The 70,473-nt window shown below is 44.3% G+C and overlaps 3 protein-coding genes across 4 annotated transcripts in view; 1 reads left to right on the top strand and 2 right to left on the bottom strand.

Moving 5' to 3' along the window:
* CLIC6 (chloride intracellular channel 6) overlaps positions 1-4,843 on the bottom strand; it is a 5,117-nt gene extending 274 nt beyond the window's left edge. The window contains exons 1-6 of the mRNA XM_033052217.1: positions 4,659-4,843; positions 3,898-4,007; positions 3,571-3,696; positions 2,450-2,556; positions 1,243-1,424; positions 1-52 (exon numbers count right to left, since the gene is read on the bottom strand). The exon at positions 1-52 is cut by the window's left edge and continues 274 nt beyond it. Coding sequence (XP_032908108.1) covers positions 1-52; positions 1,243-1,424; positions 2,450-2,556; positions 3,571-3,696; positions 3,898-4,007; positions 4,659-4,727 — 646 coding nt within the window. The 5' untranslated portion in view covers positions 4,728-4,843. The remainder of the gene's footprint in view (positions 53-1,242; positions 1,425-2,449; positions 2,557-3,570; positions 3,697-3,897; positions 4,008-4,658) is intronic.
* Positions 4,844-19,229: 14,386 nt separating this feature from the next.
* Positions 19,230-20,723, bottom strand: LOC116992300 (uncharacterized protein KIAA0754-like; the record flags this gene model as incomplete). Its single annotated transcript, XM_033051757.1, has 1 exon — positions 19,230-20,723. A coding segment is annotated over exon 1 (1,494 nt), but the record flags the coding sequence as incomplete, so codon positions are not given.
* An 11,880-nt stretch (positions 20,724-32,603) lies between these two features.
* RCAN1 (regulator of calcineurin 1) lies at positions 32,604-67,836 on the top strand. 2 transcript variants are annotated; one of them, XM_033052978.1, is made up of 4 exons: positions 32,604-32,876; positions 59,457-59,630; positions 61,414-61,573; positions 65,053-67,836. In XM_033052978.1, exons 1-4 carry the CDS (start codon positions 32,607-32,609, stop codon positions 65,211-65,213), a joined length of 765 nt encoding a protein of 254 aa, XP_032908869.1. In that variant the 5' UTR covers positions 32,604-32,606; the 3' UTR covers positions 65,214-67,836. The 2 variants fall into 2 exon arrangements, with proteins under 2 accessions (XP_032908869.1, XP_032908870.1); XM_033052979.2 differs by lacking the exon at positions 32,604-32,876 and adding an exon at positions 55,897-56,273.
* The last annotated feature ends 2,637 nt before the right edge of the window (positions 67,837-70,473 follow it).

Genomic DNA, 70,473 nt, shown 5'->3' with positions numbered 1-70,473 from the left:
TCCCTGTCATTTCAGGTGGGAAATGAAAATTTCGGTATTTTTTTGCAACGACCTTTCATTAAAAGATAAAAAAAAGGAAAAAAAAAGAAAAACATCATTACACATATAATCTGCAAAATCCCAAACATCCCAAATCTACTTTTTATTCCCGTTTTTCATTTCCGGAGTGTGTCAGATGGTGTTGGTGACCAAGGGGGAAGGCATAAAAAGAAAGCATGGGATGAAGAAAACTGTGGAAATCCCTGCAAAGGATTTTTTTGTGTCTATATCTGTACTTATATCTATATATTGCTAAAGATTTGCAAAACCCTGTGGACCAGTAGAAGAATCTGGAAGAGATACAGGTTAACCCAGCAAACTTAAACCACAATTAACAGAATAATCCTACAGGAATAAATTAGCCCACACTTGAAAACGTTCACTGAAACAGGAAAAATCTGAATTAAAACCCTTAATTTCAAATGATCAGGGAGGACAACTCTTGGCTGAGCGCTAATCCCCACCTGCAGGCAGCAAGGGTGATGTGACAGTGTGACATTCCTCCTCTGTCCTCCAGACCTTCACTTGATTCTCTCCCCTGTGCTGCCCTGGCCACCTCCCAAGGTTTGCAGTGCCTGAGTGTGGGAAGGCTCATCCCTGGCTGCTCTCTGCACCAGGATCAGCCAGGAGATGGGGGGGAAAAGTTTGCACTTGTGGAGGTGCTGGAAAGAGACTGGATCCCCTGTTCCTCTGTCAGAGCTGGAGTCTGACAGGAAACTCCCTGAAGTGACCTTGTTTGTTTGAAAACCAATGAAATTCCAGTGTGGTCATTTCTCTTCCAGAGCCTTGCAGGGTAGAATTACAGAATCACAGAATCACAGCATGGTTTGGGTTGGAGGGACCTTAAAGCTCATTTTGTTCCACCCCTGCCATGGCAGGGACACCTCCCACTGTCCCAGGTGACTCCAAACCCCAATGTCCAACCTGGAACTGAACATTCCAGGGATCCAGGGGCAGCCACAGCTGCTCTGGGCACCCTGTGCCACCCTCCCAGGGAGGAATTGCTTCCCAATACGCTATTGAATCCTTCTCTCCTTCAGCTAAAGGCCATTCCCCCTTGTCCTGTCACTCCACACCCTTATGAAAAATCCCTCTCCAGCCTTCTGGGCTGTGACAATACCAGTCCCAGCTCACTGGACTAGAAAAGAATTTCAGCTGTTGTGCTTTCCTTCTCTCCAGAAGGCTAAAGAAGCAAATGCAAACCTTGATTATGTGGAGCTTTGGTAGGAGGTTGCAATCTGCTAAAGTGAGCTCATCGCCATCCAGGAATTTCCGGCTGGAAGCAGCGATCTCCTCCGTGCTGTAAGCATCGATTTCATCAGGCAGGGGGCTATTTAAATAGTTGTCCAGCTTCTTCAGGGCTTTAAGCAAAGATTTTTCCAAATCTGGGTTAAGACAATAAAAAGATCATTCAAGCCTGTACCAAGGTCCCTGTGACACCAAGCAACTCCTGCATCCCGTCTCTGGCACCAGCCCAGACATCTGGCTGCGCCAGCTCCTGCAATTCCTTGATCCTGGGCTTAAACCTTAATGCTGGGATAAGGGCTCTAAGGAGCTAAAAGGAGTTCTGGGAAAAACCATCCTGGGGCTGTGTTACCAGGAATGGCTCCTCAGACTCTCCCTGGGGCGGGGTTTGGCACTGGCCCTGCCTTCACACTGACTCCTGCCCCAGGAGCCACAGGGCCACTGCTTGCCCAAGGCAAGCTGGAGAGACAACAGCAGGTCCCTGGGGTGCCACTTCAGGGTTTTCAGAGCCAGCCCAGGGAACAGGCCTGAGAGCTGAAGGACAGAGACAGAATCCAGAATGGTTTGGGTTGGGAGGGACCTCAAAACTCACCCAGTGCCACCCCAGCCATGCAGGGACACCTCCCACTGTCCCAGGTGCTCCAGCCCCAGTGTCCAGCCTGGCCTGGGACACTTCAAGAGATGGAGAGACCACAACCAACCTGTGCCACGTCCTCACCACCCTCACAGGAAAGGATTTCTCCCTAACATTTCATCTCACCCTGCCTCCCTCCAGCCTAGGGCCATTCCTGGCCATCGTGAGGGACCTGCTTCAGGGATGTGCCAAGGGACTGGAGTCCTCATTATTTATGGAATTAGGGAACCTCTCACTCCCAGAGGGCTGTGCTTTTGGCTAAGTGGGGAAGGTGCAGCCTCACAGACCCCAGAGCTGAAGGAGCAAGGAGAGGCTGGAATTGGTGCTCCCACGGTGACAGCAGTATCTGCTTTCACCAGCTCTTGGAATCCTCAATTAAAGAAGGGAACAGGCACAGATTTCCAGAGCCTCCACGCTCTGGAATATCCCTGTTTAACCTGAGCTGGAAATGGAACACCTCCAGCAGTGTCCTACAACTGCACAGCTCTGGTTTCTCCCTCCCAGAGCTGATGACAGGACTGCAGCACCTACTTTCATTTGCATCTTTTCTCGGGTTCTTTATAAATGCAGAGAATTTTGCAAAGACGTCATTTCCCGCAGAGTTCGACTCGGGGTGCTTCGGTGCAAGTTTGGGATACCTGAGAAGTTGAAGGAAACAAAAAGAAGTGACCCAATTATCCTTTATTCTTGTCTCCACTAATTAATACACATTTATTTGGAGGATGACCACATACAACCACACAGGACTCAAAGGGAACCATCCTAAACTAAGAATCACTTATTTTAAACTCTACCTAAATAATCTTTTCCTGAGGGCAATGGGAAATGACTCTTACTGATATCCCAGAGGAGAAAAGGTCTGTGGGGTAGGGGACACAATGCTGGGACAACAGTGGGTTTGGGGCGAGGTGGGAAGAGCTGCTGGGGTGGGGGAGGACAAATCCAAAACTCAGCCCCTCATGTGCAGCCTGATGGACCCTCTGAAAGAGCCCCAGCATGTCCATTGTGTTCACTGCCCTCGGCTTCACCGAATCCAGAATCACCAGGCTTGGAAAACACCTTCAGCACCATCCAGTCACCCCAAACCATGTCTCCAAGAGCCACATCCAGATGATGGGAACACTTCCAGAGATGGTGATCCACCCTGGGCAACTCATTCCAATGCCTGACCACTCTAAAATGGAAAACATTTTTCCAATCTCCAATCAGAACCTCCCTTGGCATAACTTGAGGCCATTTCCTCTCCTCCCTTCACTTGGGACAGGCAGAAGAGCCCGACCCCAGCTCACTGCAGTGTCCTTCGGGTGGTTTTAGAGAGCAGCAAGGTCACCCTGAGCTTCCCCCTCACTGCACCAATTATTTGTGAGGTGGGAAGAGGGAAGCCTCAAACAATCCCAGGTCAGAGCAGGAAAAGATCAGCAGCAGCAGCCCCCAGGTTTCCATGGGATGGATTCCATGCCCTGGGAATGACCCAGCAGTGAGCTGGGGATGAAGGACAGCGGTGGGAGCAGCACAGCCCTGAGCTGGGGACAGCCTGGGACAGCCTGGGACAGCCTGGGGACACCCCCAGCTCCAGCTGTGTCTCAAAGTCACCCCTGAGCTGGAGCAGCCCTGGTTCCCCCAGGTGCAGCCCCCTGAGGGGAATGTGGTACCGGGGCGGTGCCAGCTTTTCCTCCAGGAATTCCTCGATCTTGTTGACATCGGTTTTCACTTCCCCATCAAAGGTCATGAACGGGGGGTTGGTGCCCGGGGCCAGGTTCTGCAGGTCTGCAGGTTTTCTGGGAAAGAAAAAACATAAAAAGTCTCTCTCCCTCCTTTTTTATGAACCCCTTTAGGCACTGGAAGGGGCTCTAAGGTCTCCTCTCCAGGCTGGGCACACCCAGCTCCCTCAGCCTGGCAGAAAAATGCCAGTTTTAAAAAAGTGCTACAAAGTTCACTTTACAAAGTTCAAATCTCAGAATTCAAAGTCTCAGTCCTACCTTTTCAGATCCACGGTTGTGACATTAAATATGACCCCTTTGAGCCACAGGATCATAAAGAGGCGCTGAGAGAACGGGCAGTTCCCAATGCTTTCCCCATCACTGCCAGCCTACAATGGGAAAAATTACAAATTACCAACACATCTGTGTATAAACCACAGCAGTCCCTCCAAAGAAAACAGCCTGCACCTCATTTGTCTGCATGGACATAAATCTGTACAAGTCACTGCAAGATTGAGTTAAATCAGTTTATGACCACAGGGAAGGAACAGAGAAATATTTACCAGCCTAATATGATGTCTAAAGCACTTAAGGGAACAAGCAGAATAAATAAATTAAGAATTTCAACCTAAAGGGCTGTGGGAGCCCTGGAGAGGGTGGCCATGGAAATGTTGCTGTCAGGTAATTTATATTGCAATTTGTTAAGAGGCTTTGTTAAAATGAGGCAAAGTCTTGCAGAGAGACACTGAGTGAGATTTGGTGTAACACTGCAAGAGATCAGGGGTCTCATTTTTAAGCCCTTCACATGATTTTCCTAAAGCACAACTTTAAAATTTACATTAAATCATGGGCAGTATTGAAACCCAAGTGTCTCACAGTTAATAAATTAATTCATTAAGGTTTGCAGCCCTTTTAACCCAACAAGACACACCAATCAAACCAGTTCTGTTTGTCCTTTCTCCCTCGCTCAGTGCTATCAAACAAATCTCAAATACAGCCAAACCTCCTCCACAAACAAACCCACCCTGCACAGTGCTCACCTTCACAAAGAGCTCGATGGCTGGGAAGCAGGGCCTGGCCTGGAGCAGGCAGGAGCTCCAGGGATGCATGGCAAGCACTGGATAAATTGGTTCTCCCTATGAACCTGAGCAATTTCTCTGGAAAAACCCTGTGCTCTCTGCCCACACAACCACTGTAAAACCAGCACTGCCGGGGGATGAGAACTCTCAGAATGCTGGAACAGCTGGACTGCTGGGTTAGAAAAGCCTGGCTTCTGTCAGGAAAGCCTTGTTTCGTAGGTGGCAAAGCTGAGAGCCGCTCTAAAGCTGCCTTTGTGGTTTTCCTCCCACTCAGAGCAGCTGCAGGAGACACAAAACTGCTGTGGATTGTGCAAAAAACCAGCCTGAAACGCTGCCAGCACTGCTTAGGATGGAGCTAAATGCACAACAGGACAGAGGAGGGGAAGAGTCTGGTGGTGACCCCTCGTGTGGGAATGGGCACAGGCTGTGCCCAGGGCAGGAGCTGCAGCCTGGGACACTGCTGGGGACACTGCTGGGGACACTGCAGGGGACACTGCTGGGGACAGGGGACAGGCAGGTGCATCTGGGGAGGAGATGGATCCCACCAGCTCCTTCCCACAGCCCTTGCCCAGCTGTGCTGCCAGATGTGCACCCAACGCCATCCCAAACTGGTTTGGGTTGGGAGGGACCTTAAATCCCACCCAGAGCCACCCCAGCCATGGCAGGGACACCTCCCACTGTCCCAGCTGCTCCAAACTCCATCCAAACCGGCCTTGGGCCTTTCCAGGGAGGGGGAATCCACAGCCTGCTGGGTCCCTGCTCCCTGTGGGTCCTCTGAGCTGGAGGGTGACAAAAATGAGAGGAACTGAGGCACTTTGGGCAGAGCTGAGGGGACCCCCTGAGGATGCAGAGAGCTGTGGGTCAGCAGGATCCCTGCTGTGGAGACCTTTCCCAGCTCCCTCAGCCTCTCCTGGTGTTTTCTAGACCCTAAATGTCCATTTTCTAGACATTACCATGTTCTGGCAGTGCACTGTGACAGATACTCGCTTTTAACTAAAAAATAAATATATTCAATTTAAGGTTTAATTTTATTTTTTCTTTCATTTTAAAGGTTGCTCAATGTCCCCCTCCATCCCTGGAAGTGTCCAAGGCCAGGTTGGAGCAGCCTGGGACAGTGCAAGGTGTCCCTGCCCATGGCAGGGGGTGGCACTGGGTGATCCCTAAAGTCCCTCCCAACATGAACCACTCTGTGATTCCATTAACAAAATATTCCATTCACCCCTGGAGGACACAAAGTGGTTTTTACATTTTTGATGACTGTACAGAGTTTCTGCAGATTTCTACACTATTAAAACTCTGAAAACCCCACCAAATTTACTTCTGTTTCAGTAATATTAAAATATATACATTAAATATATTAAAATTATATAGTGGCTATATAAAACCTTTTAAAAATCCTAAAGTACTTCTGTCTGGCAATAGTACTGCTGTAAAAAATGCTATAAAAATTAAAATCACAATTTTTGTTCACTCAATGCAACTCTAATGCACTTATTCACATTTTAAGTTATGTTATATTTGGGTCAGACCATATCCAATTCCTTTTTGTCAAGAAGGGATCATCTGGAATTTTTTCTGTGTTTTCATCCTGTGGCCTTGGGCTGAAGAACAAACACCCAAACCCTGAATTTTACAGAATCCTTTTGATGCCACCTACTGGGCTCAAAATGTTGCTCTTGAGAGCATTTGGGATGCTGAAATTGTAATTCCAGGCTGAATTTTAAGACACAGCAGCTGCAATTAAAATTAAGTTTTCAGGGAGAAAGTACCAATTTTGCCACTTATTATTCCAATGCTTTTCAACAGCCAACACTAAAATCAGATATTTCAGCTGCTGTTTATTTTCTCTGTCAAATAGCAGGGGGAAAAAATCCCATGTTTAAAATGTGGCTGGTGATTTCTGCAGATAAATTATATTTTTGGCACTTCCAGGGTTGATTCTTGCTGTGTGTGACATCCCCAAAGGGAAGTTCAACAAGAGAGGTGTGAAAACAGCAGCTGGATACTCCTTCAAGTAAAAAATAAAAATAAAATAAAATAAAAATTAAAAAAAAAATAAAATAAATAAAATGCCAAGTTTTCCTTTTTCCTCAGGGACACAGGGCAAGAAACCTTCAGAGCAGCATCCACTCTGTGAACTCAGCACTGAGCAAACATGGAATGAAAAGTTTGCACCTCACTTAAAATCAGACACCAAATCTATTCCCAGACCATCAGCAGGGGTGTGGGAATGCAGGAGGATTTTTGCAAGTGATTTAATAAAATAGATTTTTTTTTTAATAGATTAAAAGCTTTTGACCAAAGCAGGGCCTAAGAGAGACAGCAAGGGGAAGGGGATGAGAGGAATTGAGAGCAGGTGAAGGTGATAAAAGGAATTAACTACACTGGAGGTGACAATAGGAATTAAGTTTGTACTGGAGGTGATAAAAGGAATTAACTTTACACTGGAGGTGATAGAAAGAATTAACTTTACACTGGAGGTGATAAAAGGAATTAACTTAACTTTACACTGGAGGTGATGAAAGGAATCAACTTTACACTGGAGGTGATAAAAGGAATTAACTTCATACTGGAGGTGACAATAGGAATTAAGTTTGTACTGGAGGTGACAATAGGAATTAAGTTTGTACTGGAGGTGATGAAAGGAATTAACTTCACACTGGAGGTGATAAAAGGAATTAACTTCACACTGGAGGTGACAATAAGAATTAACTTCACACCTGCACAGCTTTGGTGAGCCCAGGACTCCTCTGAGCTGGGTGTTGCTGATCAGGGATCAGGGGAATTGGCTCAAGGCTGAGTTTATCTCAAACATCAGCTGAGACAGTCTAGATCCCACCTTGCTCCCTCACATTTTAAATCTTGGGCAGGTTTAATCCTGGCCAACAATTAACAGCCAGCAATTCCATTTTTAATCTTTCTGGAGTGTGATATTCTTGCTTTCATGGAGTGCTGGAGTCCATTTACTGCCATTATTTCATTTTAGGTTTCATGACTCGTATGTTCAATAAAGAAATTGTTCTTTGAATGCTCCTGGTCCTCAGGCCACCATCAGGATTAAAAATGTGTTGGGTATTTATGGGATGTCTCCCTCATCTCTTTTTTTATGTCCTGAGCAATGCTCACAGCTCAAGGGGGCAACATCCATCAGGAAATTCTAATTCTCTCCAGAAACAGAGAGGAAAATGAGGCTGGAGCTGCAATTTCACAGAATTATGGAATTATGGAATGGTTTGGGTTGGGAAGGACCCTAAAACTCCTCCATGGCAGGGACCCCCTCCAGTGACTTCTCCAAGCCCCAGAGTCCAGCCTGGCCTGGGACATTGCAGGGATGCAGGGGCAGCCTCAGCTTTTTGGGAATTTTATTTATTCCAGGGCCTCCCACACTGCCAGGGAAGGATTTTCCCTCTCTCCCTGTGTGCCACCTCAGGGCACAGAAAATCTCTTTTCTCCTCTCCCTGCTTTATTTACTGCCCAGGGGCTGCTGGGGGAGTAATTACTGCACAAATTAACTGAATCACCCTCTAAGTCATTAAATGTTTTTGATGCAGAGGGAGAAATTCTCCTTCATTATGAAGCAACTTTGTGGCACTCAACTTTTTACCTTTGGAAAGTTGCTTTAGAAATAATGAGGAACAAAAGGCCCAAACTCAGATCTAATCTTAGATCTTACACCAATTTAAATTTGATTTTGATATCAGAGCCTGCCCAGTATTTCCACACCCTTCCAGTTCTGATAAAGGTTATAAATAAATGAACTATTAAATTTGTGAAGTGTATTAAATTTGTAAAGTGAGCAAAAACCAAGGAGTGCAGCTGAAAAGTGAAATGTGAGATGTATTGCATTTTTAGCGGCTGTGGTTTACTAATATTCACCTTACATACAATTAAGAGATTAAATATTAAAATTATGTGTGAAAGCACTCTTAACAAAAGAGGAAAATAAACAAATTCTGTGATTTTGTAATTCTGCTGTTTTCTTGGGCCAGGCCCCTCATGGTGTCACAGGAATTTACAGCCATAGCCACGACTCTCTACATGAGAAAATATTCTAAAAATCCCTCAAATCCAATTTGCAAAATGCAAATTGCAGGTTTCTTTTCCTCAAATGTGTCTCCCTACTCCAGACCTGCAGGATTTAGCAGAGCATGGGGCAGTGCAGGGAGACGAAATGGAAAAATAAATGGGAAAATCAAATTGTGGACTGAGAGCCTGAAAAGCTTGAGCTGCACTTCAGCAGAGCTTCAGTTAATCTTGCTCAATTTGGGAGTATCTTTCTCCTACAGGAATAATCCCCATTTTGCAATTTTGATTTGCATTTTGAGTCACCCTTGGTTTGTGTCTTGCTCAAACCAGCACTGACTGGAGCCATCACATTTATTATGAGATGATGAGGGAGGTGATGATTTGGGAGGAAGAGGAGGAGATCCCTGGGAGTGTCCAAGCCAGCTCCAACCACTCCCTTTAATCCTTACCCAGCCTTTTATGTGAATTTTCAAATTTTCAAGATTATTTTGAAGCCCTTGGCAGGAATGGAAGCAAACCCCGAGCCCTTCCAGGTGAAGCTGGAGCTGCCCCAGTTGCAGGTCAGGGGTTTGGATTTGCCTCCCAACCTTCCCTGGGATTTTGGGAATTGCTCAGGGCCCGAGCTGTGTCCCTGGGAACGTCCCCAGGTCACAAGCAGCAGCCCAAATGCTATTAAGCATTGATCCTGTTACAGGAATTATGGATAAATCCCTCCCTGCTATTCCTAATCCCCATTTAATAACGTGGCCGGGTGCCAGCCCAGCCTGGAGACAAAAAACCCTCAGAGCCCTCGGAAATTCTTACAGGGAATTACTCCAACAAAAGGGTTTTGTATTCCTGGGCATGTTCAGGATTTAAGGGATTTCTGTGCTACATCCTGTTTTACACTCATTTGTACTGACCCTGCCACTGCTGGGCTGCTCCGAGCTGCAGACAAAACCTGGATAAAAATTATATATAAAACTATCTAGGTACTTCTAGATGGATAAAAATGTAAATTGTATTTATAGAATTATACATATATCAATTATATATATATATAAACTATCTAGATACTTCTAGATTGATAAAAATTATAAATTATATTTATAAATTTATATATATATAAATTATGTATATATAAAAACTATCTATATACGTCTAGATTGATAAAAACTGTAGATTATATTTATAAAATGATACATATATCAATTATATATATTCTAGATACTTCTAGACTCATAAAAATGTAAATTATATTTATAAATTTATATATATCAATTATATATATAAACTATCTAGATACTTCTAGATTGATAAAAATGTAAATTGTATTTATAGAATTATACATATATCAATTATATATATAAACTATCTAGATACTTCTAGACTCATAAAAATGTAAATTATATTTATAAATTTATATATATCAATTATATATATAAACTATCTAGAGACTTCTAGATTGATGAAAATTTAAATTATATTTATAAAATTATACATATATTAATTATATATATAAACTATCTAGATACTTCTAGATTGACAAAAACTGTAAATTATATTTATTAATTGGTATATATAAATTATATATATATATAAACTATCAATATACTTCTAGATAGATAATAACTATAAATTATATTTATTAATTGGTATATATATCAATTTTATATATAAAAACTATCTATATACTTCTAGGTAGATAATAACTATAAATTATATTTACTAATTGCTATATATATAAATTATATATATAAACTATCTATATACTTCTAGATTGATAAAAACTATAAACTATATTTATTAATTGATGTATATCACTTTTATATGTATAAAAACTGTCTATGTACTTCTAGATAGATAACAACTATAAATTATATTTATTAATTGGTATATATATAAATCATATATATATAAACTATCTATATACTTCTAGGTAGATAACAACTATAAATTATATTTATAAATTGCTATATATATATCAATTTTATATGTGTATATAAATGTATTACATAAATTGTATGTAATAAATTGAGTAAAAATTGGAAATGATAAATTAGATGTATAACTTAACACAAATAAATGGTATACAATATATAAACAAAACAATCTCTATAAATTGTATGTATAAAATACCTGTGATTTGTGCTGGAAACCAATAAGTAAATAAATAAATAAGAAATACTCAGGTAAAGAAGATCTTTTGTGCAGCTTCAGGTAGAAAACACTTTGTCAGTGATATTCCTAATTTAAATCAAGAGGTAAAAGTGAAATATTAAAACAGTTTAGGCGGTTTTTCCACCTCCAATAATTTGTGATTTTTTGGTCCACATAGAAAGAATAAAGTTCACCCTGTCAGCTGCAGTGGAAAATTCAATTAAAATTAAAATTGAATTTTAATTTTAATTGAAATTAATTGAAATTTAAATCCAATTAAATTTAAAAATTGAAGGAAAGGACCTTCCATTCCCAGTGTAAATTGCAATTCCAGGCTATTCTCCACCCTGCTCTTGCCAGCACCTCACTGCTTTGGGAAAGGAGGACAAACACAGCAGTGCTAATTAAAACTGGGGTTTTAATGATACTCTGCAGGAATTTAAACCCTTCTGGATGTAAGGCTGATTTTCTGGAGGAACATCAGCTTGGAGGGGTTTTTTCCCCCAAAATGTTGAAGTCTTTTGGGTATATGGACCCTGTTTTGAGTTTTATCTACCCCATTATAAAAAAAAAAAGGGTTATTTTTGTATTTACAAAATGTTCCTCCTCTCTAAGAGCTTTTAAAAATCATTTCCAAAACAGCCAGCAGGGGAATGTCAATGATTCACCACGACACAAACGGGAATTTTCTGAAATCAGAGTCAATGTTTAACTTGTTGGTAATTAAGGGAAAGCTCTGCTCTCACTGCTCCTGTTCTGCTCTTTGACTTTGGGCTCTGACAATTCCATTTCTGAAAACCTGCAATGTTCTTACACGTGCTCAAATTTCAGCACATGGAGAGGAATGAAACAAAAAGGGAAATTCCACCTCTGTCCTTCAGCAGTGCCAGGCTCTCAGAGCTGTTTTCTTGGATAAATTTTTAGGAAGGAATTAAAACTTTTCAGTGCTGAGTCAGTGCTGATACTGAGAACAACTGCAATGGAGTCACTGGAGCTGAGCTTTTATCAGGAAATCATCAGGCACTGCACATGGAAATGCAGACAGGGCCTTATTTCATCATCTCAGCAAGGGGATTATAAGATTATAAACCACACGTTACAGTACAGGGTGTGATAAAAGGTGTCTGTTCTGTCACCATCTGTTGAGGGTGGGGCAGTGATCCTGATCTCCCTGGGAGATATTCTGCTAATGGGCATCCATTGAAACCAGGCAGGGCAGTGTTCTTTATCTTTTCACAACCCATCCTTCCTCCAGCCAGTCATTTTCTGCTCATGGCCATTGAGTCCCACTGTGGCACTGATAAAATTACTGCATCCCATTGGGAGCTGCTCCAGCCAGGGGGAAGAGCCCAACATTTCTTACCAAGATAAAAACAGAGGTTTTGGGACACTAAGGGAGCCCCTTTCTCCACTGGACTCCAGAGGAAAACCGGATTTCTCCACATCCCCACTGGAGCTCCGGAGGGAAACTGCACCTTGTACAGGAGCACTGCTCCAGCTGAGCCACATCTGTCACTGCAGGAGGATGCAGCCACCATGGGATGGGACTGCTGCCAACACCCTGCCTGACGGGTGTCAGGCTGTACTCTGACTGTGTCAGGGTTTGGGGTTTGTTCTTTGTAGTGCTGTATTTCTATTTTAATTTCCCTGGTAAAGAACTGTTATTCCTAATTCCCATATCTTTGCCTGAGAGCCCCTTGATTTCAAAATTATAATAATTTGGAGGGAGAGGGTTTACATTCTCCATTTCAAAGAGAAGCTCCTGCCTTTCTCAGCAGACACCTGTCCTCCAAACTAAAACAGCAACTTTTCATTCTCTGTCCATATATCAGCCACACCTGATTATAAGCCGCACTCTGGGTTCGGACCAAAATTTCAGTCAAAATCCCCAGGGATCACCCAGTCCCACCCTGGCCCCGACAATCCCAGCCTGGGCATCCCTGGTGGAGCTGGGGCAGCTTTGGGCTGTGCCCATTCCCTGCTCTGTGCCCCAAAACCCTCAGAGGGGAAAATCCCCAACCTGCAGGACCTTCCCAGGGAAAGCACAGGGAATACACTCAGTGATGGCAAAGGAGGATGGCTCCACACTTCATTTCCCCTTCCAGAAACTCGAATTTTTCCTTTTTCTGCCTGACTCCCTTTGCCAGCTCTGGAGAGGAAGGGTCTCTCTCTGGTTAAAAAGTGTAAAACTGCAATTCCAGGTGGCATCACCAGGAATAGGCATCCTGAAAAACCCTGGGCATGCTGAGAACTCCCATTATCACAGAATTTAAACTAACCAAGAGTCATAAATGTGGATTTGCACGGTCCACACAGCACTGGAAGGAAGGCAGTTGGCATTTCCATAAAAATCACACTGATGGACTCAGGGAATGGTTTGGGCTGGAAGAACCTTACAGATCATCTCATTCCAACCCCCTGCCATGGGCTGGGACACCTTCTATTACAAATTTTTATTTAAATAAGGCTAGGACACCTATTACAAATTTTTATTTAAAGAAGGCCCTTTCCAAATCTTCCCTTGATGTTTTTAATAATTTGATTTTAGTTTAGTTATATTTTCCAATAAATGGTCAAATCAACTTCCAGAAATTTGCTGCCTACACTCTAATGTTTTATATTTGTGACTGCCACGAGTTCTCCAGACTGGTTTGTTATTCCTCTACAGGAAACATCAATCTAGCCTCAAATTTAAGAGACAGAGTGAAAACTCCCTGGCAGAGCTGCAGGATGATCCCAAAATGATCCCATTTGGAAGAGCCCTTCAAGCTCATCACCATCACCACCTCCCAGTCATGTCCCACATCCAGAGGAACATTTCCAGGGAAGTTCCTGAGGCTCCCAACAGGATTTAGGGACTGAAGTTTAATTCCAGGGCCTGAGGCAGAGAGCAGTCAGGGAAAAGTCCCACCCTTGCCCTGCCCTGTGCTGCTCACAGCTTTTATAAAGACAAAACTGAGGAGCAGAGGCCCCAGGGGTGGAATTTGGGCAGCTGATCTCATCAGGAGGCTCTGCTGGTTCCAGCCAGCACAAAATCCAAGCTGTGCCCTGGGCCTGGCTCAGGACAGGTTCCCTGTTTAATAAGAGCTTACACAGCACGTGACTTTAAGCTTGTGCTTAAAGCAAAACACATGGTGTGGGGTTTTACTGCAGCAGTCAGCTGGCAGGAAAGAAAAATAGGAGCAGTGCCAGCAAGCTTTGAAGACCTTGACTTTCTTTCAATTTTTTCAAATTTTTTTTTTTTTTTTTTGCCTAAAACCAACCTTCAAAGCACAGAGCTGGCCCCTGGGAATGACCAGAGTCATTCCCCACTGGAGCCACCACCACAGTCCTGGGGGCACACGGGGATTTAGCACTTCCACAGCACAGGGAAAGGATGGTGGCAGGAGTACCCACCCCAGGGTGTGCTGCTCTCATCCCTGGCTGTGTCCCAGGCCAGGCTGGACACTGGGGCTGGAGCCCCTGGACAGTGGAGGTGTCCCTGCCATGGATGGTGGCTCTGGGAGGGATTTAAGGCTCTTTCCAACCCAAAGCAATCAGTGACTCTGACTAAATCATACAAAAATAACTTAAATACAGCTTCATATTTCTGATCACTGATTTCTGTCTGTTGATTTATGTCAATCTGGAAAAGGATGTTGTTCTGTCAGTTGTCTAAATTCCAGAATCACCAAGGTGGGAGAGCCCCCCAGGATCCCCCAGTGCCACCAAAGCCTGTCCCCAAGGGCCACATCCAGCCTGCTCCTGAGCACTGCCACAGACAGTGACTGCAAACCTCCCTGGGCAGCTCATCCCAACCCTCACCACTCTGACAGGGAAATTTTCTTTCCCAATCTACACCCTGAGCCTGCCCTGGTGCCATTTGAGGCCATTTCCTCTCCTCCTTTCCCTGCTGTTCCCTCCTGGCAGGGACTTGTGCAGAGCCACAAGGTCCCCCCTGAGCCTCCTTTTCTCCAGGCTGAGCTTTCCCAGCTCCCTCAGGAATTCCTGGAATCACAGAAAGGTTTGGGTTGGAAGGGAAATGAAAGCCCCTCTCATAGCTGCTCATGGTGTCCCCAGCACACCCAACAACCCAGAGAGCTATGAATGGAATTTGTAATGCCACTTCCTCTTAAGCTGCATTAGGGAACCTTGAATTGCCATATTCCAGCTGAAAAAAAAAAAAAAATAAATATTCAAAGGGAGCTGTGAGAGGGAAAATACCCACGGGCAGGAATACACAGCACTGCCCCAAATCACACAGCACTGCCCCAAATCACACAGCACTGCCCCAAATCACACAGCACTGCCCCAAATCACAGAGCACTGCCCCAAATCACACAGCACTGCCCCCAAATCACACAGCAGAAAGGTCTTGCTGACAATGCAAATGAAATTTCCCAAAGGAATGGTGGAGGGAAGCACCTTACAAAAAAAAGTCAGGATTTTAAATGACAGGATTTTTAAAGTTAAATCTCAACCTTTTTTCAAGTGGCAGTGATGTGGCACCTGAGACAAGATCCTGGAGAAAGTCCAAGGAGTGGAGCTCAGGAAGGATGAAAACAAAGTGGGGAGAGCAGAACCCAGTGTGTGGAGCTGGAGGAACTCTGCACCCAGAAATCTTAATTTTCACTTATTAAGATCATCAAAGCTCTGAGCTCTGAGCACTGGGAAAGGCCCACAACCAGCTGGATTTGGGCACACAGGGCAGTTTTTGGCTGTATAACCCACACTCACCTCACTCCCTGACTCACTCACACCCTGACTCAGCAGGAAAAATCAGGATTTTCATCACCAACACCTCGTCAGTGCTGACAATTCCAGTGTTTACACCAAGCAGCAGCTGCAGCACAGACTCTGAATGAGCATCCAGGTGTTCCAGGAGCTGAGCTCTGCTGCCCACAGCACGCAAAATTCAGTTGCTACTTTATAATCTAAGTTGTATTTAAGTCCCAGATTCATCACATCAGAGAAAAAAAGGATTTTTTTTCCTTTTTGCCCCTTTCAGCTGGGTACACTGCCTTTGGAGGCAGGGATGCAGTTGTTCCCATTTCTGTGCTCCCAGCACAGCTTTTCCTTTCCCATTTTTTAACCCTTTCTGCAGCTCTGCACAGCTCTGTGAAGTCACTCCAGGATATCTCAGGAGTGGTGCAAGGAAATTCTGCTGCAGAGGAGTAAATTCTGTCTCTGATGGGAATGAAATCATCCTCTGAATGGAGATAAATGACTTAGCAAAAATGTCACCAAACTGGATAAATCCCCCTGCTTTTCCTTGGATAAAATCTATTACCTTGTGCTCATGGTCAGCTTTGACTAAAATCCATTTAACCCTGAAAGTGAGGAAGAAATGTTTGGAGATGAGCAAGGGCTTGTGCTCCAGCTGGGTTGTTTGGCCAAGTGTTTGTGGCACTGAGAAATCCTCAGGAATCTTTGGAATTCTGAAATCTGCAGTTGTGATTCTGTTGAGGTTTCCATCTATAAATGATTAGATAATTTCAATTTACAAATAAACTCTTAAGTCTCAGACAAATGTTCTGCTGCTTAAAACCAGTGGAGTGAATTTTAGCGAGAGTTCAAGGATATTGAAGTGGTAAAAAAAAAAAAATTCTGACCTTTGCAGAAGTTTTCTGATCAATAAAGAGATTTTGCTACAGAAGGGGAAGGAAACCCTTGAAGAGCAAAGAGCACAAGGTACCAGGGACCCTGAATTCCCAAGGAAAGGATATCTGGATGCCCTTTGGGAACACCTGCAATAATGGCTGGTGTTATCTAGAGAAAATAAATTATATTGTTCCATGAGCAAATGGAAATCAGGGAGCACCCAGTGAAAGCCTCGAGGGAATTCTGATGTTTTGTCCTTCCAGGGGGTTCCTTCCAGAGGCTGATGCTTTTTAGAACATTATCACTGACAGAGCACCAAGGATTTTAATGTTGGCCTGGTCTAACATAACATTCCCTAGCAGGGAAACTGCCAGGATCATTCCAGCACTATTCCTGTGTTCTTTTCTTGTGCATTTTCTAAATATTGGGATTTATTTTTACATTTCTCATGGCCATTTTGGTGTCTGGGGAGATACTGAGTTCTCCAGTTGGCTTTTTTTTTTCCCTTTTCCTGAAGAAACTCATGCCAACCTCTAACTAAAAACCAATGCAATGCCAGCTCCAAAAATCCAGCTCCAGGTGAGGTAAAATACTCAAGCTTTGTAATACAGAAATAATTAGAAAAGCAGCTGGATTCCTTTCTAGGTATTCTTAAATTACCAATTTTAAGCCCATCACAAAAATCCTCCTCCCTTCTCCTTCTGCCTTTATTAACTCACAAATATTTTCATGTTTAATCTTAATATTTGGGGACCATGCTCTTATTCTCTAAGCTGATCTCTCATTTTGGCCGTGTTTTCCTCCCATGCAGTGGAAGGCACCAAGTTTTAATTTAATTTTTATTTGAAGGTGAATTCTGGCTGGCAGAAGCCACCTCAGGAGGTACAGGATGGGATGGCTTGTAGAAGAAAAGGTCCCAAATGCCTTCTGCTTCCCCAGGTTTATTTCCTTGGCTTTATGTTCATCCCACCCTGCTCCACATTTCAGTCCAGAGGGGTCAGAGAAGAGGGAAAAAATCACCTCCAGATGCTTTCTACACCCCAAAAATCCCCACCTGATAAAGCCTCTGTGGCTGGCTGCTGTTCCCAGAGATTTTGGTGGGATTCCAGGCACAGGATAGAAAGCTCTAAAGCTCTACTCAATAAAATACCAAATATCAGTTAAAGTTCCTCCCCCCCCAATTTCCTTTTAAATCAAATCTTCCCTTCAAACAAACAGGAACTGGACAATTACAAGGGATGCTCTTTACTGACTGTCAATTCAGCCTTGCCAAAATTTGGGACGATTCTCTGAATGTCACCCATAATTCGTGTTTGAAAATCCCAGCCTCACACCCGAAACATTTCCCAGGTTCTTCCATCTCGGCCCCTACTCCCTGAATTTTGGGGATCTGAAAATCTTGGAGAGCTCCTTGTGCCAGCGATTCCTGGAGGAGTGGGGAGTCACAGACAAGTTTATCTCGGGCATTAATAACCAAATTTAAATTCCACATTTAAATGCCCCCACCTCAGGGATCCTGGCAGAGGAGATTCCCCACGGAGGTTCCCGGCAGCCCCTCACCCGTACCTTGACGAAGAGGGAGATGTCGTGTTCCTGCTTCTCCTCCTCCTCCTCTTCCTCCAGGGCTCCCGGCGAGCCCGTCCCGTCCTCCCGGTGCCGCTCCCCGTTCAGGCTCCGCTCGGCCTCGGGGCCCGGGGCTGCGGGGCCCCGCTCCGCCTCCTCCTCCTCCTCCTCCTCATCCTCATCCTCATCCTCATCTTCATCCTCCTCCGCCTCGCCGCCGGGGCCGCCCGGGCACGGGACACGGCCAGCGGGGACCCCTGGGGCGGGCAAAGGCACCTGCGCTGCGCCGCGGCTCTGGGCAGGGGCTGGCACCGCGTCCTGGGGGACATCCTCGGGGACATCCTGGAGGACTGGCACCGCGTCCTCGGGGACATCCTGAGAGACTGGCACCGCGTCCTGGGGGACATCCTGGGGGACATCCTCGGGGACATCCTTGGGGACATCCTGGGGGACATCCTGGGGGACTGGCACCGCGTCCGGGGGGACATCCTGGGGGACATCCTGGGGGACATCCTGGGGGACATCCTCGGGGACTGTCACATCAGTCGGGGCTGGCAATGCATCCTGGGGGACATCCTGGGGGACTGGCACATCAGCCGGGGCTGGCACCGCATCCTCGGGGACATCCTCGGAAACTGGTACCTCAGCCGGGGCTGGCACCGCATCTTGGGGGACATCCTGGGGGACTGGCACCTCAGCCGGAGCTGGCACCTCATCCTGGGGGACTGTCACCTCAGACACAGCTGGCACCGCATCCTCGGGGACATCCTGGGGGACTGGCACCGCATCCTGCGGGACTGGCACCTCAGCCGGGGCTGGCACCGCATCCTCGGGGACATCCTGGACTGTCACCTCAGCTGGGGCTGGCACCGCATCCTCGGGGACATCCTGGACTGTCACCCCAGCCGGGGCTGGCACTGCATCCTCGGGGACATCCTCGGGGACTGTCACCTCAGCCACAGCTGGCACCACATCCTCGGGGACTGTCACCTCTGCCGGAGCTGGCACCGAATCCTGTGGGACATCCCTGGAGACTGTCACATCAGCCGGGGCTGGCTCCTGCACCTCGGGGACATCCTCGGGGACTGTCACATCAGTCGGGGCTGGCAATGCATCCTGGGGGACATCCTGGGGGACTGGCACATCAGCCGGGGCTGCCTCCTGCACCGCATCCTTAGGGATTGTCCCCAGCGTCTCCTCGGGGACTGTCCCTGCTGGGGCTGGCACCGGCACTGCATCCCCGGGCACTGTCCCCAAGGGGGCCGCCCCCTCCTCAGGGACTGTCCCAGCCGGGGCTCTCTCCTGCAGCTCATCCTTAGGGACTGTCCCCAGCGCCTCTTCGGGGACTGTCACAGCAGCCGGAGCTGCCTCCTGCACCGCATCCTCTGGAACTGTCGCTCCAGCCGGAGCTGCCTCCTGCACAGCACCCTCGGGGTCTGTCCCCAGTGCCTCCCGGGGGACTGTCCCCACCGGGGCCGCCCCCTCCTCAGGGACTGTCCCAGCCGCGGCTGCCTCCTGCTCCACATCCTCGGGGACTGTCCCCTCTGGAGCTGTCACTGCAGCCTCCTCGGGCTCTGTCCCCGCCGGGGCTGCCGCGACAGCCTCCTCGGGCTCTGTTCCCCCTGGGACCGCCTGTCCCAGCGCCTCTCCGGGCTCTGTCCTCGATGGCACTGTCACCTCTGCTTCTCCTGGCTCTATCCCGGACCGGGCTGTCGCCTCTGCTTCCCCGGGCTCTGTCTTCGATGGCACTGTCACCTCTGCTTCCCCGGGCTCTGTCTTCGATGGCGCTGTCACCTCTGCTTCCCCCGGCTCTGTCCCGGACCGGGCTGTCACCTCTGCTTCCTCGGGCTCTGTCCTCGATGGCACTGTCACCTCTGCTTCCCCTGGCTCTGTCCTGGACAGGACTGTCGCCTCTGCTTCCCCCGGCTCTGTCGCCACCGGGACTGTCACCTCTGCTTCCCCGGGCTCTGTCGCCACCGGGACTGTCGCCTCTGCTTCCCCGGGCTCTGTCGCCACCGGGACTGTCGCCTCTGCTTCCCCGGGCTCTGTCCCCGCCGGGGCTGTCACCTGTGCATCCCCTGGCTCTGTCCTCGATGGCGCTGTCGCCTCTGCTTGTCCGGGCTCTGTCCTCGATGGCGCTGTCACCTCTGCTTGCCCGGGCTCTGTCCCCGTCGGGGCTGTCACCGCAGCCACCTCAGGCTCTGGCTCTGTCATCGCCGCCTCCTGGGGCTCTTTTTCCGTCGGGGCTTCTTCCCTCACCGCCTCTCTCACCTGGGGCTCCGTCCCTGCCGGAGCCACCACCACGTCCTCGGGCTCCGTCCCCTCCGACGCTGCTTTTCCGGGCTCTGTCCCCGTCGGAGCAATCACTGCGCCCTCGGGCTCCGTCCCCTCCGGGGGCACGGCGCCGTCCTCGGGCTCTGTCGCTGCCGGGGCCGTCTTGTCCTGCGCCGTCCCCGCCGGTGCCACCGCCTCTCCCTCGGGCTCTGCCACCCCCGGGCTGTCCCCGCCGGGGTCCCGGCGCTCCCCGCTCGCTGTCCCCGGGCTCTCGGGGCAGCCGCTGTCCCCGGGGGGCTCCGGGCTCAGCTCCGCGGGTCCGTCCGGGGGCTCGGCCGCTCCTCCGGGGCACAGCCCGGGCCGAGCCCCCGCCGCCGCCTCGTCCTCGCCTCCGTCCCGCGGGACATCGCTGCGCTCCGGGGCCCGCCCCGGGCTCTGGGCCATGCCGGGACCGCCGCCACCCGCGGAACGAGCCGGAGCAGCGGAGCGGCCGCGGAGCAGCGCGGGGCACGGCCGGGGGGAACGGGGCGGGGACAGCCGGGGGGGAACGGGGCGGCGGGGCCGGGGCTGCGCTCCTCCCCTGCACCTGCACCTGCCCCTGACCGGGTACAGCCCCTGCCCGGACACAGCCCCTGCCCGGGTACAGCCCCTGCTGGGGCACAGTCCCTTCCCCCGTCCCACCACTCCTGCCCGGGCATAGCCCCTGCCTCTGTCCGGCCCCGCTGTGCAGCGGGATCACACCGCACCGAGTGCCGCCCTCGCCCCGCAGGCACCGGAGCCTTCGCAGGGTGCCCAAAAATCTCCTCTTGGTGTGTGTGTTTGTGTGTGTCCCCTACAGCGGCCCCGGCACCTGCCCGGGGCTCCCCTCGCCCCCCTCACCCCGTTCGTGCCCTGCTTTGCCCCTCGGCTGGAGCTCCCAGCCCCGGCACTGCTGTCCCGGCACTGCTGTCCCCAGCCCTGCTGTCCCCAGCTCTGCTGTCCCCGGCACTGCTGTCCCCGGCACTGCTGTCCCCAGCCCTGCTGTCCCCAGCCCTGCTGTCCCCAGCTCTGCTGTCCCTGGCACTGCTGTCCCCAGCTCTGCTGTCCCCGGCACTGCTGTCCCCAGCCCTGCTGTCCCCGCACTGCTGTCCCCAGCCCTGCTGTCCCCAGCTCTGCTGTCCCCGCACTGCTGTCCCCAGCTCTGCTGTCCCCAGCTCTGCTGTCCCCAGCCCTGCTGTCCCCAGCTCTGCTGTCCCCGCACTGCTGTCCCCAGCTCTGCTGTCCCCGGCACAGCCCCGATGGTTGGGGTTTGTTAAAAACTCGGATGAACCATTCCGGGCTGTTGTTAAAAAGGGAAACGCGTCCTTATCAGCTCGCGAAAGTTGTGAAAGGGAACACAACGCTCCGTGTAACGAAATAAACACCTGGATTTGCATTTTAAGTGGCTTTCATTCTGCGGGTTTGCATTTAAATGGGGTGAGAAACTCCTGTCCTGGGCAGAGCTGGAGGCTGCTGTAAATTATAAAAGAAATGAAAGAAAGAAATAAAAACTTTTCCTTCGGGTAAGGGAAATAATCCTAATTTTCTCGGTGCAGACAGAACAGTGGAGGTAGAAGTGGCTGACAGGAGTGAGGTATTCTAATAGCTCAGCCGTTTTATATTTGTGTAGACAAACCCACTTTTTTATTTAAGAAGGGACAGAACAGAGCTAGAACACGGGTTTGGGATGGGTGTGAAGGGGGAAGATGCAGCCAACAGGAGCGGGGAAAATCCTACAGAATAAATCATTGCAGCAGGTCAAACACGCTGCCCCGATAAAAAAAAAATAAACAAATAAATGAATAATCCTGCAGCTCTTTGATGCTTGTCCAGATGAGCATTGCAAGTGAGACAAAACAATGGAGGTGAGCTGTGCTGGGAAGGATCGTTCCTGGAAGATTTAGGAACAGAAAATCACAAAGATTTAGGAGCAGAGATTTAGACTCGGCAGCTGCCAATGGATATTTGCAGGTGGAACCATCCTGGGGCAGTTATTTCCCCTCTCTCCGATGGGGTTTGAGATCAGTAGAATGACACAACTCGGTAACCTCTGGAGAGACAATCTTGGTTTATTCATCCTCAACTTTGCTGGAGGGTTCTTAACCCTTGGCCTGAAGGTTGGACATATCAGAGAATTCCAGAAGGGTTTGGGTCAGAGGGGACGTTAAAGATCATCCCCTGCCCTGGGGACACCTCCCACTGTCCCAGGCTGCTCCAACCTGGAACTGAACATCCCAGGGATCCAGGGGCAGCCACAGCTGCTCTGGCAATTCCATCCCAGCCCCTCCCAGGGAACAATTCCTAATTCCCAAGATCCCATCCAACCCCACAGTGAAGCCATTCCCTGTGTGCTGTCCCTGCAGCCCTTGGGAATTGTCTCTCTCCAGGTTTCCTGCAGCTCCTTCAGGCCCTGCAAGGCCACCCTGAGCTCAGCCCAAAGCTTCTCCTGTGCAGGCTGAACAATCCCAGCTGTGCCAGCCTTTCCTCCCAGCAGAGCTGCTCCATCCCTCTGCTCATCCTGGGGCTCCTCTGGGCTCTCTGAGCAGCTCCAGCTCCTCCCTGTGTCCCCAGGTGTCACACAAGTCCCACCTTACAAGGCTCTCTCTGTGAGCCAGAGCCCATCCCAGACTCTGCCCGATGTCTCCATGGATAGGAATGAATCCTGGGTTTGGGGCACCCTTGAGGCCCCATGAGCTCAGCTTTGCTCTGGGTGGGCTGGGACAGGAGGGTCCCTCTGGAGCTCCCTGTGGCAGAGCCTCCCCAGGCTCCCTGCAGCTTACACAGCTCCTCTGGGTGATTCAATATTTCGGGTTTTTACACAGCTCCTCTGGGTGATTCAATATTTCGGGTTTTTACACAGCTCCTCTGGGTGGTTCAGTATTCTGGCTTCTTACACAGCTCGTTTAGGTAGTTCAATATTTTAGATTTTTACACAGCTCCTTTGGGTGATTAAATATTTTGGTTTCTTACATATCTCATTTGGGTGCTCCAATATTTTGGGTTCTTACACACCATTTTGTGTTCTCACACAGCTCCTTTGGGTGCTCCAGTGTTTTGTGTTCTCACACAGCTCCTTTGAGTGGTTCAATAGTTTAGGTTCTCACACAGCTCCTATGGGTGGTTCAATATTTTGTGTTCTCACACAACTCCTTTGGGTGCTTCAGTATTTTGGGTTCTCACACAGCTCGTTTGGGTTGTTCAATAGTTTGGGCTCTTACACAGCTCTTCTGGATGATTCAATATTTTGGGTTCTTACACACCATTTTGTGTTCTCACCCAGCTCCTTTGGGTGATTCAATATTTTGGATTCTCACACAGCTCCTTTGGGTGCTCCAGTATTTTGTGTTCTCACACAGCTCCTTTGGGTGGTTCAATATTTCGAGTTCTGACACACCTTCTCTGGGTGATTAAATATTTTGTGTTCTCACACAGCTCCTTTGGGTGCTCCAGTATTTTGGGTTCTTACACACCATTTTGGGTTGTCACACAGCTCCTATGGGTGGTTCAATAGTTTGTGTTCTCACCCAGCTCCTTTAGGTAGTTCAATATTTTGTGTTCTCACCCAGCCCGTTCAGGTGTCAGGTTTGCTCAGGTTTCCAGTCTGACCCGGGATTTGTGTGGATGTGATGGATCACAGCAGAGCTGCCTGTCCCTGTTCCCTGCAGAGTTTTTCCATGAACACCTCGATCCCACTGCCCTCATTCACCTTTCCCTGTTTCAATTCTCACAAGGTGAGGGTTTCAAGGCCAACAAAACCCAAACCCTCTGAGCGATAACCAGTCCCTGACTGTTAACAAAAGCCAACAAAAATCCCTTTCGGTGCTAACCAGTGCCTGCTGGCGAACATGGGCGCAGGTTTAAGCCCAACAAAAGATTAGCTCTTTAAATATTCACAGCAGCCTTACAAAGACAGAGCAAAGCACGAACAGCTCCACAGCCCCGAGGTTAATTCTCTTTGCAGGACACGGATTTCAGACGGAGTTCTTGATACAATCACAACAGGAATAATTTGTGACAGACTCGCTGTGCTCTCCCTCGAGCCCAGGAACAGATTTTTGTCATTTTGCTGGAGCTGAGCTGTGTGACTGGGACAGGGCAGGCAGGCACACAGAGAGCCAGGGACAGCTGGAGAAGCTCCTTTGTCACCCTTGGGCTTCCCAGAGGAATTTTGGGAATGTTAAATGTTCAACTCAGACCTCTCGGAGCTTTGGATTTCTTGTTCCCTGCTCCCCGCACTCATCAATCAATTACTTAACAATTAATCTCTCTTAATTAACACTTTAACAATTAAGCTCTTTACACCCCATCTGCTTCCAAACCAGCCCTTGGCTAATAAATTTGATTTTCGGAGCTCGGCCTCGGGAATGATTAGCGTCCACCTTGTTTATTAAAGGATGAGCACAGGTATTAATTCATTAATTAATTAATTGATGCTCACAGATGTCAGACTTTAGCCACAACCGAAGATCCCCTCGCAGTGTGGTGGGAACAACTTTTATCCCTGGACTCACTGGGATTATTGTAACTCCTTTTCTTTCCTGACTGCAGATCAAAGCTGTCAATATCTTTTTGCAGCCAGAGGTAAGGAAAAAAAATTCCTTTTGCTCCTGATGTTTTACACTGGGAATTAGCGGGAAGTTTGGGCTCCAGAAATGGTGCCCCAAAATTCTATTAAATGGAATTTAATTGGGAAGGAGGGACACAGACAGGCACAACCTGCCTGGCTGCAGATAAGGATTGCTCGTGGTGTAAAAAATTACCCATGCAGGAACATGAACACAATATTATCAATATTTATATATTGATACTCAATACCTTTTGAGATGGAAAAAAATAACCCCAAACCCCTGAATTTGTACAGAAGCCAGTTCCATATCCTATTTTAAAAGTTATTTTAACTGTGGGAAAGACAAAATTGCAAGTGAAGAAATATATCCTATTTTAAAAGTTATTTTAACTGTGGGAAAGGCAAAATTGCAAGTGAAGAAATTGTATTGGAGGAGTAGATTTTTTCCCCCTGCTTTCAGAATACATGGATGTTTGCTACATTTGTCCCGAATTCCTGAATTTTCCGCTGGAAGCTGGTGCGAAATTCCATCATTTCGTGGCAAGACAAGGAAGAGGGAGGGATGCCCTGGTGGAAATGCGGCCGTGCCATCTGTGCTGGGTGATTAGGGGCAATCCCGGCCCTTCCCAGCTGCTGGGAAAAGCAGGAATGTGCAGGGAACAGGGACAGCTCTGTCCTTCTGTTTTTTACTCAGTTCCTGAATTCCCAGCATCCCGCAGGGACTGGAACAGCCCGGATTGAAATTCTGAACGAATCATTCCAGAGGGTGTTAAAAAAAAACAGGAGAGCAACAGCAACAAAGCTTAAAAAAAAAAATAAATCGAACTTTGTAATTTTTGCTATATTTAAGTACTTTAAACCTGCTCATTACCCAAAAGAAAATTTGTCTTTCATTCTGGTTAAGCAGCACTATCCTAATGAAGCAGGTAAGGCAACAAACAGACAAGATATCTTGATTTTTAGGTCTAATTCAATTTGGAATTAACTGGGAAGCAGCCAAGCCCTGATGCCTGCCCTGGAACCTCCTCTTGGCTCCTTTTGGACAACTCCAGGCTTTTGATTCTCCTTGAGCTCCCTGCACTGAATTCCCCGCTCTCCATCGCTTCCAGAGGCTTTTCCAGGAATTCCTGAGCCCTCCTCCTGCCTTTAAATCGGGCAGGAAATTTTGAAATGTTTTGAAATTTTGAAATGTTTGAAATCCCACCTTGCTCTGCACTGGCGGATCTCTGGGGTGTTTAAAGCTAAGAGCTGTGCAAGGAACATTAAAGAACAGTGATTTCATTATTGCCTTAATTAGAGCCATCAGAGCGTCTCACTGAGAGCCTGGAAATAACACGAAGCTTTTGGAAGCTCCCAGAGATTTTCTTCTCTTTAAATAAAATGTCCACATTGTCTTGAACTCTATTATTTTAACTCCTGCTACATCAAACTCTCATTTATTTCAAGTGTTTCTTGGTTTATTGTGCTTGTTGCTTCTCGAAATAATTTCTTGGGATATAACCCCCTAATCACAGTTCATTTTTTTTTTTTTTTTTTAATACTCGTGTTTTAAATTTCATTTCACCTTTCACAGCTTTTAATTTTTCTCCCCCCATTCTGCACCATTTCCACTTGATCTTGGCTTTTATTCCAATTCTTCTTTGCAAAACTCAGGGAACTTTGAAGTTCAATATGAATTGCTTGGGGCATGGTTCAGGGGTGGATCATCCTGAAGGGACAGTGACTTTGGGATAATTATGGATTTTGGAAATAAAACCTGGAATATTTCAAAGCAGCAATATAAATATTCCAGTCACTGATACAGAAGTATGTTACATGTGCAATGAGGAGGAACAAAAATGAGGAAAAAAAAATGAGAATTTGTCTTTTCCATAATGACCCATTCTATTTTCATGCAGGTTATGCCACAATCCTTTCCTTTTTCCTTCTCCCTTTCTTTTTTTTTTCCTTTTTAATTTTCATTTTATCTCTTTTTCTTTATTTTTTTTTTCTTTTTCCTTTTTCTTTTCCTTTTTCTTTTCCTTTTTCTTTTCCTTTTTCTTTTCCTTTTTCTTTTCCTTTTTCTTTTCCTTTTTCTTTTCCTTTTTCTTTTCCTTTTTCTTTTCCTTTTTCTCTTTTCTTTTTCTCTTTCCTTTTGTTTTCCTTTTTCTTTCCTTTTTTTTCTTTCCTTTTTTATTTTCCTTTTTTCTTTCCTTTTTTCTTTCCTTTTTTTCTTTCCTTTTTCTTTCCTCCTCCTTTTCCTCCTCCTTTTCCTCCTCCTTTTCCTCCTCCTTTTCCTCCTCCTTTTCCTCCTCCTTTTCCTCCTCCTTTTCCTCCTCCTTTTCCTCCTCCTTTTCCTCCTCCTTTTCCTCCTCCTTTTCCTCCTCCTTTTCCTCCTCCTTTTCCTCCTCCTTTTCCTCCTCCTTTTCCTCCTCCTTCTCCACTTTCCCCTTTCTCTCTTTTTCTTGTCTTTTTTCTTTTTGTCTTTGCTTTCTTTTTAGTTCCTTTATTTTTCATTTCCCTTTTTCTTTATTTCTACTTTTCCTTTTTTTTTTCCATGATTTTTCTTTTCCCCAGCATTAGGACCCCAACCTCCCTCTTTCTCCTAACAGCTTTGAGATTTTACTGAAATGCTGTAACATTTATTTTTATTATTTCCTTCCTGACAAACCCGTTTGTTCCCAGCACTCGTGACCGAGCCTTGCTGTAAATCAGTAACCGGGGCTGTTACTGATTGCTCTGAAATTAATTTAAAAAAAAAAAAAAAGAAGAAGAAGAAAAGAAGAAGAAGTTTTTTATCTCTGCTGTTATTTCTCTGTCCTGCCTCATTTAGGAGCCAGGGCATGGGTGGAAAATCGGGAGGATGAAAACAGATGCTGGAGATCGGGGGGAGCATCCAAGGGTGGCAGCGCCCTGGGGGAGTGCAGCGTGTCCCGGCAGCGTGGGGACACAGGGACAGGCTCCAGAGCTGCTTCCCAACGGGAAGGAGAGAGCTGGGAGAGAGAAGAGATTGTGCTGATAGCACCAGCAGAGCCACCGAGTGCATGGGGACAGGAGCTCTGTGCCTCTCCCAACCTTCCCACGCTCCTGCCAACAGCACAGCAGCAAAATCAGAATTACACCGTGCTGCTGTTTTACTTCCATCTTTCATTAGAAGTGATTTTTCTTGGCATTTTCAAATTTAGGGCGTTGGCTGGAGGAGCAAAAACTTTGGGATGTGCAGCAGGTGAGGGAAAATAGAGCATCTCTCAATAAATAAATAAATGTCCAGGTGGTGTTTTCCAGCACTTAAAAGGTTGTGTGGCACCACTGGAAAGGCAAAACCATCTGAAAATGTTTCAGCCTCGGCTTTTCCTCACTCCTGGTCTGGTTTGGCCAAGGCAGGATTTGGGATTCTTGCAGAAAATCGCTTTGTGGGGGATAGATTTAGAAAATAAAATAGAAGTTCTCTGCTGTTTTCATGGGCTGGGCCAGCACCAAGGTGAGGGCTGTGGTGACACTGCTGAAGGATGGGGACATCCAGAGGGACATGGGGAGTCAGGAAATGGGAATCTCACGAGGTTTAACAAGGCCAAGTGCAGCACCTGAGGTGGGACAACCCCTGGGATCAATCCAGGCTGGGATGAGCAGAGGGAGCAGCCCTGGGAGAGCTGGAGCTGCTCAGAGAGCCCAGAGGAGCCCCAGGATGAGCAGAGGGATGGAGCAGCTCTGCTGGGAGGAAAGGCTGGCACAGCTGGGATTGTTCAGCCTGCACAGGAGAAGCTTTGGGCTGAGCTCAGGGTGGCCTTGCAGGGCCTGAAGGAGCTGCAGGAAACCTGGAGAGAGACAATTCCCAAGGGCTGCAGGGACAGCACACAGGGAATGGAGTGACAGTGGGGTTGGATGGGATCTTGGGAATCAGGAATTGTTCCCTGGGAGGGGCTGGGATGGAATTGCCAGAGCAGATCCTGTCCATGGATCCCTGGGATGTTCAGTTCCAGGTTGGACACTGGGGACAGTGGGAGGTGTCCCTGCCATGGATCTGGGTGAGTTTTAAGGTCCCTTCCAACTCAAACCATTCCATAATTCTGTGATTTCCTGTTTCTGCATCCCTCCTGACAGCCTCATTTCCCATCCAGCAAACTCTCCCATTTGCCTTTTTGAGGTGCTGTTCCTGTGCCAGGCAGCCCCTCTGGGCTCATTTCTCTCAGATTGTTCCCCTGAAGAGTCTCTCACACACAGAGGTCTGAGCCTCTCCAACACAAGCCAGGCATTTGAAATGACTTTATAAATCTCAATACTTTAATTTGACCTTACCTTGAGCACAGCACATGCCCTCCAAAAGAAAAGACATAAAGGAAATCTCCAGCCTCATTTAACAGCTTATCCTGATGTTAAACGTTGTTAAAGTTATGGTTTATTTATTTTTTCTTTCTTTTTATTTTTTTTTTTAAATCTGCTTAATCACTAGGACCATTTGTTCTTGTTCAGTGACAAACTCTCCCAGTGCTCCAGGTTTAGCTGGAGCCTCTCCTCACTATTCTTTTTGCTCAGCTAAGCAGATCCAGCCCTGAAAACATCTCAGGAGTGTTGTTTTTTTGGTTTTTTTTTCTCTTAAAGCTGCTAAAGTGGTTTCATACCTGGTCCAAAGCTCTCCCCAAGAGAATGTTCATCTAAAAACAGCACAAGTTTAATTTTTCCTGTTGGCTTTTAAAAAGATATATATAACTTTTTAATATTTGCTGGTGTTTTTATCAACAGCATCCAAGGAATTCGCCATTTACAATCCCTATTTCCAGGTGCATTGGCTGAAAATATCTCGTGACTTTGGCTCTTAAAGCAAAATGTTTGCAGCAGCAGGTTCAGAGTGGATTTTAGAAATAAAAAATCCATGGAAAGAGGGGTCAGGCATTGGAATGAGCTGCCCAGGCAGGTGGTGGGGTCACTGTCACTGTCCCTGAAGTGGCCCTTGGGGACAGGGTTTTGGGTGCTGCTGGGGGATCTTAAGGGTCTCTTCCCACCTTGATAATTCTGGGATTCTGTGATGTTTGGTCTTTCTCCTTTTAGTTAGAACCAATGATTTTATATTTTATTTTATTTTATTTTATTTTATTTTAAAAATTAAATTAAATTAAATTTTTTTAAATTTTATTTTATTTTTATTTAATTGTATATTTTTAAATTAAATTTAGTTTAATTAAAAATTATTTTATTTCATTTTATTTTTAAAATTTAATTCAATTTAATTTTTTAAAATTTTATTTTATTTATGTTTTATTTTATATTTTTAAATTAAATTAAATTAAATTTTTAATTTTTAATTTTATTTATATTTTATTTATATTTTATTTTATTTTATTATATTTTATTTTATATTTTTTAATTTAATTTAATTTTTAAAATTTCTATTTTATTTTAATTTTATTTTATTTTATATTTTTAATTTAATTTAATTTAATTTAATTTTTAAAATTTTTATGTTATTTATATTTTATTTATATTTTATTTTATTTTATATTTTAAAATTTAATTTAATTTAATTTTTTTAAATTTTATTTTATTTATATTTTATTTTATATTTTTAAATTAAATTAAATTAAATTTTAAAAAAAATTATTTTATTTTATTTTATTTTTTAAAATTTAATTTATTTTAATTTAATTTAATTTTATTTTTATTTTATTTTATATTTTAAAATTTAATTTAATTTAATTTAATTTTTAAAATTTTATTTTATTTATATTTTATTTATATTTTATTTTAATTTTTTTCTCCTGGCCAGCTCCGTTTCCCTTGCCAAACACGGATTTTTTTGAGGCACTGAGAGCCTCTCCGGGGGAAGCCCCGGAGGTTTCCCGGTGCCGCTAGATGGTGGTGTCCGTGCTGGGAACATTTCCTGGCTCTGCTCCAGCAGCACTCAGCCCTGCAGCTTTTCCTGCTGAAATCATCAGCGTTAATCACCCTCACTTAGAGCCACCGATCGGCCCCAAACACTGCGGGAAAATCCATTTTCCTCTGCCTCGCCACCTCTGCCAGCCAGAGCAGCTGTGGCCATCCCTTCTGTGCAGGGAGAGAGGATGAACAATTAAACCCGCAGATCAGGGAGATCCGGGTTTATTTATTTGGTTTTTCTGACGTCTGTGGCTGAATTAAACTTAGAATTTTAAGCTCTTGGGGCAGAGAGGTCCTTCACCTCTGGAGCCTTGCTGAGATGATCTGAGCTGACCTTTAGCCCCAATTAATCACATAAAATATAATTAATAACGCCTTTTCCCCTGCGAATGTGACAAATTGCAATAACCAGCTGTGCCATTAGCAGCAGAGGGCAGTGAATATTTCCCAGGGGTTTTCTTACAGGCTGCAGTGACAGGAATTCACTGCTGGCAGGTTTTGTTCTGCATTTTTAACATTCTTTGGAACAGCAGATTTCCATTGGGATTCCTCAGGTGGAATTTCTGCAGAGAATCCAGAGATGCTCCTCAGAGAGAAAAGTGTCACCAGCCCTGGCATCAAAGAATTTGGTTAAAAATTGATTTAATTTGGCTGGATTTAGCATTGAACACCTTGGGCTTGCTCAGAGAAGTTAATTTTCTTTTAAAAAAAACATTTGTTATGTCACTTAGCACAAGTGAGCACAAAAACATCCTGTATTTTGCTTATCCCTCTGAAAAAAACTAAAATGTTTCCAAACTGATCAGAGAGTCTGAAGGAGTTTGGTGGGGGATGTTTGGAGAGGTGTGAATGTCACAATAATTTAATTTAATAATTTAATAATTTCATAAAAATCCTCTGAAGCTCCTTCTCGGGCCTTCCCCTGGAAGGTGCCACCATGTATATATATAAATAAATATATAAATATAAGCACAATATTATATAAAATATTTTATATAGATACAGGCGGATATACAATTAAATATTAAAAATATAATAAACATGAAATAAAAATATTTATCTGTCTCGACTTTGGTCAGACTGACCAGCAGAACACCAAGGGTGGATCAGCTTGTCCTCAAAGCAGAGAAAAGAATTACAACACACACAGTGGCGATTTTCAGCTGACGTGGAATTCTGTGAGCGAGGAATTTTTATATTCATCTGGTATTTTTATATAAATATTTGGTATTTATATTACAGACCAGGTTGCTCCAAGCTCCACCCAAGCTGGCCTTGAACACTTCCAGGGATGGGACGTGGAGTTCATGTTTTTCTATCTCTGGCAATAACATAGCACTATATATACACTAATTTATGTATATACAGTATATTATTATATGTAGTATATTTTATATTTATTGTATACACTGTATGTTATATATATTCCTACACATTGTTACATAAAGCACCTTTTTATATCCAATCTACCGTGTATTAGATATATACCACATAGACATACAGAATATTGTGCACAGGATATATTTATATATCGTATATTACATATAATGTATAAAACTAGTGTACATACAGCACATAGGGCATATACATGGTGTATTATAGACGGCACATTTTCAACTATAGTACATTATACATAGTAAGTGCGAGTATTACATATCAATATATACTACACATACAGCACAGATGGTACATAGAGTATATTTTTTATTTATATATATATATACAGTTTATTTTGCCGTATTCCCTCACGGCGCTGCCCTCACCCAAGATGGCGGCCGCGGCCTCACCCCCCACCTGTTGCCGCGGCGGCTCCTGATTGGCTGACACGGCGCGGGGGGGGCGCGGCGGCGGCTCCTGATTGGCTGCTGCGGGGCGGGGGCGAAGGAAACAAGATGGCGGGCGGGGGGTGGGAGAAGCCGCCTCAACGACGTCGCCGCAGCCGCCTCCGCTCGCCTCCGGCCATGGAGGAGCCGCCGCTCCAGCAGCCGCCGCCGCCGCCCGGGGAGGACGGCGAGGAGGAAGGGGAAGAGGAGGAGGAGGAGACGGACGCGGAGTGGAGCTTTGTTGACCGAGAGATGGAGGCGGTAGCGCTGCGGGACCTACCCAGCGCCACCATCGCCTGCAACCTGGACCCGCGCGTCTTCCAGGACGGCCCGTGCCGGGTGAGCCGGGCCGGGAGCCGGGAGGGGGGCGCGGGGTGCGGGGCCGGGGCTGTCGCGGTTCTGTGGGGCCGCCTCCGCTCTCGGGAGGTGTCGGGGGGATGAGGGGGCGAGGCTGTGGCTGCGCGTCCCCGCCCGCCCCTCCGTGCTGCCGGGAGCCGGAACCGGGAGCTCCGTCCCGGGCCGGGGTGAGCGGAGCCCGGGGATGGAGCCGGGCCCTGCTCCAGGAACAGAGGGAACGGCCTCAGGCTGGGCCAGGGCAGGCTCAGGGGGGACAGCAGCAGCAATTTCCCCATGGAAAGGGAGCTCAGGGATTGGCACTGCCCAGGGAGGTTTGCAGTGCCCATCCCTGCAGGTGGCACCTGGAGGTGGCACTCAGGGTGACAAGGTGGCCGTGGGGACAGCTGGGACTGCCTGGGCTGGGAGGGCTTTTCCAGCCCCAGGGATTTGGGATTTTGGGATTTCCAGCACCAAATGCTATTTTACCTTGATTCCGTTGATTGCTGAACCGGTAGCCCAGGGTGAATCTCAGTATAAAGCAGAAGTGAAATAAAATATCCCTGCATCACCTTACCCTGAGCTTTGTGCTTCAGGTTTTGTTTGGTTTTGGTCTTTTTTTCTCTTATTTTTATCATTGGTTTTGCTACCAAACCCTTTCATACTGAAGGAGATGCTTAGTTTTTAAACAGATTTGAGTCAAATGGAATACACATGAAAAATTGGGCAGTAGTAACAAATCAATTCGAGTTTCATAATCTCAGCATAAACTTGTGTTGTCTTCTCCATGGGCAACAACATGTACAGATACTGCATAAATTACATTTCTAAGGTAAAGAATAGGAAAATTGTCTTGAGCTTGAATAAATACCTGTCTCCAGCAGGGAAAGTTTTATAAATAACACAGAATTCCAAAGGAAAGGGAGTGGAGGTGCTTGGAACTTGGTGACCATAAACATGGTAGGTGCACAGTGATCTATAGATGAAAAATCAGTTCGGGTGTCTGGTTACTGATTTTCAGCACTGAAATACATAATTTAGCTTCAGTTAATAAATTTGCAGAGCTGGCAAGAGCTAATCACTCTTTAAAGCTGGAAAGAAATGACTTTTCTAGAAGCACACATGGACTGGCTGCGTTTTTAATTTGTTTTGTTGGCCAAACGTCAGGAAGATGCAGAGAGAGAAAGTGGAACGAGGCCCTGAGGCTGTATCCCAGATTTTGGAGGTGTGAAAGGTGCCCTCAGCATTTGGGTGATTTAAGGAAGACAAAGTTTATATTAAAAATGAGGAAAACACTGCATTATCCCGTGTTATAGCCAATTTTCCAGAGTGTTTGGTGGTTCTGGTGTCCCAGGAAATGCAGTTTTGTCACTCAGATGTGGGAAGTGATGGTGGTCACACTGGAATGTCTCTGTCTGGATCACCTGAGAAAAATTCCAGGATCGTTTTAAAAGGCTGCACTTGGTTAGGGGGTGAATTTTAATTAATTTTCCTCTGTTTGGTGTAGAATGTGCCCAGAAAATTCCAACTGGTGCAGCAAAGGTGTGAAATGTGGTGATGCTGAAGGGATCCTCACATGCAGTGTGTGTTTGTAAATATTCTGAATTTTGGTGTGAGCTGTGGGTTGGTTCTGTTCTGCTTTTCCCAGACTCCTAAAATACCTTTTCTCTAGAGTTAAATGTTTTATTTGCTCCTTCAGTGGGCCCCTTAATAATCCTGGATTGCCCTATTTGAGGAGGGTTGATCCAGTCAAAGGTGAGACAAGACAGCTACTGACAACTGCTTTTATTCTGCCCTTCCCAAATCCTGATTTCTACTGCAAGTACTGCTTGGATATTCCTCCTCCTCCTTTTCAATGTTTTAAAAGTGTTTTTTTTTTTTTTTTTTTTTTTAATTGAGGTGTTGATAATCCCAGTTAAGAAATTTAAATTAAAAACCAGACCTTCCTATCAAGGTAATAATTCTGTTAAATGCCATTTTATTCTCAGCAGAAATGAAAATATTTCATATACCAGTCCAAAATCTTCCAGAGAACACTCTCAAGTTTCCTAAAGCAGAGTTCAGGAGTTCCTTTAAATTCTGTATTTTCCCTTTTTATTGAAGTAATTACCTCAAATAAAAACCTTTTTTCTGATATTCAAGTTGGCAAATTACCTTGGAAGAATTTGGATTTTCTGAGCTTTTACATTGGATCTGCAGCTCTTTGGTGGCTTCAGTGTTGATTGTGTGCTTGAGGAATTGTAATTCTGTCTCCATCCAACACCCAGATGAGTTTTATTTTTAAAACTGTGTTCCTATGTACTCATTTATTTAAAAAAAGGTGTCAGTAGCTAATTTCAAATCGGGTTTTTGTATTTTTCCAGCCTCCTCATGTGATATTCCATTTTTAAGAGCTGTTTTATGTCAGTGGAGGAGACTCAGGGTTTTTTTTATGGAATTTATGCTGTCAAATCCAAGCACTTCCCTGGCTCCTGTTTTCCCAAGGGATGTGCCACACTTCCCTGCTGCATTTCCCAGCTAGGAGAGATTTTTTGATAGAGACTTAGAAATTCCTTAAATGCCTTGAAAATATTTCTGAGATTTGGAGGTGATGGAGCCTCCATCCCTGGGAGTGTTGGGATGTGGCACTTTAGGTGTTTAAAGATAATATTTTAGACCAATTTCTATATTTTAGATCATATTTTTTTCCTATTTCCATAATAGTTCTGCTGGGAAAGTCACTTCCACCCTTAATAATTCCATGATAATTACCTTAATCTGCTAATTTTTGCAAAGTAATGAATGTAGCAGCAAGCTCTCCATAATTAACAATAACTTATATTCATAGAGGAACTGAGAGCAGGCTGTTCTGTCATGGGAACAGTTTTTTTTCTGGGAAAACTTTGCTGGAAAACTGAATTATTCAAGAAATTCAGCTTGCTGGAAGTGCACTCAGGGTTGGAGCTGAGCCTGTGTCCTCACACAACCCCCAGAACTGGCTGGGAAACAATTTCTGCAATTATTTATTTAAAAAATAAAATAGAAATTTTCTATTTGTGCTCCAAGGTGAGTTGTGTAACCCAGGAAAAGCAGAGCTGCAGGTGAGCTGAGTTCTGGCAATTCCAGCTCCCAAAATTCCCAAAAAAATCTTCTTTTCCTTCAGCTTTGTGTGGTTTCAGTGCAGAAAAGGCTTTTGTGAGCTCAGCTGAAAATCAAGCTGTTAAAGGAGCCTTGCTTTTAGACGTTTTTAATTGCCTTGCTGAAATAATCATGAGGTGGATTTGGGGCTTTGGAAGTACTTAAAGAATTACTTCTGCTCTGCAGGAAGTTCAGCAGATTTCTCAGGAGTATTTGCAAAACTTCCTTTCCAAATAATCTGCATTTTCTGCTGATCTCTTCCACATGCCTGCTAATCCTTTTCCTTCACCTTTTTAAAGCCTGTTAGATCACATTTAAAAAGAAAACATTTCATAAGTGGATTTCCAAAAAGATGTGTGTTTTATGGGGTTTTGTGACCACAGCTCTGGTTTTGGCAAAATACTCCCTAGTGGGGATGTAAAACATAATTATTGGTACCTGCATGAATTTTTGAAGTTTTTCATTCTTTCTCTGCCAAAAAAAAAAAAGTTTTTGTGACAGTGTTTATAGTTTTTAATGCTTTTGCTTTCCAAATAAAGCTCAGGGTTAAAGTTCAAAATCACATCTCAGTAATCTGGATTTATTTTGGACACTAAAACCATTACAAAACAATTAGAAACCTTCCCTTGTGGAAATATTTAGTTAAGTAGAAGTATTTTGAGCAGCTTGGACCTTCTGCAGGTCTCCAAAAGAATTATTTGTGTGAAAAATCCTCTCATTGAAATCCTCAGAGTGGGCTGAGCAGTCAGTGCTTCAAACAAAGCAAATACTTTTAGTGGTAGAAATCAAACAGAAATATATTTATATTTATATTTATATTTATATTTATATTTATATTTATATTTATATTTATATTTATATTTATATTTATATTTATATTTATATTTTTTATTTATATTTTTATTTATATTTATATTTCCTGCTGCACAAGAGTTGTTGGGTGCCTTAAAAATATCTCAGCCTAGAAAAGCAGTGTTGTAGAATTGTCCTGAATGTTGGAGTATTAACAAAAACGATTTTCCACAGCATCCAGTGCTCCAATCATTAGCCCAAAATCTGGGAAAAAGATCCCACCTGAGGTCTGAGCAGCCAGGATGAGGAATTTTATCTTCCTGGAGAATGGAAATTTGGGAAAGCATTGGTGAAATCCCTGGGAACACCAAATCTGCATCACAGATTTTCATTTTTTTCCTTTTTGTAGGAGAAAATGGAGCTTTATTCCCAGGATCATTGTCCATTCATTAATTAAAAATATGAAAATAAGTGCAGTGTTTTAGAGGTGAGACTGCCTTGAAACTCAGCCCAAACACCCCTCAATATATGAAATAATTAAATAATTATTAATATCAGCACTGACTGAACTGTCCCATGCAGAATAAAAAATTATAAAGTCTTTGTAGCACCCAAAGTTTAATTCTGTGACAGTTTATTGCTAAGTAGTTTATTCAAAAGTTTATTCAAGTTTCAATAAGCAGTGTTTATGAATTTATAAATAATTTTGGTTATTAATAAAACTTTACTTGGTGTCATAACTGCAGGTCAGGAGAGCTGCAAATGAGGGAAATAACTTTAAAAAATGGATGCAAATTAATTTATTTCCATAAACCAGAAATTCCAGTGGAGTCTGGGGCTTGTTCTTATGTGTGAAAACAAAATCCTGGGATGGTTTGGGTTGGAAGGGACCCCTGGGTGGGTTTGGTTTCATTTTGGGGTTTGTTAATGCTATTTAAACACTTTCCTCAGTGGCCATTTGGGGTCATTTTCATTGGGGTTTTATCTCTTATTCTAACCAGGTATTTTTTTCCCTCATAAAATACAAAATATGCTGTGAATGACTGAAATATGGGCTGTGTTCACTGAAACTGAACACAGAGATAACCAGAATTAATTTCATTAATTGAAATGATTACAGTCATTGATTACTGACCCCACTCACAATAGCAGAGCTGTCAATACTCAGGAAATTTCTTTATTAAAATGCAACTTCCCTCTGCCCTGGGCAGGTTTTCAGAGGGTCACAAGTGAAGAACTGGATTTGATTTTGCTTTTTGAGGTTTTTTCTGGAGTTATTTTGGTTATTGAGCTGAGAGTCCAGAGCTCAGGATTTGGATTTGAGGTTTTTTTTGCTGCTGAAATTCAAAAGGCAGCAGGAAAATGGAGACAGCACCTCAATTTCCAGTGGTGTGGGAGTGGCAGCTGTGTGAGTTCAGGACTTGTTGATAAATTGATTTATTCATAATGTCTGTATCAAAAAATCAAAATAAACCCCATAAATGTAAGGTTTTGACTTTTAGGTGCAGCCAAGTAAACCAAAATCACTTTATTTTCTTACATGGACTGCAAACCATTCTGGAAACTTCCCTGAAGGTTTGATTTCAGAACAAGTGGCTGTTTGTATGGAGGCCTCTTAAAATTCAGGCTGTTTTCCAAGAAGGACTGGCTGAAAGCAGGGGAATTGTTCTTTTTTTTTCCTGGAGATGCTGTTTCCTTTCTCTGAAGGTAGGAAGCTGAGCTGGTGAAGTTCCAGAAAGCCAAGCTGCATTGTTGTAATAAATGGATTTTTTTCCCCCTATTTATATATTTTTTTAGCTATTCATAATCCTTGTAGTTAAACAAAACACTTCTGTGCACTTGTAGTTAAAATATCCTCTTCCTTTCTGATAACCCAACAAGTCAGATAATATTAAATACCTTAAGAGCAACACCCATCTCTGATTATTTTAGTGTGGAATTGTTGATGATTACTGAAAGCTGCAGTGGGAATATATCCATTACTGTGGGGGAAAAAAGGTGAAATAAGAATGAAAATGTCCATTGCTGTGGAGAAAGAGGGTGAAATAAGAATGAAAATGTCCATTACTATGGGGAAACAGGGTGAAATAAGAATGAAAAAGAGGATGAAATAAGAACTGAAATGTCCATTTCTTGCAGGTTATGATGTTAAATAGTAAGAAAAGTTTCTTGTGGCAGGCAGAACTTGTGGAGGGGAATCAGTGGCTGTTCCTGGGGGTGTTTGCCCAGCCCCTGGGGTGTGTGGACATTCCTGTGCAGGATTCATTGGGCCAGATCCCATCCAGCATTGCCTGGCTCATGGAAACTCTGATGAAAGGCTTGAATTTTCCTGAGGCTCCAGGGTGAAGCAGCTGCAGTGGAAAGTATGAACAGCTCCTGCCTTGGGGTTGTGCAAGTACAGAAAAATCAGCTCAGAGCAGGTGGGGTCAGCAGGGCTCTCTGAACCCCACTAAAAACACCCCACCCCATCAAACTTCCACAGCTGTGGGGTCTTCTCCCCTTGGAAAGGCTCAGAATCTCTGTCAGGTACAGAACAGCTTCAAACACATTTTTGGAAGTCTTTTTCTGGGATCTATCCCAACATAAAAACTCCAGAAGTGCAGGGATTCTTCCCAGGAGAGGTTGTTCCTTAATGCCAGAGTGGAATTCTGCTTTTACCCACTGCTCTGCAGTGATGTTTGCATCTCCCCTGCTGGAAAAGGGCAAAAATCAGTCATTGCTATAGCAGAAGCTACCAGGAGATGCACGACTGTGTTGGCTTTCAACCCAAAAACACTGCCTGGAATATTCAGGGATTTAAAAATGTTTGCAAGAATTATTTTCTAATGCTGACTTCTTTTGCCCCTTTAGTCAGGGTGGTTCTTGCCGTATGAACAAATACATAAATAAATTAATAAAATCCATCCTCAAAGCTCTGTTGTTGTGTGCCTTAAAAGCTTTAAATGCCACTGTGCTGCTGGTGTGTCACTAATTAATGTCTGAGATAATTGCAGTGTATCAGGCATTACCATCAACAGAAATGCAGGGGGTTTGGGATAAATTCCAGACTCTTCTGTGGCTCCTTTTATTGTTTTATCAAGGCCAGGTTGGACAGGGCTTGGAGCACCTGGGATAGGGGAATGGGGTTGGAATTAGATGATCTTTAGTAGTGTTTTTAAAATGCTTTTGAAATTTCCAGGTGCACTTGAATTGTTCTTTGAAATGCAGCAATTTCTTGTAATTGCTTTGGGTTTTTTCCTACCCTCCCAGAACATTCTTAGGAAATATTTTTGAAGTTTATCTTCCATTCTTCCTTTTTTGACTGCAGTGGAAAATGTCATTCTTTAAAGATGACAGAAATACCAGCTTGTGTGATTTTCCAAAGCCTCCTCTGTTAATATTTTTAATTTCCTTTTGTTTTCCCCTTAGTCACAGAGGATGTGTCAGAAGATGAACGTGTAACTTCAGCTTGCCTGGGATGATATCTTTAATATTTGACTTAAACAAATCCTGCTGTCATGTTAGAAGGAGCTAGAAACTAAACCAACCCAAACACCTGCTGTTCTCATCCTTATCTTTGCTCTTCCTCAAGTCATAGTTCTGGCACAATCCAGCTGCATTTTTCATGATAATAAATTGGTCATTACAGAAGTGTTTTTCATCCTACTCCCATCAGGATTTTGGTCATGTCTTCACTCAGTGGGACAGTTCTTGTACCTGTCACAGCTGGAAAAAACACCGTAAAAAATTAGAAAAATACCCTGCCAGGGAACAATTCCTGCCCAAAATCCATCCAGCCCTGCCCTGCTCCACCTTCAGGCCATTCCCTGTCCCTCCCTCCCTTGTGCAATATTGGACTTTGGTTTAATGAAGATAATTTTAATGATTCTCTGGTAGATTCTTGTGGAGTCATCAATGCAGGAAGAAAATGAAGAGTGAATCCAGCCCCACTGTGCTCTGCAGGGCAGGGGTGAGGAGGAGTTGCTGTGACACAGCTGGCACTGCCCTGCTGCTATTTAGGGACCTCTTTGGGCTGGGAAGCAAATGCTGCCAGTGGGGGCTATTTTTGAAAGGTGTTTAATTCTCACTGTTCATCAGCTCCTGAGTTATTTGTGGCAGATCCATCCTTTTCAGTGCCTTGGTGAGCAATGATGCTTTAAAAGGTAAAATCTAAAGAAAAAAAGCTTTAAAATCCTTGGTTCTAGGAGGAGCAGATGGAATGATGTGAATGAGTTGTTGATCACTTAAATTGGAAAGCAGAGTTACTTAAATCTTCCTTCTGTGTCACCCAGTCTGGGACTAAACCTGCTTTAAACTCCCCCAGTTCAGGTGCTGATGGTTTAATCATCATTGCTGGGAGAGCAGTTCCATCTTCATTTTATCCTTAAAAACTGCCCAAGGATAAACTCCCAGCCCAAGGGAGAGGATCCTGTGAAAGCTGAGTGACAGGAGAACAAAATCCAACTGCAGCCTGACAGACCAGGAGGGTTTGGGGAAAACAGCTACATCAATAAATCCAAACACAAGCAATCACCACGAGCAAAGAAGTGCTGAAAGATTTTAATGAGTCAACCTAACCAGGTCAGCCTGAGAGTTAATAATCTTTATTTTTTAAATCACCAAATTCACTAATGAGCAGAGAGCTCTGACTGTATTTGCTTCATGTATTTGCAAATGATTGTTTAATTTCTGTTTCCCCCAGTTCTTTCAGTCTCCCTTTGTTGCTGCCTGTCCTGATTAGGAGTTAATACTCTGATTTGAAGACTCTCTAATTTAGCATTTCAATCTTGCTGTTACAGTGAGGTTGCAGAAGGTGGAACTGCAAATGCTGTTTTAAGCTCTTTTTTTGCTCTGCTGGGCAGGCTGGAAATATCAGGTGTAATTTTGAGTTGGTTTTAGAGACAATCAAGGTAGAGGCTGTTGGATCAGGTGACTTTGATAAGTGACTGGTTTGTGGTGGTTAAAATATAAAATACAGTGTTTGTGAAACTCTGCCTTCTAAAAGGGACTCTTACCATGGCCAGGCTGTTTTTATGGAGATCACTTGAGCACACTGATGTGCTTTCCTCCTAATCCAGCTCCTGCAATAAAACACTGCAAGCTTTTAGAGGAGTAGTTCAATCCCAGCCCAGTTCATCTGGAAAGAATGGTAAGGCTCAGCTGGGCACACAGCACAGTCCTGTCAGTGTTTGCTGAAAGGCTGAGCACACAACTGAAGCTTTTCCTTTCGCTGGGATGTTGTTGCAGGAGCTTAATGAGGCTCCTCAGAAATCCCTTGGAGAGTGGCACCAACTGCAAACACACCAGGAATAGCTCAGGCAGTGCCCTGGTGGGAGCTTTCTGCCCTCCCTGGGGAAAAGGAGCTGGGGGATTTTCCAAAACAGGGGTTGGGGGCTGGAAATTTTCACACATTCTAAAGCAGCCCAGGGAGGAGCTGGAGCTGCTCAGAGAGCCCAGAGGAGCCCCAGGATGAGCAGAGGGATGGAGCAGCTCTGCTGGGAGGAAAGGCTGGCACAGCTGGGATTGTTCAGCCTGCACAGGAGAAGCTTTGGGCTGAGCTCAGGGTGGCCTTGCAGGGCCTGAAGGAGCTGCAGGAAACCTGGAGAGAGACAATTCCCAAGGGCTGCAGGGACAGCACACAGGGAATGGCTTCACTGTGGGGTTGGATGGGATCTTGGGAATCAGGAATTGTTCCCTGGGAGGGGCTGGGATGGAATTGCCAGAGCAGATCCTGTCCATGGATCCCTGGAATGTTCAGTTCCAGGTTGGACACTGGGACATTGGGAGGTGTCCCTGCCATGGCAGGGGTGGAGCAAGGTGATCTTTGATATCCCATCCCAAACATGATTCTGTGATTCATTCCAAGTTCAAAACCTGTTTCCAGTGTTGTAAAATGTTCCAAGTGCAGGTTAAAAATAAATCTGAGGTGATAACATACTTGGATGGAATCCTTAAGGTTTCACAGAATCTCAGACTGCTTTGGGTTGGAATTACCCCAAATCCCACCCAGTGCCACCCCACCATGGCAGGGACACCTCCCACTGTCCCAGCCCCAATGTCCAACCTGGAACTGAACATTCCAGGGATCCAGGGGCAGCCCCAGCTGCTCTGGGCACTGAGAGCTGAACTTGTTTCCTGCAGCAGCCCAGGTATAAACAGTGTGGAAAATGTCCCAAGGAGCTTTGGCATTCCCACAGCTGATCTGCATGGCAATCAAAGGGAAGTTCCCTCTCATTTCTTGGGGAAAGGGGAGGGGAGGAGGGGCTGGGAGCTGCTTTGAGGATTGATTTCAGCAGCACCCTCCAGACTCAGCTGGATCAGAGGCTGAGCAGGACTTGGAGCAGGTCTGAGTTGGTCTCACTGCTGTGTTGGGTTTAAGTGACACCTGAGGAGTTTTAGGAACCAGTCAGGCAGGGAGTCTCAGAGAACTTATAATTATTTCACTGTACCTCAGGAAAAAAATCTTCTTTGTATCGTTGTGACTTCCAAGAAAAGTTTCCAACATTTCCAAAAGCAAGTGGTGGTTTTTTTTTCCAAGAAAAAAGTAAAATTCAGTAAGTGATACAAGTATTCAGGGAGGCTCTTTCTAAATAATATATTTTCCTTTAATAATTTATTAATATTAATTAAATAGAAATATTTTCTTTAATATTAACATTTAATAGTTCCTGAAATGTTTCTCTTTAAATAAAAGTAAAATAATAGAAAGAAGCACCTGGTTTTTAGGCTTCTAAGGCTGAAATACTAGGAAATCAGGATATGCAGGGAATAGGGTGGAAGCTATTTATAAATTTAGTTTTTCTAAATCAGAGTTGCTAGAATGAAGTTATCAAAGTGCTGTTTTGTCTCTAAAGAGGCACAAAGATTCCCAGTTAGATGCAGCCCAGGAGAACATCCTACTTTCCATACCTTGCAGACTTTGAGAAATGTTTTCCAGGAAAGCTGAGTACAGCCATGAATCACTTCTGGAAAACCCAGTGGAAGGAATTAGTCAAAGAAATGCTGCAGTGGCCACTCCCGGCCTGTCAGGAAATGGGACAGCTTTGCATCATTTCATTCAAACCATGGCACATCCATTTTCAAAAGCTCTCATGAACAGAGCAAGCTAAAAGTTGTTCATTGACTTTCTAAAAATGCTCATTTTGAAATCAGTATGGCATTTAATATCAGCCAAATTGGCTTTTTATGAATCTCCCTTTTCTCTGAATTTCCCTTTTCTCCCTGGATTCTCCTGCTGGGGGGGAACTGGCAGTGGATGGTGTCTTCACAGGCAGTAAATTGGCCAAATATTTCCTGATTGATAATGAATTCATTATTCTGTGTTATCAGTAATGTAATTGTCAACTCAGATTCCTGCAAGTGTGGGAACTCCCATGGTTTTCCCACTCCTTCCCATGGTTTTAACATGATCTGTGTTCATTTTTCTGGTGTTAAAGGGATAAAACAAACCAGAAATGCCACAAAGAAAGTGGGGAGGGTGAGGGATTGCAGCTTCCAGTGTTGTTGGAGTGAATCCTGAGGGAATTTTGTGGATCCAAATGTCTGGGGCAGCTCCTGGGCTTTGGAAAGGAATTGCTTTGGAAAGAGCTGCTTCTATCCTGTCAGTTCTGAAGCTGAATATTGAATTCCTGACAAATCCCATTTTCTGCAGCTCCCACTTGCTTGCCAAGAGCTGCCGCTGCAGAGGAAGTTGGGTTGTGTTTGGGTTTTTCTTAACAGGTTTTTTGGTTTGTTGTGTGTTGGGTTTGGTGGCAGTGGTTTCTTTTCCTGTGGGAGCAGCTCATGCATGGATATATTCTGGTTTAAACCAGCCAGGGCAGGGGGAATTGGTTGAATTTTTGTTATTAATAAATGAAAGCTGCTGCCTGTGTTTTGTGTTCAGCTGTTCTGAACTGCCCTGCTCAGTTCCTGCTGCTTGGGGAAGAGGGCAAAGTAAAGGAATGGTGCTTAAACACCTTTAATTTCCTGGGAGAGTGGATGGGGCCTCACTTTGAGCTGAATCCTCCTGAAGACATTTAAAAAGTGAATTCTCAGCCATTCAGGATCCCCCAGAGCTGAGCACTCCCCTCCAGAACCAAGCTTGCACCTCTCCATCTGATGGAATTTTTATTTCTCCACCATTTGTGTCACTTCCCAGTGCTCAGAGAGCCACTGGACTTCTTCCTGTCACTTTTGGCCTTTGGTTCTTAAAACCTGAATCCTGCATCCTCTGCCAAATACACTTTTCATTTCTCCATGTCCTTTAACCCTTTTTCCCAGTGGAAATTTTCTAAGAGGCTCCAGACATTCCAACCTTTGCTCTGTGATGATTTGGGGAAATGTCTCTCAAGAAAACTTGGAGAAATCTCTTTAAGGGACATTTTCCTTTTCTGAAGGAGCTCTTTCAAAGGCAAACTCAATGCCTTCATTTCCAGATTATTCCTGAAAGGATTGAGTTGTGTCCTGTGTGAGTGTGGGCTCCCAGTAGAGAATGCTCCTAGAAATTCCCAAATTTCATCCTGCTCTTTGTTTTCTGCTCCTCACAAATTCCCAAACTTCATCCTGCTTTTTGTTTTCTGCTCCTCAGAAATTCCCAAACTTCATCCTGCTCTTTGTTTTCTGCTCCTCAGAAATTCCCAAACTTTATCCTGCTCTTTGTTTTCTGCTCCTCAGAAATTCCCAAACTTTATCCTGCTTTTTGTTTTCTGCTCCTCAGAAATTCCCAGACTTCATCCTGCTCTTCAGGAATTTCTGAGGAGCAGAAAACAAATTTCATCCTGCTCTTTGTTTTCTGCTCCTCAGAAATTCCCAAACTTTATCCTGCTCTTTGTTTTCTGCTCCTCAGAAATTCCCAAACTTTATCCTGCTCTTTGTTTTCTGCTCCTCAGAAATTCCCAAACTTTATCCTGCTCGTTGTTTTCTGCTCCTCAGAAACACCAATTTTTGAACAAAGCAGATTTCTGGATTTTCTTTAGAGCAGGTTTGGTTGAAAATCCTGGATGGCACTGGTGTTGGGATGTTTTTCCAAATGGAATAAATCTTTTTTTAGATGAATAGAAAAATAATCTCCATTAAATACTGTCTGAAATGTTGATTTCCTTTTCAGTACCCAAATGAGGGAAAATCATCATTAATTTATTCTGGGTCATTTGAGTGTATTCCCAGCAGGAGTGGAATATTCCAAGATTACATTTTGGAATATATTTGCCACATTCAAAAGTTTTCTAAATGAGGCTGGTGATTACTCAGCTAGTCTGTAGTGGAATTTCCAAATGCCCACTTTTGTGTTCCCACTCAGTGAACAGGAATTCAGTGTTTAATGCTTGGAAATGGAAGTGTAAATCACAGATTTTTCCAAGGATGGAAGAAGCACACTAGAGGTATTTATTTTTCAGATGGTTGACTGGAAAACTGTGCCCCATGGAATTTGTAAATGGCCCTTGTGTGACAGAGCACAACTCTGGATGTTTTATTTGAATATATTTAGATCTCCTAATGCAAAAATGACACCAGTTCATACATTTGAAGTCTTCAGGAAAAACAGCTCCTTCTTGGCACTGCAGTTGGAATTTGCATTAAAAAATCATCAGGGGGTTATTTGAATTTTTTTTTTTTTAATTCTTCAGTGGAGTGGCTGCAGTTTGTGTGGCAAGTCTGGAATTGGCTTCTCAGGAGCCTCCCTGAATCCAGAGGTGCTGCCCAGTGCCATGGGCAGAACTGGGGGTCCCTGAGCAGCTGCTGGAAGGACACACAGCTCCAGGGATAAATTAGGAATTAATTGGAGTGAGAGAGGATGCCAGAGCTCCAGGACTGCACTGCCAGGAGTGCCCAGGCTGGGTCTGTGCAAGGCCAGGGCTTGGATCAGTGATCCAATATTCCAATATTCTTCTTTAGTCTCATTTTGAAATGATAGAATGATAGCAACAGATGCAGGGAACCTTCTGGAAGATTTTCTTTCTTCTGTCCCAGGAAGAGCTGTTGAATTAAGATGCAGAAAATTAAGAAGTGAAATGGGGGCAAGCCTGGGTTGGCAATTCACAGCCCTGGAATAGGTGAGAATTTAAAGTGAAGGAGGAAGAAATGAGGTTGGGGCTTTCAGGAAGTTTTTACAACAGTTGGTGGTGACAGGACAAGGGGTGATGGCTTCAAAGTGATGGAGGGAAGATTTAGATTGGAATGAGGAAAAAAATCCTTCCCTGTGAGGGTGGGGAGGGTGCCCAGAGCAGCTGGGGCTGCCCCTGGATCCCTGGAAGTGTCCAGGGCCAGCTTGGAGCACTTGGGACAGTGGGAGGTGTCCCTGCCATGGCTGGGTGGGCTCTGGGTGGGCTCTGAGGTCCCTCCCAACCCAAACCAGTCTGGGATTAAATGATAAACAAAATTCTCTCTCAGGTTTTGGAGATCCCCTGAGGAAAAGCTGCTTGTTCCAAACTCTTCTCCCCAGCTTTGTTTGCTGCACAGCAATCAGACTTGTTCCTTCAGCTCTGTCAGCAGGGAGCAGCTCTGGGAGGGTTGGATCAGCTGGATCCCAGCAGGGAGGGGGAGCAGTTCAGGGAATGACTCTTGTGGATTATCCTGTAAGGCTGCACCAAATTCCCAAAAACATCTGGAACATCTGAGAGGCAGCCTTGGGAGCAGGGACCACTGAGACACTGCTGGGGGAAGGTGGCATTTGGCTGTTAGGGGGGAGTGAATGCAGGGTGGCTTTGAGGAGTGGGAATTCTCCATCTCTGCAGGATTTGAGGCTTTCCAGTAGGAGAGTGAGGTGAGCTAAGAGGGGAAAACTGCCCTGGCCCAGCCTGAGGCCGTTCCCTCTCCTCCTGTCCCTGTTCCTGGAGCAGAGCCCGACCCCCCCTCCCTGCCCCTCCTGGCAGGGACTTGTGCAGAGCCACAAGGTCCCCCCTGAGCCTCCTTTTCTCCAGGCTCAGCCCCTTCCCAGCTCCCTCAGCCCCTTCCCAGCTCCGTTCCCTGCCCTGGACACGCTCCAGCCCCTTTGACTTTCAGACCAGATTTGGAAATGAAGCCTTGGTTGCTCAGAGAAAAGTAGTTGGGATTCTTTAATTGCTTTACATGAACCTTTAATATGCACTGATTGACTCTTGATTGAGATGTTGAGTAGGGAATACAGACAGGCTGACACAGATTCATTCCTTTTACTGACCTTTTATTTTTTTTTCCTCCTTCATTACCTGGAATGTACCAAGTGAGATAAAAATATCTTGACTTCTTTGGTCTTCTCAGAAAAGTTTGAGTGAAGATGGAATTGTATTAAACTAAAATTTCCACCTGCCTTTTGGTGCTGCTGTGATGATCAGTGTGTGTGTCTCATCAAGCCAGGGAGCCAAAGAAACATTTTTTTCCTCAAGGAATATTTAAAAGCCTGGGATGCTGACATCAGGCTCTTACTCTACCATGATAAAGTGGATATATATTTTGAAGGCATCATGTGTAATACATACTGTAATCATGAAATGGCTTGGATTGGGCCTTAAATCCCACCCAGAGCCACCCCAGCATGGCAGGGACACCTCCCACTGTCCCAGCTGCTCCAGCCCCAGTGTCCAACCTGGAACTGAACATTCCAGGGATCCAGGGGCAGCCACAGCTGCTCTGGGCACCCTGTGCCAGCCCTGCCCACCCTGCCAGGGAACAATTCCTGCCCCATATCCCACCCAGCCCTGCCCACCCTGCCAGGGAACAATTCCTGCCCAAGATCCCACCCAGCCCTGCCCACCCTGCCAGGGAACAATTCCTGCCCCAGATCCCACCCAGCCCTGCCCCCTGGCACTGGGAGCCATTCCCTGGGTCCTGTCCCTCCATCCCTTGGAACTTTTCTCCCTCCGTCTTTCTTGTAACTCCTTCAAGTCCTGGAATCTGAATCTGGATCCCAGCCTTTTACAGGCAGCTCAGAATTTAACTTCTAAAAGCTCCTGTCCTGGAAGATGGATTGTGTCTTCCTCACTCCTCTTACACATGAGAGCAAAACTGATCTCAGCTTGTTGGCACTGTGTTGTTTTGAATAATGAGCCATGTTTGGCTGCAGTGTTCTGTGTCTGTTCTGTTCTGCTGCTGCTGGAGGGCAGGAATTGGGAAAGGATTTTGCCAGGAGGGGCAGGGAGGGGGAAACAGGGACAGGAGGAGAGGGAGCGGCCTCAGGGCAGGCTCAGGGGGGACAGCAGCAGCAATTTCCCCATGGAAAGGGAGCTCAGGGATTGGCACTGCCCAGGGAGGTTTGCAGTGCCCATCCCTGCAGGTGGCACCTGGAGGTGGCACTCAGGGTGACAAGGTGGCCATGGGGACAGCTGGCACTGCCTGGGCTGGGAGGGATTTTCCAGCCCCAGGGATTTGGGGATTTTGGGATTCCCTGAGCTTTGTTCCTGCCCCTTCCAGCCCCATCCTGTGGCACAGCCTGGCTGTGTCTGTGTGGGAGCCTCCATTCCCCATCCCTCGTGTTTGGGCTGCTCAGGGTTGTTTCCTTGTGGCTCTGTCACCATTTCAGCAGATCTGGGTTAAATTTCTCTGAGATGTGCTCCCAGCTCTGTCCCCTCAGCCCTGGGGATGTGCAGGGCTCCAGCTGTGCTCAGTGTCAGAGCACACAGGACACACTGCAGGAATTCAGGAATCCCAATGCTGGTTTGTGCCCTATTCCCTGCCCCTCTCCCTCTGCTCAGCCTCACTATAAATAACTGTACAGCTCTTCCTCTTCATACCACAGCCACATCTTCATGCACAAGGTGCCTCCTCGAGAAATAATGATCCAAAGCCCTTTTAGCTTCAGGAGTGATGTGTTTGAACATGTCCCTTCTTTCTGTCTTGAATTATTTCATCTTGCAGCTCTACAGATCTGTTAATTACTTTCTGGATTGATTTCTCCCCCCCTTTGAGCTGTTAATTCAAATAAATAACCTTGAAAAGGTCAGAGTGGAGCTGATTTTTCCTTGCTGAAGTGGTAGGAATCTCTCAGGCTTCCTTTATTTCATTGTTACCCAGTGCTTGGGAGAAACCTCTTGTCTTGGGGGCTGCAAGAGCATTTTTAACAAACCACTTCCTTCAATTCTACTGTAAATAGTTTTTTCTCCAGTATGAAAAATGCCCTATTAACCCATTTTGTTTTCAAAGTCCTTGTCCTTTTTTAGTTGCTAACAAATAGAGGTGCTCTTTGGAGAATTTCCACCTCTTCCCCCTTTTTTAGTCTCCATCTGAGGGAAGGATTTATATAGACAGCTATATTTAGAGAAGCCTTCAGCAGGCTGGAGAGGAGTTGTGTGAGGATTTCCTGCCCTTCCCTTCCCAGACTTGGCTTTCCTAGGGTGGCCTGTGCAGGGTTTCTGGACACTGGACTCCTGTCCCTGTCACCTTCTGTCCTCCTCCCTGCCAGAAATAGAAATAAAAATCAACAGCTGGCTGTGGGAATGTTCTTGTTTACTTTTGTTGTGGTTTATTGTCATCTTCAGCTTTTTCTTTTGTCTTTGCCTGTTTATTTTCTCTCACCCCAAGATATCATGGATTAATTATAATATTGCTGGACACTCTTCCTCAGGAATTTCCCTAGGTTTTCAAAAAGCATCTTCTTGAAGGCTGTTTTGATGATCTGAACCCAAATTCTCTCTCTGTGGTGAGGGAATTGTTACTTGGATTGACTTTGCAAGAACTTTCTCCTTCCCTTTTCTAATCTCCCAACCCAATTACTGCAGAAGATGTTTCATAATGTGCTTTTTCTTCTATAAATACCTCACCTGTAGATAATTTTGGAATTAGAGTAAAGCATTTAATGAGTTTAAACAGAAATAAAGTCAGTAGAAATAGGCAGGATTTTTTTTTTTTATAAACTCATTGACATTTATCCCTCTAACTTCAAGTGTAGAAAAGTGTTTGAGTCTTGAGTTTGTATTTGAGTTTTGTGTCTGAAGGTGCAGAATCCTCCTAGAAAATGGGCATTTATTCCTCTGCTTCTGTTTGGAGCAGGAAAAGATTTTCCTGGAGTAGCTGGAGGTCTAAAAGAGGTGACACTGCACCCTCAGTGTTTATTGTCAGCTGAGTTTCTTTGCAGTAAATATCTGTGTTACCATACAAAGCATGCCTGTGCTAATTGTGCTGGATGAGAAGTGTTTCTCACAATCTTTATTTCTGAAAAGATCTCAGAATTGCCCAGTAGTGGAGTTTTAGAAGCATGGACCTGAGAGAGGAACACTGAGCAGAACTGGATGGAGCCCAGCCAGGCCTTTGTGCCTCCAGTTCCATGGATTCAGATCCTGCACAGAGGTTGTGGTTGGTGTGCTGGGCACTGGGGTGAGGTGCTGCAGGGCTGTGAACACTCCCAGGTGTGTTTGCTGTGCCACAGGTGGTGACAGAGCTGCTGCTGCCCCACCCAGCCCCATCCCCTTTTCCATGGACTCACCCTCTGGGCATTCCTTGGCTCATCTGGAAAACCAGTTTGTGGCTTGTGGTGCTGTGCTCTGATTTCTCTGCTGTAAATAATTCTGCACATTCTCCTTGTGCACTTCATCCTGTGATCCCACAGACTCCTGTTCTCATTAACAAATTGGTTTGTGCAGATGATTTCCCTGCTGGAATGGATTTATTTCACTTCTGTCTTTCCTGAGGAGTGCAGGAAATATAATGTGGGATGTGGAGCTTTAAAACACAACTTTTTATAACCACAGAGCAGAAGAAGCTGTCACAGAATTACAGAATGGTTTGAGTTGGAAGGGACCTTAAAGATGATTTAGTTTCACCCTCCTGCATGGCAGGGACACCTCCCACTGTCCCAGTGTCCAACCTGGAACTGAACATTCCAGGGATCCAGGGGCAGCCACAGCTGCTGAAAGGAGACCTGCACAGGATTTCTTTTTGCAACTCTGACAGGATTTCTCATGAAGTAAAATTCCCTGGCACCCCAGTCCTACTTTAGAACATTTTTTCCCCCAGAATCCTGCAGCAGCTGAGCCCTGGCAGCCTGGCATGGCAGCACACCCACTCCTGCCTCTCACTCAGCCCTGTGCATTTTTCCCATGCCAAGCACACCCAGCTCACAAGCACAGGGAGGAGAAGGGAGGCAGAATTATCACCAGTGTTAATGTTAAAAAAATGTGTGGAAAAAATTCTTTACTCAGAGGGCAGTGAGGCCCTGGCACAGGGTGCCCAGAGCTGCTGTGGCTGCCCCTGGATCCCTGGAATGTTCAGTTCCAGGCTGGACATTGGGGACAGTGGGAGGTGTCCCTGCCATGGCTGGGGTGGCACTGGATGGGTTTTGAGTCTAGGAATTCATGATTTTTGTTTCAGGGATTTTATTATTATTCTAGCTCTGGAACCTGTTCATGTGTTGCTGTCTGCTCCTCCCTGGCCCTTGCCAACCCCCAGGAAAATGAAACCAGTGTGATTTTCATTGTAGATAAGTTAGAGATGTTTATCCCAGTCCTGGGGAAGGGCTGAGGCAGGATAATTAACATGAGACAGGAATAGAAGCTGTGTGTTGATAGGAAAAGAGCAGCAGGTCTGGAGTGGGAGTGCAGGGATTACACAGAGCACCTCCAAGGGCAGCTGTAAAACCTGCCAGGGAGGAGAGAGAAAGGACTGGATTGTTCTGATTTATGGCTCTTAGGGGGTCATTTTATTGACTTAGAGAATTCCCAGCATATTTAACTTCACATTCATTTTCCTTCCCTGATTGTTCTCTGTGCTGTTGTAGTTATTGGCACTTTTGGTGACTTACCTTGATTTCTGCTTCTGTGGCCTCACTTGCTTCTCTTCTGTGCCTTACCTCTTCATTGCATGTGGAGATGAAATTGTGGGGCTAATTATGGCATTCAATCATTCTGTGTTCCCAATATTTCATATATTTATTGGATTCTCTGATTGTCCCTCCAGCCCACAAAAATGTTCAAAAAAAGGAGACTCAGGTTTCTGTCCTTGGGCAGTGCTGGAGGATCTGTCAGGTGCTCTTGGTGTTTGGGAGCACTTCAGGTCTTGATTGAGCACCTTGTCTGCAATTTTAGAACTCAACTTGCAGAATCTGAGCCCTGGAATCTGCAGCTGTCAAGGGAAAGGTGAAAGCTGAGGAATAAATCTGACCCTGCACTGCTCTGAGCCCTTTGCTTTCATTCCCAAAGTGCAGCAGCACCATGGATCCATGGAAGGGTCTGAGTGGGAATGGACCTTAAATCCCACCCAGAGCCACCCCAGCCATGGCAGGGACACCTCCCACTGTCCCAGGCTGCTCCAACCTGGAGCTGAACATTCCAGGGATCCAGAGGCAGCCACAGCTGCTCTGGCAATTCCATCCCAGCCCCTCCCAGGGAACAATTCCTAATTCCCAATATCCCATCCAACCCCACAGTGAAGCCATTCCCTGTGTGCTGTCCCTGCAGCCCTTGGGAATTGTCTCTCTCCAGGTTTCCTGCAGCTCCTTCAGGCCCTGCAAGGCCACCCTGAGCTCAGCCCAAAGCTTCTCCTGTGCAGGCTGAACAATCCCAGCTGTGCCAGCCTTTCCTCCCAGCAGAGCTGCTCCATCCCTCTGCTCATCCTGGGGCTGCTCTGGGCTCTCTGAGCAGCTCCAGCTCCTCCCTGCGCTGGTTTTGTCCTTGTTCTGTCACCAGGGAGTCTCAAAGAGAGGACAGGAACAGCAAACACTCAGAAGGGAGATAAGGGAGCAGAAAAGCTGCCCTCTGATAATATCAGAACATCAAATCCAGGACTCCTGAGGTGTTGCAATGTTCCTGTCCCAGCCAAGGTGTTTGCACGTGGGTACCAAACCTTGCAGGAGCTGAGCCTACACTGGGGACATTGCGACATTTCTGTAACTTTGCCTCGTGGTTTGCACATCATCTCAGGGCTCTCCACACAAAGCACTCCAGGGACAGTGGGATTTGGGGCTTTTTCTTTTGAGTTTGGTGTTATTCACTCCTGGTGGTTTATTTTCTACACTGAGAGACCTGGCTGAGCTGGAGGAGGGCAGGGCTGGGTGGGATCTGGGGCAGGAATTGTTCCCTGGCAGGGTGGGCAGGGCTGGGGGGGATCTTGGGCAGGAATTGTTCCCTGGCAGGGTGGGCAGGGCTGGGTGGGATCTTGGGCAGGAATTGTTCCCTGGCAGGGTGGGCAGGGCTGGCTGGCACAGGGTGCCCAGAGCAGCTGTGGCTGCCCCTGGATCCCTGGAATGTTCAGTTCCAGGTTGGACACTGGGGCTGGAGCAGCCTGGGACAGTGGGAGGTGTCCCTGCCATGGCTGGGGTGGCTCTGGATCATTTCATGATTCCATGATTTGGTCCACAACCATTTCAACAAATCATGATAGTGACAAAATATAATATGCAAGGAGTGATTTTTTTGGGGGGTTTTAAAAAGGCATTCTACAAATCTTGTGTGTATCAGTAGAATTTAAATTTTTTTTTTTTTTTTTAATCTGGAGAACACTGTGAAAACATTCTTTTGTGAGGTTACATTTCTCAGGACCACTCTGTTCATAGCCAAGCTCTAGTCCTGGATTAGATGCCAGAGTTCTTTTGAAGTAATTTTCCCTGGCTCTCAGTAATGTGCAGGTGGCCTTGAGGAGGGCACTCACATTTTGAGTGTTTTCCTCTCCATGAGCTCTGGGGACAGGAATGTCCCCCAGAGGTGCTGCAGTGACCCAAGGCTGTGCCAGCTTAGAGCAGGAACCTGCTCTGCTTTATCAGGAGCTGCAGTTCCCTGGCATGTGGGCAGCTGTTTGTGCTCAGGTGATTCATGGCCATTCTTTCCAGGTGAGCATCCCCACCTCTGCTGTGTGGAGTCACACATCCAGAGCCCTGAGCATTCCTGACAGCAAATTCCAGGTCAGGGCCAGCATTTGGGATGTGCTCAGTGTGGTTTTCTGGGCTCAGGGCTGGTTGTGATCCTGAATTTGTGAATCTCTCATCCCATCCTCACAGAATTGATCCCAAAGGGGTGGCCAGGCCTTGGGAAGAGCTGCCCAGGGGGGTTTGGAGTCCCCATCCCTGGAGGTGTCCAAGGAATGTCTGGATGTGGCACTCAGAGCAGGGGATGGGGGTGAAGATTCAGTCACAGGTTAGACTGGATAGTCTTGAACTGCTTTTCTACTTCCAGTGATCCTGGGATTTTTATGTGAGGACTTCCAAGAAAAGGTTCTAAGAAAAAAAATTGTGTTAAGTATTCTTTTCATGCTGTGATAACTTTTACACTGAGGTAACCTAAGAACAGCAGAGAGTTTGACTTTAAATGGGGGTTCAGCAAACAGACCCCTAAAAGTGGAGAACAGTCTTCATGTGCAAAGTTTTGTATATTTAAATATTGATGAAATCAGGTTTTAAACTTAGCACACTGCATTTTTACAAATATTCCTTTAAACTTGGTACTTCTATCATAGCCCTGTGTTAGAACACAATGAACTAAAGGCACTCAAGATTTTGACTGCATTATAATTTTGGAGCTGAATGTGCATGGGAGAGTTCCAAATAACTTGTGAAAACTTCAGTTTAAACTTCATTAATTACTTGAAATGGTAATGAGTTTTTTTAATGGTTCTTGGTTCTGAAATCCAAACACACCAAACAAATCCCACAAGAAAAGACCACAAAACTCCCCCAAAAACCTGTGTTCTGTGCAGCTTTTTTGGGAATTGCTTTGAAGCTGGGATCCAGGTGTCCCAGAAAATGTCAGGAATTCAGGTTCCACACCTGCTGTGTCTCAGGTTGCTGAGCAAGCTCCTGGTAGGAAAAAGAAGCACAAACCAACCCCTGACAAAACCCTGCCCGCTTTACAAGGCTGGGAAAGAGTTTTTAATAAGGCAAGAATGATAATTAATGCACTGAGTTGCTTTGAAGAAGTTTCCAAATGAATCCTCCTTGTGATGGGAGGGAAATCATTTTCCCAAATCAATCTCTACATTTCAACCTGTGGCTGTTCCATGGAACAAAAAACGAGCTGTGAGCTGAGGGCTTTGTTTTCCATCTCCAAAGAATCTGAACTAGGCAGTTTTCTTGCTAATTAATCAGGAATTAGGCACTTTTCTTGCTAATTAATGAGGAATTAAGCAGTTTTCCTGCTGCCTTCATCCCACCCATTCCCGGAGCGTTCTGCCGGGGCAGGAACATTTTCCATCCATCCCTTGGAGTGGGAGCTGCATGGAATTACTGCCAGTGGAAACTATGCTGCAAGAGGCTGGGCAGCAGCTGCCCTGCTCAGCTCAGCTGGATTTTCCATGCTGCTGGTAATTAGCAGAGGGAAGCTGACTAATTGCTCACGTCACCTCTTTCCAGCCCAGCTTACATTTTGTTCCCGACTCCCTCCAAGCATGCGGGACTCTGCTCAGGAATTCGCTGTCACACACACACACAGGATGCTCTGAGAGGTTTTTTTTTTTTTTCCACCAGGGGTTGGGCTGCCTTTGCTTTATAAACTCTGTGTGCAGCAGCCAGGGCTCCTGAAAAATCCTGGGATTTCTGCTGGGATCGCTGGGAAAATGCATTTCCGTAATTTCCATTACAGCTTCAGCTCGCTCGTCGCCTGCCTGGCTGATGGGGAGCTCTTCACCCAGCCAGAGGCAAGGGTAGGTTTGGGGAATTATTTCATTTCCAGAGAAAAGGGTAGGTTTGGGGAATTATTTCATTTTCAGAGAAAAGGGTAGGTTTGGGGGGTTATTTATTTCATTTCCAGAGAAAAGGGTAGGTTTGGGGGGTTATTTATTTCCAGAAATAAGGGTAGGTTTGGGGGGTTATTTCATTTAAGGGTAGGTTTGGGGGGTTATTTATTTCATTTCCAGAGACAAGGGTAGGTTTGGGGGGGTTATTTGATTTAAGAGTAGGTTTGGGGGGTTATTTATTTCATTTCCAGAGAAAGGGATAGGTTTGGGGGGTTATTTGATTTAAGGGTAGGTTTGGAGAGTTATTTCATTTGCAGAAACCAGGGTAGCTTTGGTGGGATTATTTCATTTCCAGAGAAAAGGGTAGGTTTGGGGAGTTATTTCATTTCCAGAATCAGGGGTAGGTTTGAGGGATTATTTCATTTCCAGAGAAAAGGGTGGGTTCCATGGGGTTATTTCATTTAAGGGTAGGTTTGATGGGGTTATTTCATTTCCAAAAACAAGGGTAGGTTCAGTGGGGTCATTTCCAGAATCAAGGGTAGATTTAATGGGGTTGTTTCCAGAATCAAAGGTAGGTTTGGTGGAATTGTTTCATTTAAGGATAGGTTTGATGGGGCTATTTCATTTCCAGAGACAAGGATAGGTTTAATGGGGTTATTTCATTTAAGGGTAGTTTTCATGGGGTTATTTTATTTCCAGAATCAAAGGCGGGTTCAGTGGGTTTATTTCATTTCCAGAATCAAGGATAGGTTCAGTGGGGTTATTTCCAGAAACAAGGGTAGGTTTGATGGGGTTATTTCATTTCCAGAAACAAGGGGTAGATTTAATGGGGTTATTTCCAGAAACAAGGATAGGTTCCTGTCCTGTCCTAAACTGTCCTAGTTTAGGACAGTTCCATGGAGTTATTTCATTTCCAGAAATAAGGATAGGTTCCATGGGGTTATTTCATTTAAGGGTAGGTTTGGGGGCTTATTTCATTTCCAGAATCAAGGGTGGGTTCCATGGGGTTATTTCATTTAAGGGTAGGTTTAGTGGAGTTATTTCCAGAAACAAGGGTGAGTTCCATGGGGTTATTTCATTTAAGGGTAGGTTTGGTGGGTTATTTCATTTCCAGAAACAGGGGTGAGTTCCATGGAGTTATTTCATTTCCAGAAATAAGGGTAGGTTCAGTGGTGTTATTTCATTTAAGGGTAGATGTAATGGGTTTATTTCCAGAGACCAAGGGTATGTTCAGTGGGGTTATTTTCAGAGACAAGGGTAGGTTCCATGGAGTTATTTCATTTCCAGAATCAAGGGTGGGTTCAGTGGGGTTATTTCATTTCCAGAAATAATGGTAGGTTCCATGGGGTTATTTCATTTAAGGGTGGGTTCAGTGGGGTTATTTCCAGAAACAAGGGTAGGTTTGGGGGAGTAATTTCATTTAAGGGTAGGTTTGATGGGGTTATTTCATTTCCAGAAACAAGGGTGAGTTCCATGGGGTTATTGCCAGAAACAAGGGTAGATTTAATGGGGTTATTTCCAGAGACCAAGGGTGGGTTCAGTGGGGTTATTTAATTTAAGGGTGGGTTCAGTGGGGTCATTTCCAAAACCAAAGGTAGTTTGGTTTCTGGAAACTCCACTTTGGAGGGTTTGGACTTGCAAAGGAAATTCCAGTTTGCCATAAAACTCTCAGAGTTTGGGATTGTACAGCAGCCTGCTCTGGTGGGAGTGATTCCAGCTCTGGGAATTATTCCATTTCAGCTGTGTGTGCTTGGGAAAATGAGCTCAGGTTTTCCCTCCAGATTTCTTTGATTGCGTGGTGTATTCTGAATTTTCAGCAAATATTTAATTCTGATTTTGGTAGCAAGATCCACTAATTTGTAATCTGTTTGATGCTCCTCCTGGGATTTTTTGTTTTAAATGGTAAAACTGTAAGAAATCCTCTTGGGTCTGTATTACCTGATTTGTAATATCAATAATATATAATGTAAATATGAAAGAATATAAAATATTTATCAGTCCTGATACAGTGAGCTGTTACTGCTAGGATACCTTAAGGGCAAAAAAAACTTTTGTATTTTAGTATCACAGTGCCAAAGTCACATTTCTGACCTCTATGACTGCATATTTAAATAAATAATTATTTAAAAAAACCAGAAAAAATAAAAAACCAGATTTCTCTGGGTTTAGGTACAGAATATGCAATTTTGGGTTTATTTTCCATGGTTCCATCTCACCTTTGAGGCTCCCAAACACCAGATCTGAGTGGGGAGGCTCCTGTTCCTGTTTCATTCTAAACAATCTCAAAATATTTTAAAATGTCTTTGAAATAGAATTATTTTATACCCAGCTGTGGGGAGTGTGTGAAGTGGGGCTTCTCAGGGGGAAAAAGGAAATTCTGAATTAATTTCTGCCTTTTAATGTCATTTCCTTGTGTTTTTCTGCTCTACTAATTCAAAATATTGCAGTAACAAGCCCTTGATGAAATAATGTTTATTGTGGCTTTATCCTGAGTTTCTAGGAAGCTTTTAGGGAGAGAAAATACCTGGAAATTCCTCCAATTTGACCCTGAACCCGTTGGAATAAAACACTTGGGAAGGGCCTGGCAGCTCCTCCTGTGCCTCTCCTTTGGCCTGGAATTAAAATTAAAATTCAATTTAAAATGGCAGGAAAGCAGATGTTCATGGACTTCATTCTGGGTGCTGAGTCACTGGAGAAAATCACATTTAGCTTGAAAATCAGGATTTTTTTCATTTTTCTCTATTAAAATTTGTGTTGGCTCCTTTGAAATTTGCACATTTGGACAGACTTTTTTCAGGGTTTTTGGGTATTAATTTTCTAAGAAAAATTTATTTTCAATATCTTACTGTTGCTAAATCAGAGTGTCTTATCCAGCATTTATTCCTGATAATAATATAATAAGTGATAACATCACTTATTAATGATAATAATCTCTTTTAATGATACAAGTGCTAAGGTAGAAAACTTAATTCTAGAAAGAAAAAGGAAAATAAATGAAGCTGTTACAATAATCAATATTCAAGAGTGATAATTCACCCTTATTACCAACTTCTCATTTGTATTTAATTTAATTTTAATTTAATTTTTTATTTTAATTTTATTTAATTTAGTGTTCAATACTGATTTTCTCCTCTGCTCCTTTCTCTCCAGGCCAAATTTGAATCCCTGTTCCGCCCCTACGACAGGGACCTCACCTTTCAGTATTTTAAAAGCTTCAAAAGAGTGAGAATCAACTTCAGCAACCCCTTGTCTGCAGCAGAAGCCAGGATCCAGCTGGACAAGACAGAATTCCTTGGAAAAGAACTCAAACTCTATTTTGCTCAGGTGAAAAAAAAGCTTCTTGGGATTATCCTTGGGAGAGATTAAATATTTCTTTCCAAAGAATCTTAAATATTAGGAAAGATGATGGGAATTTTGGGAATTTAAACCTTATTTTATACTGAGTTTTTGCAGGTTTCTTCTCAGTCTGCCAAAGTAATTTGCTTTTTATAGAGTTTCTCCCAAGTTTGTGGAAATCTGGGAATTGTTTCAAGTATTTATTATCTCAGCAGCCCAGAATTCCTTCCTGGTCATTTTTGCTCAGATTAATTAGAGAATCCAGAGTTGTTCCACAGCTCCAGGGATTTGGAGGCCCTTGGGATTTCCCATTTATTGGAAAACCTTGGCTGGGAATGAGCAAATTCCAAGAATTCAAAGGGCTGGGAATGAACAAATTCCAAGAATTTAAAGGCTTGGAGCTGCACATTCCAGACTCTGGAGCTGCACATTCCAGCCTGGAGCTGCACATTCCAGTTCTGGAGCTGCACATTCCAGCTTGGAGCTGCACATTCCAGGCTTGGAGCTGCACATTCCAGCCTTGGAGCTGCACATTCCAGTTCTGGAGCTGCACATTCCAGCTTGGAGCTGCACATTCCAGCCTTGGAGCTGCACATTCCAGTTCTGGAGCTGCACATTCCAGGCACTGGAGCTGCACATTCCAGCTTGGAGCTGCACATTCCAGGTGTGAAGCTGCACATTCCAGGCTGGAGCTGCACATTCCAGGCTGGAGCTGCACATTCCAGGTGTGGAGCTGCACATTCCAGCCTCTGGAGCTGCACATTCCAGCCTCTGGAGCTGCACATTCCAGCCTCTGGAGCTGCACATTCCAGGCTTGGAGCTGCACATTCCAGGCTCTGGAGCTGCACATTCCAGCTTGGAGCTGCACATTCCAGCCTCTGGAGCTGCACATTCCAGCCTCTGGAGCTGCACATTCCAGACTGGAGCTGCTCATCCCAGGCTCTCCCTGCCCATCCCAGTTTTTGGATGTTCTCCAGAGCAGCTCTGGAGCTCCCTCATCTCTGCTCCTGCAGAAATCTGGGCTCTGGCAATCAGAAATTCTCAGTGGAATTTCAGATTTTAGGGAAGAACATCCAATGGAATTTCACATTTCAGGGGGGAACATCCCATAGGAATTTCAGATTTTAGGGAAGAACATCCCATTGGAAATTCAGATTTCCAGGGAACAACATCCTGTTGGGATTTCAGATTTCAGGGAAGAACATCCCATTGGAAATTCAGATTTCCAGGAAGGAACATCCCAATGGAAATTCAGATTTCCAGGAAGGAACATCCACTGTAATTTTAGATTTCCAGGGAAGAACATTCCATTGGAATTTCAGATTTCCAGGGAAGAACATCCATTGGAAATTCAGATTTCAGGGAAGAACATCCCATTGGAAATTCAGATTTCCAGGGAAGAACATCCATTGAAAATTCAGATTTCCAGGGAAGAACATCCCATTGAACTTTCAGATTTTAGGGAAGAACACCCATTGGAAATTCAGATTTCAGGGAAGAACATCCCATTGGAAATTCAGATTTTAGGGAAAAACATCCACTGGAAAATCACATTTCCAGGGAAGAACATCCACAGGAATTTTAGATTTTAGGGAAGAACATCCAGTGGAATTTCAGATTTCAGGGAAGAACCTCCCATGAATTTCCCTGGAGGACTCTGCTCTCTCCTGGGTGCTGGGCAGGACCTGACCTCGCTGCCTGTGCCCAGGACACTTTGCTCCCCATTAATTTGGTTTATTCATTCCCATTATTTCTGTGCTCTCCTCCCCAGACCCTGCACATCGGGAGCCCCCACCTGGCCCCCCCTAACCCCGAGAAGCAGTTCCTGATCTCTCCCCCAGCCTCCCCCCCGGTGGGCTGGCAGCAGGTGCAGGACGCCACCCCCGTCATCAACTACGACCTGCTGTGCGCCATCGCCAGGCTGGGCCCGGGTAAGGGGGCACAGGGGCAGGGGTTCCTGAAACTTCTCAGGGAATTTGGATTTCCATTCATTTTCATTTCTCTTTTCCTTCTGTTTCTGTTTTCCTTCTGTTTCTATTTTCTTTCTATTTCTATTTTTATTCTATTTATTTCCATTTTATTTCTATTTTATTTTTATTTCTATTTATATTTTTTCATATTTTTTCTATTTATTTTTTGTATTTTCAATTTCTATTTCATTTTCTATCTTTCTCTTCATTTTTCTTTGTATTTGCTTTCCCTTTATATTTTTTCTATTTATATTTTCTATTTCAATTTTCCTTCTCTTTCTCTTTCTATTTCTTTCTATTTCTTTCTATTTCTCTTTCTATTTCTCTTTCTATTTCTCTTTCTATTTCTCTTTCTATTTCTCTTTCTATTTCTCTTTCTATTTCTCTTTATCTTATCTTTCTATTTCTATTTATCTTTCTATTTATCTTTCTATTTCTATCTTTCTTTTCATTTTTCTTTGTATTTGCTTTCCTTTATATTTTTCTATTTATATTTTTTCTTTCTATTTTCTTTCTATTTATTTTTTTATTTCTATTTTTTCTATTTATATTTCCAATTTCTATTTTGATTTCGATTTCTGTCTTTCTCTTTATTTTTCTTTGTATTTTTTATTTATTTTCTATTTATATTTTCCTTCTATTTATTTTAATTTTATTTCTATTTTAATTTTTTTCTATTTTAATTTTTTTCTATTTTTATTTCTATTTCTATTTTTTCTATTTAGATTTTCAATTTTTATTTTGATTTCTATCTTTATTTTTCTTTGTATTTTCTTTCCTTTGTATTTTTTCTATTTATGTTTTTTATTTATATTTTCCTTCTATTTATTTTTATTTCTTCTAATTTTATTTCTATTTTTATTTCTATTTTTATTTTTTCTATTTAGATTTTCAATTTTTATTTTGATTTCTATCTTTCTCTTTATTTTTCTTTGTATTTTCTTTCCCTTTGTATTTTTTTATGTTTTTCTATTTACATTTTTCTTCTATTTATTTTTATTTCTATTTTAATTTTATTTCTATTTCTATTTTTATTTTATTTCTATTTTTATTTTTTCTATTTATATTTTCAATTTCCATTTCGATTTCCATCTTTCTCTTAATTTTATTTGTATTTTCTGCCCCTTTGTATTTTTTCTATTTATATTTTCCTTCTATTTATTTTTATTTTATTTCTGTTTTTATTTCTATTTATATTTTATTTCTATTTGTATTTTCATTCTATTTATTTTTATTTTATTTCTATTTTTATTACTATTTATATTTTTCCGATTTATATTTTCTGTTTCGATTTCGATTTCTTTCTCTTTATTTTTCTTTGTATTTTCTTTCCTTTATATTTTTTCTATTTAAGTTTGCTATTTATATTTTCCTTCTATTTATTTTTATTTCTTCTTTTATTTTTTCTATTTAGATTTTAAATTTTTATTTTGATTTCTGTCTTTATTTTTCTTTGTATTTTCTTTCCTTTGTATTTTCTCTATTTATGTTTTTTATTTATATTTTCCTTCTATTTATTTTTATTTTCTATTTTCTTTCTATTTATATTTTCCTTCAATTTATTTTTATTTTATTTCTGTTTTTATTTCTATTTATATTTTTTCTATTTAGATTTTCAATTTCTATTTCTATTTTCAATTTCTATTTAGATTTGTACTAGAATTTTTTATATTATAATTTTAGATTATAGTTTTTAAGTACAATTTTCTATGTATAGTTTTAACACCCTCTTTTATATAAAACTTTTTATTTATTATAATTTTAATATATTATAATTTTATATGCAATTTTTTATATTATATTTTTTCATATTCTAATTCTTGCATAGAATAATTTTATATATTGTAATTTTTATATGTTATATTTTATATATAATTTTAATTTATTATGATTTCTATATACTTTTTATTTATTAGTTTTCTATATTATAATTTCTATACATTTAGATATTATAATTTTATATATAATTTTTATATATTATGATTTTTAGCTATTAGAATTTTATATATCATGATTTATAGATATAAATTTTTACACATTATCATTTTTATAATCTGGCAAATCCACCTCAAACCAGTGCTCAATCAAACCCATCATGCTGCACCTGCTGCCTTGTATCCATTCTCCTGTCCCATTTCCATCTCAGATCCCATTTCCCATCTCATTTCCCATCTCAATCCCCATTCCCCCTCTCAATTCCCATTTCCATCTCAATTTCCATTCTCCATTTCCATGTCAATCCCCATTCCCATCTCAGCCCTCATTTCCCTTGTCAAACCCCATTTCCATCTCAATCCCCCTTTCCCCATCTCATTTCCCATCACATTTCCCATCTCAATCCCCATTCCCATCTCAGTCCCCATTTCCATCTCAAACCCCATTTCCATCTTAATCCCCATTCTCCATTTGCATCTCAATCCCCATTTCCCATCTCATTTCCCTGTGTCAATCCCCATTTCCATCTCAATCCCCATTTCCATCTTAATCCCCATTCTCCATTTCCATGTCAATCCCCATTTCCCATTCCCCATCTCAATCCACATTCCCCATTTCCCATGCCAATCCCCATTTCCATGTCAAACCCCATTTCCATCTCAATCCCCATTCCCATCTAAAACCCTCTTTCCCATCTCAAACCCCATTTTTCATGTTCCCATTTCCATCTCAAACCCCATTCCCCATCTCATTTCCCATGTCAATCCCCATTTCCATCTTAATCCCTATTCCCCATTTCTCATCTCAGTCCCCATTTCCATCTCAGACCCCATTTCCATCTCAATCCCCATTTCCCCTCTTAATTCCCATCTTCCTATCTCAATCCCCATTCCCATCTCAATCCCCATTCCCATCTCAGTCCCCATTCCCATCTCAATCCCCATTTCCATGTCAAACCCCATTTCCCCTCTCAATTCCCATTCCCTATTCCCATCTCAAACCCCATTTCCCATCTTAAACCCCATTTCTCATGTTCCCATTTCCATCTCAAACCCCAAACCCCTTTTCCATCTCAATCCCCATTCCCCATGCCAAAACCCATTTCCTATGTTCCCATTTCCCATCTCAATCCTGATTCCCCCTCTCAATCCTCATTTCCCCTCTCAATCCCCATCTTCCCATCTCAAACCCCATTTCCATCTCAGTCCCCATTTCCATGTCAAACCCCATTTCCCGTCTCTATCCTCATTCCCTATTTCCCATGTCAAACCCATTCCCATCTCAAACCCGCTTTGCCATCTCAAACCCCATTTTTCATGTTCCCATTTCCATCTCAAACCCCATTTCCCCTCTCAATCCACATTCCACCCCATTCCCCGTGTCAAACCCCATTCCCATCTCAATCCCCATTTCCATGCCACCCCCCTTCCCCATGTCCCCATGTCCCCATATCCCCATGTCCCCATCCATGTCCCTCAGCAATTGTCACCTTTTTTCCCTTGCAGGTGACAAGTACGAGCTGCACGCCGCCACCGCCACCACCCCCAGCGTGGTGGTGCACGTGTGTGACAGCGACCAGGACACCGAGCAGGAGCAGGCCAGGAAACCCAAACCCAAAATCATCCAGACCCGCCGGCCGGACTTCAGCCCCGCCCACCTGAGCTGAGCTCAGCAAAGCCGAGCTGCTCTGGGGCCGGACTTGAGCCCCGCCCACCTGAGCTGAGCTCAGCCCAGCCGAGCTGCTCTCCGAGGATTTGGGGTGAAAACCAGCCAGGGACAGCGGCTGCTGACTTGGGTGGCAGCTGCAGCAGGAGAATTCCAACCTCAGTGTGCTCCAAGTGCAGGAATTCCAACCTCAGTGTGCTCCACGTATAGGAATTCCAACCTGAGTGTGCTCCAAGTGCAGGAATTCCAACCTGAGTGTGCTCCAAGTGAAGGAATTCCAACCTCAGTGTGCTCCAAGTGAAGGAATTCCAACCTGAGTGTGCTCCAAGTGAAGGAATTCCAACCTCAGTGTGCTCCAAACAAAGGAATTCCAAGCTGAGTGTGCTCCAAACAAAGGAATTCCAACCTCAGTGTGCTCCAAGTGAAGAAATTCCAACCTCAGTGTGCTCCAAACAAAGGAATTCCAACCTCAGTGTGCTCCAAGTGAAGAAATTCCAAGCTCAATTTGCTCCAAACAAAGGAATTCCAAACTCAGTTTGCTCAAAAGGAAGGAGTTCCATACTCAGTTTGTTCCAAACAAAGGAATTCCAAGCTCAGTTTGCTCCAGATTAAGAAATTCCAAGCTGCTGATGTGCTGAGTGAATTCCCAGATCCCTGGGAGCACAGGATGGGAGAAGGGGACATCTGGGGACATTTGGGGACATTTGGGGACACAGCTGGGCTTCTTTTGGAGGAAAAGCAGCTGGGGGAGGCTTTTGGTGGCTGTTTGGAAAACCTTGGGATAACAGGGTTGGAAAGGTGATGGGAATTTGGGGAATTTCACCCTTTTTTCTTAAAATAGTTTTTGTGCATGTTTCTTCTCAGTCTTCTAAAGCAATTTGCTTTTTTTTCTAGAGTTTCTCCCAAGTTTCTGGAAATCTGGGAATTGTTTCAAGTATTAATTATCTCAGCATCCCAGAATTCCTCCTGGATGTGTACATACATGATATATTTATATTTGGTTTTATTGGCACTGGTTTTCCAGCAGGATCCAATTCCTCCAGCACCTGCTTTTTTGGTGCTCTGGGAAGTTGTGCTTTTAAAATTTTAACCTTTGAAATTCCTGCAGAGGAGTTTTTACCTGGCAAAGCAATGGGAAAAACAAAAAAAAGTGCAATAGGAATGTTGTTGGAATACATGGATTTTAAATTATTTAAATTCAAGTAATTTATATCTTCAATAGGATTTGTTTGGGAGCTTTGACTTGGAGGGGGGAAAAAAAGGACTCAGAGCAGGGGGATTTTTCCAGTGGAAAAAAAAATGCTGGAGAAACTTGAAAAATCTGCATTTTTGGTGAGTAAAGATTTGTTAGGGATTGGAAAATTGCAGGCAGGAAGCAGTGAGGAGAGCTGGAGTGCCTTGTCCTTGTCCATTCCTACTCCAAGCTGCACACTTGGATCTTTTTCTACTGGCTTTGGGTATCCAGAAATCCAAACTTTCTGAGCTTTGCTTCCACACTCAGCTGGGATGAAATGCTTAATGCCAAGGAATGCTGATTTAGGCAGGGATTATGTGGGACAAGCTTTAGGGTTTTTTTTTTTTAAAGGCTCCAAAATGCAAAATTCAAAGAAGAAAGATGGCAGAAATATTTTATTACTGATTTTTAAACTGGAGATCCTCACCTTGAAACAGGATTCAGGATTTTTTGAGAAGAGATGGGAATTGCTATCCATGGAAAAGACAACTTGGAAAAAAGGAAGTTTGAGCCTCTCATGGTGTTTTTGGGAATCAAACTGTGGCTCTCTCTTGGTTTGCTTTTGCCACAGTTGGTCTGAGAAGAGATTGAAGCTGAAATTCCTGGTTCACACCTTGGTTTTTTTAAAAATAACATTTGTTTTTAAAAGAATGGAGCCATTCCAGGCTGTGGGGCAGGGAAACAGGGTGTTCTGGAAGGCCTGGAATTCCTGACTGGAACACAAATGTGGGCCTGGAGAGCAGGGATATACTGAATTTTCTGCTCTGGCTTGGATTGTTATTCCCTGGAAACTGGAACAGAGCCTGCTCCTGGTGCCTGAGCTGATCCCATGGATTGCTGGAGCTGCACACACAGGAAAATCAGATTATTTTGGGTTACCCTCAACCCAAAACAAAGGAATGAAGTGCAGAAAAACTCTGTAGGTTTGCCACAACTGCCTTGAAGCCTTTCCAAGACTTTTCCACGTTTCTCCAGTGACTGCTGGACTTTGTGTCTCACCACATTCAGATTAAAACACTGGGAATAATTCCTGTGCTGTCCTTTTTCCATGGCAAATCAAAGAGTTTGGCACTACAAACCCAGGTGGCTGCTGCTGTGTTTCCCACAAAAGCAGAGCTGCTTTTCAATTCTCAACCCATCAATAAATCTGATTTTGGTCATTGTAATCCCTGACCCCTGCCTGAGGTGGGAACCATGGAAATCTTGGAATGCTCCCAGTGTGTTCCTGGTTGGATCTGCCACCTCCTGTCCTCATGACTCCAGTGTGCTGCTTGCTTTTTTCTGGTCCTTTTATTTTTGTAATGTTCCAATGGATGCTTGGTTGGTATTTTATACACTTGTATAGCACGGGGCAGATTGAAATTAAAATATTTTGTTGTCTTCTTGTAAATGTTCCTGGTGTTTTCTGCATGGAGCCACTCAAAGTTCAGCCCCAAAATGGGAATTTTCAGCTTCCAGAGGGGCAGAACGTTGTGCCAGCCCTGATAAATTGATTCCCAACCTTCAGAGAATTTCATCATCTCCAAATGTGAGAATCTGCTCATGCCTCAAACCCAGTGGGGGATAATTCCAGTGAAAACCTCATTCCTCTGTGCCTCAGGTTCCTAAGAAAGGTATCAGCATTTTCCTGCTCCAGAACAACCCCTGTGCATTCATAATGCACTCAATATTTACATTAAAATGAATTATTTGGGGTTTTCCAGCCAGGTTTGGGTTTCCCATCCCTGGCAGTGTCCAGGGTCAGGCTGGGATGGTGGAGGGTGCAATGAGATGAGCTGAGGTCCCTCCATCCCAAAACATTCCATGATTTTTGAAGCTCCAGGAATATGAAAATACACCAGTATTTAAATGTTTAATTTAAATATTTAAAGTATTTAAATGGTTTTACCTGGTAACTTTTTTTGTTGCAAAAGAAATTGAGGAAAGCCATGAAGGTTTTTTGGGTAGGGATGGCAAAAAGGAATTTCTGGTACTCAGTTAAAGCCCTGCCTTGTTCTCAGGGTGAGGCAGGGACCTCTGAAGGACCAAAGGTTGTTTTTATCAGTTCTGTTTTCCAGAGCAGCCCCAGGTTTAGTAACTTTGCGCTATTTTAAAACTGGCTCAGTTGTTTTTGTTTAGTCCAGACTTACCAGGGTGGGGAAGGAATGAACTCCAGCAGCTCTGGAAACATCTGAACAATTTTTGAAACATCTTGGAACAATTCCAGCAGGGCTTCTGCCCTTGGCATCATCACCTGCCCACTCAAATTCTGCTTTTGGGTTGAATTGGGGAACACAAATTCTTCCTTTTTGCTTTTATCCTGCCTTGCCCAACACACTTGAAACATTTTCCAGTGAATTATTCCTTGCTAATGCTTTTAATAATTCATAATTGGCTCTGGAAAGACAAAACAACAATAAAGACATTTCCCCAAGACACTGGAAAAGAACATTTTGGCATTAAGCTTCCAAATAATCCCAAATTTTTAATGTTAGAGGGAGTGAGGCAGGAGCACAGAGGTGACTCCAATGACAAGGGACAGGATGGAGCTGGCAGGGCTGGATTTATCTTCCCTGACAGAATTCCCACTGATAACAGGGACTGTCACATTCCAGATTTGTCACCTTAAGTGTGTGTGTGTGTTTTCCTGCCAGGAATCCCTTTGGTTTGGAGTTCCTTTGGGGCTGGAAAACACATCCTGGGAAGGGGAGCTGGGGAAAAATTCCTGCTGAGAGTAGTTCTGGATTGGAGCTTGGGAAGGAATCTTGCTTGGAGAGGTGGAGAGGCCCTGGCCCAGAGCAAGTCATGATCCCTGCAGTGTCCAGCTGGGACAGTGGGAGGTGTCCCTGCCATGGCAGAGCTGGAACTGGATGGGATTTGAGGATTTGAGGTCCCTTCCAACTCAGCCATTCCATAACTCTGTGATTTCTCCATTCCTAGTGCCATTCCTAAAGGATTTGCTGAATTTCCTGTTTCCCTGCATTGGGATGAGCTGCCTGGGGAGGTTTGGAGTGCCTGTCTCTGGAAGTGTCCAGGAGCAGTGTGGATGTGTCCCTTGGGGTGATGCTGGGGGGGCACTGGGTGCTCTTCCCACCTTGGATTTTCTGGGATTAGAGCCTTACAGCAGGACTAAATCCCTGCATCTGAAGATTTCCAGAGTCCTGTCAAGGACTTGTATCCTCCATAGGTGGAGCTAAATCTCCAGCAATGGGTTTATCCTGAATTAAACCAGCTCTGCACAGCCTCCAGCTCTGGCTGCCATCCCACAGCAGATGTGGAAAAGATCTTTGACATCCAGCCCTCACCATCCCATGGTTTTGTGATCCCACCTTTGCCAGCTGCTGTTCCACACTTCTCTTGGTAAAGCTCTGCTTGGAAGGAGCCCATGGGGACAAACACAGAGAAAAGTGGCTGTTCCAGATGGAGAAGGGAAATTCTGGGTGCCACTCGTGTCTCTGTGTGAGTGATCCTAATCCCCAGGGTTTGTGGGATTCATCCAAATAATTCCCTGATGGGAACAGGTTCAGCCTGGAGGAGACTCCTGAGAGACCCCAGAGCCTGAAGGGGGCTCTGAAAAGGAGGGAGAGGAGTTTTGTACATGGGCAGGACAAGGGGAATGGTTTTAAATTGAAGGAGGGCAGGGCTGGGTGGGATCTTGGGCAGGAATTGTTCCCTGGCAGGGTGGGCAGGGCTGGGTGGGATCTTGGGCAGGAATTGTTCCCTGGCAGGGTGGGCAGGGCTGGCACAGGGTGCCCAGAGCAGCTGTGGCTGCCCCTGGATCCCTGGAATGTTCAGTTCCAGGTTGGACACTGGGGACAGTGGGAGGTGTCCCTGCCTGTGGGACATGATCCTGAAAATCCCTCCCAGCCCAATTCTGGGATCTCTTAAGTGCCTTTAACAGCCCCATGGATTTTTTTTACCTTTTCTCACAGCTGACCCATGCTGGATTGACCCTTTGTAAATCAAGTCATGATCCATTTATTGATGTTACTCAAGTGGGAAAATACAGGACTTGCCATTAAAAGCAGCTTTTCCTGCTCAGCAGCAC

The sequence above is a fragment of the Catharus ustulatus genome, chromosome 2, assembly GCF_009819885.2.
Source record: "Catharus ustulatus isolate bCatUst1 chromosome 2, bCatUst1.pri.v2, whole genome shotgun sequence".
In the NCBI taxonomy this organism is placed as follows: domain Eukaryota; kingdom Metazoa; phylum Chordata; class Aves; order Passeriformes; family Turdidae; genus Catharus; species Catharus ustulatus.
This window is presented reverse-complemented; position numbering and strand designations above follow the sequence as displayed.

What these genes read in the sequence shown, in the direction of transcription:
- RCAN1 (XM_033052978.1), top strand. Translation starts at nt 32,607, where the DNA reads ATGGCGGGCGGGGGGTGGGAGAAGCCGCCTCAACGACGTCGCCGCAGC. An exon ending in TCCAGGACGGCCCGTGCCGG is followed by an intron (nt 32,877 to 59,456) that starts GTGAGCCGGGCC and finishes CTTTCTCTCCAG; the next exon opens with GCCAAATTTGAATCCCTGTT. An exon ending in TCAAACTCTATTTTGCTCAG is followed by an intron (nt 59,631 to 61,413) that starts GTGAAAAAAAAG and finishes TCTCCTCCCCAG; the next exon opens with ACCCTGCACATCGGGAGCCC.